Genomic DNA, 72,089 nt, shown 5'->3' on the forward strand with positions numbered 1-72,089 from the left:
AATGATAAGACTTCTCATTAATATTCCATAACGATAACTCACACCAAGGGATACATAGATAACCAACTAAAGGAGAGATACTTCCACACTGCAACCCATCTTATATGATAACTTCCCTACTCATGATATGACACTACTTGACAATAAAAGTAAAAGGTAGTGATAATGTGATACCGCGGCACTCTCCCAAGCTTGGAATAAACCAAGGGGATGCCAATACCGATGATGAATTACTCCTGTGGCGATGGTGGTGATGAACTCCCGTCATCAAACTTCCAAGGAAGAGGCTCTCCATCAAGAAACGACATCTTGGTCTCGGGAATCCTGAAACTAGCAGCACGGCTTATGTATTTAAACCTGTTTTCATACTCATAGTTCTGATTCTGAACGTCATAGAGTTGTGCTTGGAGCTTGTTGGTGGTGTCGTGAAGTGAGAGGATGTCGCTCCAAAGCTTTGCAGTCTCCTTCTCATGTTCGGCAATGAGTTCAGACACAATCCTGTGGAAGATATCCACCTCACGCTCAGCCATCTTCTTGTACTTGAAAACCTCTTGTTCTAGCTTCTCCATCCTGTCTTCCAAGCTTCCTTCTCCTTTAGAACCCTGGACATCCTTGACCTGCAGTTCTCCTTCAATGAGCAGCAACTCCTTGGGGTGCATCCTCAGCTCCTCCATGTACAAGTTGCCAACATCCTTGTCGGAGCTGTCCTTCGGAGTTTCCGACGAAGACATGATGGCTCTAGATCCAAAACAAATCCTGGCAGAAATAGCTCGAAACAAAACACGTCGAGAAAACGATATACGGACCTCCAGGGGTCCGGGGGATTATATAGCAAATATTTTCACGATAAGAGGAAAGTACCAGATCGAACCAGAGTCGGAAAGGGGCGACGAGGCGGCCAAACCATAGGGCGGCGCGGGCCCAGGCTTGGCCGCGCCGGCCTATGGTGGCGCCCCCTCGTGCGTCCTTTCCACTCCGTTTCGAACTCGTAATTTTTCATATTTTCTAAAAACAGCAAAAATATTGTTCGGAAAGTAAATTGCGTACTTTTCATTACCGCATCGTTACCTATTCAAAGTCGAGTTCTGGCGGACTGTCAATTTGCCCTTTGATGAAAGCCTCTGGTGTTTCCACTTGAATAATATCAACATCAACATTATAAGAATCACCCGAGATATAATGCTTGAGTCTTTGTTCATTCACCACTTGCGTGGCATTGCCTGGGAGAGAGCTAATTTTAATTGCTCCTGAACGATACACCTCCTCGACAACATATGGTCCTTCCCATTTCGAAAGTAATTTCCCTGCAAAGAATCTGAGACGAGACCGATACAATAGGACTTTATCCCCAATATTAAATTCTCTTTTGATAATTCTTCTATCATGCCATTTTTTAACTTTCTCTTTAAAGAGTTTTGCATTTTCATAAGCTTCACTTCTCCATTCATCTAGAGAACTCAATTGCAACAACCTCTTATCACCGGCAAGATTAGGATCTTTATTTAATTCTCTAACAGCCCAATAAGCTTTGTGCTCTAGTTCTAAAGGTAAATGACAAGCTTTCCCATAAACCATTTTATAAGGTGACATTCCCATGGGATTTTTATAAGCAGTTCTATAAGCCCATAGTGCATCCTTCAATTTACTAGCCCAATTCTTTCTAGTTTTATTAACATACTTTTCCCAAAATATATTTAATCTCTCTATTTGATAATTCTACTTGACCACTAGTTTGAGGATGATAAGCGGAAGCAATTCTATGATTAATACCATACCTAGCAAGAGTTTTTCTAAAACCTCCATGAATAAAATGGAACCTCCATCAGTCATAATATATCTAGGCACTTTAAATCTAGGAAAAATAATATCCAAAAGCATTCTTAAAGAGGTCTCACCATCAGCACTTTTTGTAGGTATGGCTTCCACCCATTTAGTAACATAATCAACAGCAACAAGTATATGAGTGTTACCTTCCGAAGAGGGAAAAGGTCCCATGAAGTCAAATCCCCAACAATCAAATGGTTCAATAACAAGAGTATAATTCATAGGCATTTCATTACGTCTGGAGATATTACCAACCCTTTGGCATTCATCACAAGATAAAATAAACTTTCTCGCATCCTTGAAGAGAGTTGGCCAATAAAAACCTGATTGTAAAACCTTTTGCGCGGTTCTTTCTCCGCGTGATGTCCTCCATAAGCACTACCATGACATTTACTCAATATCTCTTGTTGTTCATATTCGGGAACACATCTTCGCATAATACCATCCACTCCTTCTTTATATAAGTGTGGGTCATCCCAGAAATAATGCCTCAAGTCATAAAAGAATTTCCTCCTTTGCTGAGCTGAAAAGGTTGGAGGCAAGTACTTGGAAACAATAAAGTTAGCATAATCAAGCATACCAAGGACTGCTCTCGCGAGCTCACCTTTATTACAGCCAATTGTTCATTTGGAAAACTATCATTAACGAGAACAGGATCATAAGCAATATTTTCCAATCTAGACAAATTATCAGCGAACAGGATTATCAGCACCTTTCCTATCTACAATATGTAAATCAAATTCTTGCAACGAAGTACCCATCTAATAAGTCTCGGCTTAGCATCTTTCTTTGTCATAAGATATCTAATTGCAAGCATGATCGAGTATGAATAGTAACTTTTGAATCAACAATATAAGATCTGAATTTATCACAAGCAAAGACTACAGCTAATAGTTCTTTTTCAGCTTGTAGCATAATTTCTTTGAGCAAGCATCAAGAGTTTTACTAGCATAATGAATAACATTCAGTTTTTTATCTACTCGCTGTCCAAGAACAGCGCCTACAAGCAAAATCACTAGCATCACACATAGTTTCAAATGGTAAGTTCCAATCGGAGGTTCAACTATAGGAGCAGCTTGTTAAGGCTTTCTTAAGAGTTTCAAAAGCTTCCTTACAATCATCATCAAAAACAAATGGTACATCTTTTTGAAGAAGATTAGTAAGAGGTTTTGAAATCTTGGAGAAATCTTTAATAAATCTCCTATAAAACCCAAGCATGACCAAGAACACTACGAATACCTTTAACATCCCTCGGATAGGGCATCTTCTCAATTGCTTCAACTTTAGCTCTATCAACTTCAATACCTCTCTCGAAATTTTATGTCCCAATACAATTCCTTCATTAACCATAAAGTGGCATTTCTCCCAATTAAGAACAAGGTTAGTTTCTTCACATCTCTGCAAAACTTTATCAAGGTTTCGCAAGCAACTATCAAAAGAATTCCCATAGACGGAAAAATCATCCATGAATACCTCTACAATACTTTCACAAAAACCATGAAAAATAGCAGACATGCATCTTTGAAAAGTAGCAGGAGCATTACATAAACCAAAAGGCATACGCCTATAAGCATAAGTTCCATAGGGACAAGTAAAAGTGGTTTTCTCTTGATCTTTAGCTTTAACAAGCAATTTGTGAAAACCCGAATAACCATCAAGAAAGCAAAAATGAGTATTTTTAGACAATCTTTCTAGCATTTGATCAATAAATGGTAAAGGGTAATGATCTTTCTTAGTAACTTTATTAACTTTTCGAAAATCAATGCACATTCTATACCCTACAACTACTCTTTGAGGGATAAGCTCATCATTATCATTAGGCACAACAGTCATTCCTCCTTTCTTGGGAACGCAATGCACAGGACTAACCCATCTACTATCAGCAATAGGATATATAATACCAGCTTCAAGAAGTCTTAATACCTCATTCCTTACCACTTCCTTCATCTTCGGAATTAGACGACGCCGAGGTTCAACAACAAGCTTTGCATCATCTTCCATATTAATAGCATGTTGGCAAATAGACGGAGAAATCCCCTTCAAATCATCAAGAGTGTAGCCAATAGCGCCTCGTGCTTCTTCAATATTTCCAATAACCTTTCTTCCTCAATCTCTCGAAAGCTTAGAACTAATAATAACAGGATATATTTTCTTATCATCAATATGAGCATATTTAAGATTATCAGGTAAAGGCTTTAAATCAAAAACAGGATCTTCCTTTGGTGGCGGCGTTGTACCCAAATCTTCCACCGGTAAATCATGCTTCAGAATAGGTTGGCGGAGAAAAATTTCCTCCAGCTCATCTCTTTCTTTCCTAAAAACTTCACTCTCGCTATCCTCCAAATGTTGCTGCAAAGGATTGTTAGGAACAAGAACAATAGATGCACACTGCTCCATTTTAAAATCATCACTAGGCAAATCAGCTTTATAAGGAGTTTTGGTAAATTTAGAGAAGTTAAACTCATAAGATTCACCAAGCAAATTTAGTCAAAATTTTCTCTTTCTTGCAATCTATAATAGCTCCACAAGTATTTAGAAAAGGTCTACCAAAAATAATAGGACAATAATCACTAGCAAGCAGAACCAAGTACCAAAAAGTCAGCAGGATATTTAATCTTACCGCATAAAACTTCCACATCTCGAACAATACCAATTGGAGAAATAATTTCTCTATTAGCCAGCTGAATAACCACATCAATATCTTCAAGTTCACAAGAATCAATTTCGTGCATAATCTCCGTGTAAAGCTCATAAGGAATAGCACTAACGCTTGCACCAATATCACATAATCCATAATAACAATGATCACCAATTTTAACAGATAGCATAGGAACACTAGCTTGTTTGGGTTTATTAGGATGTGAAACAATATTAGAAGCATCTTCACAGAAAATAATATGACCATCCTCCACATTTTCAGTCACAAGATCTTTAACTATTGCAACAACAGGTTCAACTTTTATTTGTTCTTCGAGTTCTACAGGTTTATTTTCACTTTTATGAACCGCACTATTTATAACAGAGTACTCCTTCATTTTAGCAGGGAAAGGAGTTTTTTCAATATAAGCTTCAGGAATAACATGATCAGCAGTTTCAACTACAACGCATTTATTAATAGATGAATCAATTTTATCCTTATACGGTTCATGATACTTATCAAAATTCTTCTTTGGCAATTCATAATGAGAAGCAAAAGCTTTATAAAGATTTACAGCAACTTGAGAATCAAGACCATATGTAGCACTCATATTACGAAATTTATCAGTATCCATAAAAGCTTCAATGCATTTATAATCATAAATTATACCCGATTCTCTATCCTTGTCATTCTCCCAACCTTCAGTATTTTCTTGGATTCGATCAAGAAGGTCCCTTTTAAACTCTTCTTTGTTGCGTGTAAATGATCCGTAACAAGAAGTATCCAGCAAGGTCTTGTCTTGAAAAGAAAGTCTTGCATAGAAATTATCAATAATAACATTACCAGGAAGCTCATGAATGGGGCATTTGAGCATTAAAGACTTCAATCTCCCCAAGCTTGGGCAATACTCTCTCCATCATGAGGCCAAAAATTATATATGCGATTCCGATCCTTGTGAATTTCACTTGGAGGATAGAACTTAGAATAAAACCGGGGCACAATATCATTCCATTCAAGAGAATCCCCATTATCCAAGAATTTATACCAATGCGCCGCCTTACCGTACAGCGATAAAGAGAATAGTTTCTTCCTCACTTCATCCATAGCAATACCTGCACACTTGAATAAACCGCATAATTCATGTAAGAACAATAAATGATCTCCAGGGTGGACAGTTCCATCCCCTTCATAGCGGTTATCCATAACACGTTCAATAATTTTCATAGGTATTTTATATGGTATCACTTCCTCACCTAGCGCCTCATCCACTACCGTTGCAGTAGTAGTAGATTTTCCAAATAGAAATTGAAGAGAAGATCTCTCCATAATGACTTATAGCAGCAGGCAGTAAATAAAATCAGCACAACAAGAAGGTTTTCCTTACCAATTCCACTTACCAATAGCGCTTCACTCCCGGCAACGGCGCCGTAAAATAGTCTTGATGACCCACAAGTATAGGGGGTGTATCGTAGTATCTTCGATAAGTAAGAATGTCGATCCCAACGAGGAGCAGAAGGTGTTGACAAGCAGCTTCGATGAAGGATTCACTGTAAATGCTCACAGACAAGTATTCAGGGGGTTTTGATGTAACAGTTGAATAAAGTACGAGTAAGCAAAGTGCGAGAGTAACAATTGCAGCGAGTGGCCCAATCCTTTTTAGCACAAAGGACAAGCCGGTTTGTTTACTTATAATGACCAAACGTTCTCGAGGACACACGGGATTTTAGTCTAGTGCTTTCGCTACATACGGCTAAATAATCTTCATTGTTATGATAAGTGTTGTGTGGGTGAACCTATGCTAATGTACCGCCCTTCCTAGGACTAATACATACTTGTGATTATACCCCTTGCAAGCATCCGCAACTACAAGAAAGTAATTAAGAATGAATCTAACCACAGCCTTAAACTCTGAGATCCTGCGATCCCTCCTGCATCGATATACCAACGGGGGTTTAGGTTTCTCGTCACTCCGGCAACCCCGCAATTAGCAAACGAGTACAAGATGCATTCCCCTAGGCCCATAAATGGTGAAGTGTCATGTAGTCGACGTTCACATGACACCACTAGAAGAATAACACCACAACTTAAATATCACACCATTGAATATTACTCATCCATAGTTCACTACTAACATTTAGACTTCACCCATGTCCTCAAGAACTAAACGAACTACTCACGAGACATCATATGGAACATGATCAGAGGTGATATGATGATGAATAACAATCTGAACATAAACTTGGTTCAATGGTTTCACTCAATAGCATCAACAACAAGTGTAGATCGATACCGGGAGAGTTTCCCCTATTAAACAATCAAGATCAAACCCAAATTGCTACGGCGGTGACGGTGTCCAGCGGTGATGACGGCGGTGATGATGGTGGAGATGATGATGATGGTGATGGTGATGATGTCCAGCTCGATGACGGTGACGATGGCGTCGATTTCCCCTCCCGGAGGGAATTTCCCCGGCGGATTCCTCGCCCGCCGAAGAGCTCTTTTCTCTCCGGTGTTCTCCGCCCCGCGAGGCGGCCGTAACTCTTCGTGAGGAACCCTCTCGTGGCTTAGGTCTTCGGGACGAAGGGTTTCGCGAAGAAAAGGAGGCGAAAGGGGTCGTGGGCCCCCCAAACCACATGGCGGCGCGGCCAGGGCATGGGTCGCGCCGCCCTAGGGTGTGGGCCCACCCTGGGTCCTCCTGGCCCCTCCTTCTGGCTTCCTTCATCATCTTGAAAAATAGGATTTTTGGTATAATTTCCTTCCACAGTTGATCTTCCGAAATATTGCGTTCTGATGGTGCTTTTTCCAGCAGAATCCTGGCTCCGATGCTTGATCCTCCAATAATGATGAAACATGCAAAATAGATGAAATAACATAAGTATTGTGTCCCAATATGAAATATATCAATGAATAACAGCAAATTATGATATAAAATAGTGATGCAAATTGGACGTATCAGTAGGTTTCATGTGATATGGAAGGTTTTGGTTTGGGGTCTTATTCGAAGACTTATAGACCAACTCTTGGGTGTTCCACCTATATAATGAGGGCCAAGGGGAGGGGGCCGGCCAACCCCAACACCACAAGGTGGCCGCACCCCTCAAGTGGCCGGCGCCCCCCTCTCCCCAAACCCTAGCCGCCCCACTCCTCCTTCTTCCCCGCACGCTTAGCGAAGCTCCGCCGGGATTCTCCACCACCACCGACACCACGCCGTCGTGCTGCCGGATTCAAGAGGAGCTACTACTTCCACTGCCCGCTGGAACGGGGAGGTGGACGTCGACTTCATCAACACCGAACGTGTGAACGAGTACGGAGGTGCTGCCCGTTCGTGGCGCCGTCATCAAGATCTTCTACGCGCTTTCGCAAGCGGCAAGTGAACGTCTACCGCAGCAATAAGAGCCTCATCTTGTAGGCTTTGGAAATCTTCAAGGGTGAGTCTCGATCATCCCCTCGTTGGTACCGTCTTCTAGATTGCATCTTGGCTTGGATTGCGTGTTCGCGGTAGGAAATTTTTTGTTTTCTATGCAACGAATCCCTACAAAAAACATGTGTGCCACAGAAATATTCAGACGTGCGCCACTGAATTATTTGACAGGTATTTACGATTTGCTTCTGCCCGCGCTACAAATACATGGTATATTACAGGAATTATACAGACATAACAGAAACAATAGTATATTTGACATGGTATATGAAAACAGACACATTACTATGTCATCACATTACTTAGAGCCCGATACATGTAGTGACAAGTGCCAAATTTTTACAGAAGTCTTAATTGGTACAAAGTTCATCATCTCAAGTTACAAATGAAGTGGTCACCGGCTACCGCCTACACTAGGATGAAATAGAGTATATCCGTGACGATGGTAAGCAAGAGCGGGAGCACAATGAAGGGCTTCATCTTGTTCTTGTTTGACTGGTGGTTCCTCCACTTGTCAACCGCCTCCTGTCTAGTCGCTTATCCTTTGTAGCAGTTGCCGTTGAACTTGTGCACATGTTTTTTACAGTCCTCCCACTCCTCGTAGACTCCTAGAACCCAACCCTCGAACACCACGTAGTACGTCATCTCTATAGACACAAGAAATATTAGTATATAATGCAACAAAAAGAATTAGAGGGTTCACATGCATATATGTTCACAAAAAATAAAGCAAGAAAATAATAATAAACCTAAAAGATATATAGCATCGATATCACATAAGTAAGTTCAACGACAACGACCACAATAGTAATTAAAGTCCAACAACGACGGTTTCGAGCTAACTAAGTAAGTTTAGTTTAGAACACACTACACACGTCCATTGATACAAAGTAATGGTAGGCACACCTCGATCAACGAGACTTCTTCTTCAGCGGCGCCGGAAACGGTTTATACATGTATTTTGTTGTCCACGTCCTTCGATCACCCTGTCTATCTAGGCGTTCTTCGATATCCCTCTGACACAACCCTCTGAGTTGGTGTAAGGACCCCCCCTCTTTTGCTGACATTTTCGATGATTATTTTCGATAACTTTACTTGGATGCGATGGAAGTATTCTCTAAGATTAGCATCGTCGATAACCCCATCCATTTTATTGGACCATTCTCGGATTCTAGGTGGCATATTCATGATCTCTGCATCCCGGACAACCCCTTTAAGGTGATGGAGAGCATAGAAGGCCTCCTTCGTGTTGCCAGCCGGCTGATACGTCTCTGACGTATCGATAATTTCTTATGTTCCATGCCACATTATTGATGTTATCTACATGTTTTATGCACACTTTATGTCATATTCGTGCATTTTCTGGAACTAACCTATTAACAAGATGCCGAAGTGCCGCTGTCGTTTTCTGCTGTTTTTGGTTTCAGAAATCCTAGTAAAGAAATATTCTCGGAATTGGACGAAATCAACGCCCGGGGTCCTATTTTGCCACGAAGCTTCCAGAAGACCGAAGAGGAGACGAAGTGGGGCCACGAGGTGGCCACACCCTAGGGCGGCGCGGCCCAAGCCCTGGCCACGCCGGCATGTAGTGTGGGCCCCTCGTGACGCCCCTTGACCTGCCCTTCCGCCTACAAATAGCCTTCGTTGCGAAACCCCCAGTACCGAGAGCCACGATACGGAAAACCTTCCAGAGACGCCGCCGCCGCCAATCCCATCTCGGGGGATTCAGGAGATCGCCTCCGGCACCCTGCCGGAGAGGGGAATCATCTCCCGGAGGACTCTACGCCGCCATGGTCGCCTCCGGAGTGATGTGTGAGTAGTCTACCCCTGGACTATGGGTCCATAGCAGTAGCTAGATGGTTGTCTTCTCCCCATTGTGCTTAATTGTCGGGTCTTGTGAGCTGCCTAACATGATCAAGATCATCTATCTGTAATTCTATATGTTGCGTTTGTTGGGATCCGATGAATAGAGAATACTATGTTATGTTGATTATCAATTCATGTCTATGTGTTGTTTATGATCTTGCATGCTCTCCGTTACTAGTAGATGCTCGGCCAAGTAGATGCTTGTAACTCCAAGAGGGAGTATTTATGCTCGATAGTGGGTTCATGTCTCCGTGAATCTGGGAAGTGACAGAAATCTCTAAGATTATGGATGTGCTCGTTGCCACTAGGGATAAAACATTGGTGCTATGTTCGAGGATGTAGTTACCGATTACATTACGCGCAATACTTAATGCAATTGTCTCGTTGTTAGCAACTTAATACTGGAGGGGGTTCGGATGATAACCCGAAGGTGGACTTTTTAGGCATAGATGCATGCTGGATAGCGGTCTATGTACTTTGTCGTAATGCCCAATTAAATCTCACAATACTCATCATAATATGTATGTGCATGGTCATGCCCTCTTTATTTGTCAATTGCCCAACCGTAATTTGTTCACCCAACATGTTGTTTATCTTATGGGAGACACACCTCTAGTGAACTCGTGGACCCCGGTCCAATTCTCTATACTGGAATACAATCTACTCGCAATACTCGTTCTACCGTTTTTCGCAAACAATCATCATCCACACTATACATCTAATCCTTTGTTACAGACAAGCCAGTGAGATTGACAACCTCGCTGTTTCGTTGGGGCAAAGTACTTGGTTTGTGTTGTGCAGGTTCCACGTTGACGCCGGAATCCCTGGTGTTGCGCCGCACTACATCTCGCCGCCATCAACCTTCAACGTGCTTCTTGGCTCCTACTGGTTCGATTAAACCTTGGTTTCATACTGAGGAAAAACTTGCCGCTGTACGCATCACACCTTCCTCTTGGGGTTCCCAACGGACGCGTGCTGTACGCGTATCAAGCACTTTTTCTGGCGCCGTTGCCGGGGAACTGAAGAAAAGAAGACTTCTAACTCCCACGTCAACTACACGCCAGCAAATACTTTTTCTGGCGCCGTTGCCGGGGAGATCAAGACACGCTGCAAGGGGAGTCTCCACATCGCAATCTCTTTACTTTGTTTTTGTCTTGCTTAGTTTTATTTACTACTTTGTTTGCTGCACTAAATCAAAATACAAAAAAATTAGTTGCTAGTTTTACTTTATTTGCTATCTTGTTTGCTATATCAAAAACACAAAAAAATTAGTTACTTGCATTTACTTTATCTAGTTCGCTTTATTTACTACTTCTAAAATGAGTAATCCTGAAGTTGAAGTTCGTACGTTTAAGCAACGAGGGGGAGAATGTTTAAGAGATGCTTGGTATAGAATTAGTGATGCCCATAATAGGTGCACTAAGAAACACTCCACCACTATCCTACTCAGGAATTTTTATGTTGGTGTCTCTAGCTGGAATAGCAGACTACCCTTCACTGGCGCACATGGTTCAGAAACTGTCGCCATATGAACAGCGCCACCCGGACTTGTACCAGGATAAATTCAAGCGTGCAGTAGTCCTGGTCGAGGCAGATGAAGATGAAGGCTCTGCGGGAGATCAAGAGGTAGCAGTGGCTGAGTGGACTCGGGGGGCAACCCCCGTGTCCTGCAAATGGGTGAAGCCACCAGGTCCGCCCAGAGGGTTCGATTTTGACGTGACCAAAACTGAGCAAATCTTCGACCTCCTGCTCAAGGAGAAGCAGCTTGAAGATACCCGAAGGTCTCAAATTCCCCACAGTGCAGGAGCTGAATGGAAAGCCATACCGCAAATGGCATAACTCGCTCTCCCATGCCACCAACGACCGTGGGTGTGGCGTCGGTAGATCCAAATGGCGATAGAACAAGGACGTCCGATTTTCAACCAGCACGCCATGAAGGTCGACACCCACCCCTTCCCCGCCGTTAACATGGTGGAGTGCACTTACCCTGAAGGTTGCCAGCCAGGATCCTCGTTCAGCATCAACATGGTAGGACTTGGACATCACGCTGGCAAGGACGGAGATGAGGGCAGCTGCTCTCGTAGCAAGGATACAGAGGAAGCCGCTCCACGCGATCGGCTCCGTCACGACGGCAAGCGCTACGTCACAGAGGGAGAAGTGAAGAACATAAGATATCAGCGACCTCTCTCTGATCACCTCCTCAACAAATATGTGAGTCGGTATGACCAACGCCGACGATCCAGACGATGATGATGAAAGAGATCGTCCGGCTAGAGAAGCCGAAGACATCGTCGGCATGATCGCGATGAGGAGGAGTACGAGCGCCGCGCCAAGGAAAAGTCAAGGGAGCGAGACGACGAGGACAGGCACCGGGACCGTCCCTTCTTCGTACACTCGCTGGGATTCGGGAATGAGCCGATTGCCTACAATCGGCAATTGCCCGAATGTAAACAGAAGAAGAAGGAGGCAGCCAACGTGTCCGTGTTCCAACGCTTAGGGCCTCTCCCGCCTCGAAGCAAACACGCTGAGTCCCCTCGGTTGGAAGATCTCGAGGATTTGGAAGACGAGGGAGAAGAAGAAGACAGGTACCACCGGCCAAGGTGGTGCCCTGATGGACTCAGCCGCTCCCAAAAGCGTAGGGTTCAGCCGACCGCGTGGTTTGGAGGAAGCCGAAAGGTTATATCTGCACACGCTAAGGAAAGCGCGGCCTGATCTGGCCGCTAAAATTCAGCGAACCCTGGACGAAGAGGGTCGACCACAAAAAATGGAGTGGCGCCCCAAGCAAAGGAAAGCCGATGATGAAACATCGGCTGGCACAAACATGGTGCTCATCCTTCCAACGGAGTTTAGTGCTCCAGGATCAAACGATGCCCTCAAGGTGGACGACGGCGAGTGCATCGATAGGATAAAGGATGAGGTTAGGCTGGCCTTATCCACTGGCCTAACCGAGTAGCAAGAGCAAACCAATGAGCAAACATGGCGAGGCTGATCCTTGTGATCGGCCCCAAAAAATCTATAAAGGAAAATTACAAGACCTTTATTGAGCGTTTCGATCAATATGGAGGCCGATTTTCAGCAATCGGCCAAAATTATCCTCACCACATGTTCTGCTTGTGTTCAACATCAATCTACTGGGCAGCAGTTTTTACGTCGGCTGATGAGAGTCAACACGAATCCTAACGGAGTCGACGGGCAAATACAGTGCATTGGCTAACCACAAAGCCGATATCTGCAGTCACCTGGCAGATTCGGCTCGGGGGGCATCTAATCAGATGAACATGTGGAGATGAACATGTGTGCAGTGAAACATTGGGGGCCGATAGAAAAATCGGCCCCGTAAAAAAAAATCGATATACAGCCGATGCAAGGACATCGACTCTAGTACCGGCTATGTGCTCAAGGTTCAGATTTTCAGTTCGGCTTCAAGAACTTCGTTTCCTTGGAGGGAACGTACAATAAGAGCAGCCTCGGCTGCAATGAGCCGATAACCCTTTACGCCGGTTCAGCGGTAACATCAATTTGGCATGCAAGGCAGCCTCTTTATCATTAAGCTGTTGGTGTGTCATCTACAACATCGGCGTTTAGTGGAAGAAAGCTGATCAATGGGGACAAGCTTGGCTGACTTTTCCTACCTGAGGTCAATGCCCTTTTGTTTAATCTGCGCATCCTCGCTGATATTCTCGCCTTGATTAAGGCTTGGGGGGCAACTAGCTTGGTAGATGCCCTATTTTTGGGAGCCGATTGGAGTTGCATCGGCTGGCCCTGCATCGTGACCTTCTCTGAAAACTGGAAGCTGTTTGCAGAAGAGGACTGCTAAAGCTATGGAGAGGAGCCGGAAAGGGAAGCCGTTGTCTTTTACAGGGTTTGGACCGTCCTGTTGATGCAAGAAAAGGAAGGAGACTGGATTCTCAAAATAGCCGAGGGACAGTCATCGGCTATAGGATTACGAAATATCACAGTCTAAATTTGAGAAGTGCTTGACTGACGGTCTGATCGATATCTGGGTTCGGCTTCATGGGCGTCCAAGGAAGAAAAATCCGATACGTTGCTATCGGTCTTGGTGTGGCAAGCGGAAGGATTGAAATTGGATTAATTGAAAGACGAATTGGAAGAACAATTTTCATTAATTCAAAGGAGCGGCTTTACAGGAAAGAGCCGATGGCTCTCAAAAGAGGGATCTGGTGCCTAGTGCACTGCTACTACTAGTCCTACTCTACTAGTCGTCGCTGTCCTCATCTTCGCCGTCGTCGAAGTCGTCGGCGCTGCTCCCAGGAAGCTCCTCGTCGCTGCTGTCCCAGCCCTCGGCCGGAGCTTCGTCTTCCTCGTCATCATCATCATCCTCGCTGTCCGCCCAAGAGCGGAAGCGCTTCGTCGGCGGGTACCCGATGGAGGAGGAAGACTCATCCTCTTCTTCTTCCTCCTCGTCATCATCATCGTCTTCGCTGTCCGCCCAAGCGCGGAGTCGCTTTGCCGGCAGAAGCTTAGCGGGGGAGGAGGGGCCACCCTCCTCTTTTTCTTCTTCTTCCTCTACTTCTTCCCCCTTCGCGTCGGAGGAGGTGGGTTTCACCCAGGGATGGAGGTCGTCTTCGCTTTCACTTATCAGTTCCCCTTCGATGAGGAACTTAAGGTCGTCTTCCCCATCGGTCAGAGGCAGGTCGCCCTCTGGCACATGATCGGAGTACCACTCCGGCTCGCTTGAGGAGAAGGATTGGAGGGAGAGGCCGGAGGAGACGGAGGAAGAGGAAGACATTGCTACAGTAGAGAGGGTTTTTTTGGTGCCGATAGCTAGAACAGAGGAAGGGGATGAAGTGGGCTAACCAATCGGCACGGTTAAATAATAAGGAGCCTAGTGGAGATTTAATGCCATTGCAGTTTCCGAGGAGGTGATGCTGAAGCTATCAAGTTCAGCAGACAAGTTGAGAAGACAAGCATCATGATGAAGGATGATGCGACGGTTCTGCTCTGCCACGACATGACCCGACGAAGAGAAAGCAGAGTGATTCTGGAATTATCAATTCCAAAACCAGGGGGGCATGTGTTATCACCAGAATTTGACCGAGTCAAAGGTGGGCCGCGATCAAAATGGGTTTGAAGATTATACATGGAAGAGTATACATGAATCGGCCTTATGCGCAACGTTTGGGCTAGTATGCCCGTGTATCTGTAATATAGTAGATCGCATCTTAGATTAGAAGATAGAGTTTGACCCGTGCACGGTTAGGTGCTGTTGACTGCCAAAACCCACCGGCGGGCAGCAGCCTGTCAACACGGTAGAGCCGGGAAGAGCCTAGAGCTGCGGCTGGCTGAGACCCCTCCGAGCGACGGCCCGCAATGCTCTTCTGGTCACACGCGGCGATGTGAAGTGCAAGGGCGTGCCACCTGACCTATACCTGGTCAGGAAGGTGATGGGGATGCCTCGCTTAGTTCCTGCATGGCATACACGTAAACATTAAATCCGAGCCTCGATCGGCTCTCAGGTTATCCTGTGAATCGACTCAAAGAGCCGATCCACCCATGATTCGTACGGGGTGCACGAATACTTGGTGATCCTGCTTGATCAAGATAAAGCTAATGAGATCTACGACGATTTAGGGTTTTCACCGCATAATCGGATCATCCTACTCCAGAGTTGGGCCTCGCGGCCACGCACGGTGCTCGTAAGCCGATCCTAAACAAGGCCAAAAAACCAACATGACGTTGATCCTCGGAACATCCCGTTTAGGACTTGCGAACGCCACCCTACGTGCCGCTGGATCCTCCCCCCCTTTGTAAGGCCTAACTATTGCAGATATTAAACTAATCCTTGCAAAGCAAGGAGCAATCGTAACGGATCAGATCTACTAAATAAAGAACAAGCAGGGTGCCGCCCCCACACCTGAGATAGGCGTGAGGACGGCTAGATATGCAAGGGTTGCACTACGTAAGCATGTTTATACGAAGAACAATGCTAACCCTAACACATCTATGATAACTACGTTGCTCGCCATCAAAAGCGCTTCAGCACGAGCAACGCATGAACAACGTGGGGCTTGTGCTGCCTAGATCGCAAGATGCGATCTAGGCAGCATGTCGCTTACCTGATAGAAACCCTCGAGACGAAGGAGTTGGCGATGCGCCGAGATTGGTTTGTTTTGGGTTGAACGTTGTGTTGTTGTTTATTCCATAAACCCTAGATACATATTTATAGTCCAGGGGACTTTCTAACGTGGGAATATCCCACCGTATGCGATACAAACTCTAAATCTTGATCTAAGATATAATCTACTATATTTAAAGATACACGGGCAATCTAGCCCAAATTCTCCGTGCAAGGCCGCTTCGTAAATCTTCCACATGTAGTCTTCCAAGCCCATCTCTCTTACGGCCCACCTCTCGGATTTGTCCAAAATCCGGTGATAACACATGCCCCCCTGGTTTTGGAAATAACATTTCCAAAATCATTATGCTTTCCTTTCGAAGGGTCATGTCGTGGCAGAGCAGAGCTGTTGCAGTATCCGTTATCATTATGCCCTGTCTTCTCAGCTTCTCTGCAAAATTCGATAGCTCTGGCGTCATCTCCTTGGAAACTGTAATGACATTAAATTTCCACCAGGCTTCTCATTATTTAACTGTGCCGATCGATTAGCTTTCTTCATCCCCTTCCTCTGTTCCAGCTATCGGCACCCAAAAAACCCTCTTCTCCCTCAGCTATGTCTTCCTCTTCCTCCTCCTTCTCAAACCTCTTCCCCCCATTCTCGCCGAAGAAGAACGAGGACAAGCCTCATTCCGAGGTGAACCCCCTCTCCTCCGACAATGAGAAGAAAGAAGGGGAAGCAGCGAAGGCCAAGGCCTCCCCCTCCACCAAGCTCCCGCCGAAGAAGCGCTCCCGCATGTGGGCGGGTAGCGAGGATGAAGACGACGATGAAGAAGGAGAAGAGGAGGAGGAAGATGAATCTTCCTCCTCCGCCGGGTACCCGCCAACCAAGCGCTTACGCTCCTGGGCGGATAGCGAGGACGATGATGATGACGAGAAGGAAGAGGCTCCGGCCACGGGCTGGGGTAGCAGCGACGAGGAGCTCCCTGGGAGCAGCGCCGACGACATCGACGGCGGTGACGACGAGGACAGCGACGATTAGTAGAATAGGACTAGTAGTAGCAGTGCACTAGGCACTAGATCCCTCTTTTGAGAGCCATCGGCTCTTTCTTGTAAAGCCGCTCCTCTTGAATTGGTGAAATTGTCCTTTTGATTCATCCTTCAATTGCTCCAATTTCATTCCTTCCGCTTGTCATGTCAAGACCGATAGCAATGTATCGGATTTCTTTTCTTTTGGACGCCCATGAAGCCGACTCTCATGTCGATTAGCTCGTAGGCCAAGAACTTCTCAATTTCAGGCTGCGATTTGGTGTCTGACCATAATTTTTCGCAGTGCCTTAGCCGATGACTACTCATCGGCTATTTTGAGAATCTAGTCCCTTTCCTCCTCTTGCAGCGACAGGACGGTCCAAAAATCTGTAAAAGCCGATGGCCTCCTTTCCTGATTCCTCCCCATAGCTTCAACAATCTCCTTTCACGACCAGAACTGCTTCCGGAGAGGATCATGATGCAGGATCAACCGATGCAACTCCAATCGGTTTCTTAAGAACCAAATCTCCATGTAGTACATTGCCCCCCGAGCCTTCATCAAGGCGAGAACAGTAGTGAGTCAACCACATGGGCTACCATCGGCCTCGGAATCGTAATGCAGAACCAGCCGATTCTATCAAGATCGGCTTCCCAGAGATTTTTTTTTTTAAGGCGAGCTGCCCCCCGAGCCTTAATCAAGACAAGAATACCAGCAAGGATGCACAAGTCGCTGATCAGCTTTCTTCCACTGAACGTCGACATCGATGTAACCCTTGAGCACATAGCCAATAGGTCTTGGTCTTGTGTAACTGTACTAGAGTCGATGGCTGCGCATCGGCTTTGCCTCTTGCGAATTTTTTTTTTATTTGGCCGATTTTTCTTAATCGGCCCCCAATGTTCCACTGCACGCATGTTTGCACGTGTTTATCTGCATATGTTCATCTGACTATATGCCCCCCGAGCCGAATCTGCCAAATGACTGCAGATATCGGCTTTCATGGTTAGTCAGGGCACTGCACTCGTACGTCGGCTTCGCAAAGATTCATGCTGACTTTCATCTGCCGACGTGGCCGCTGCCCAGTAGATCGTTGCTGACCACAAACAGAATATGTGCAGAAGATAATTTTGGCCGATTGCTGGAATCGGCCTCCACATTGCTTGTTCGATGAAGGTTTTGTAATGTTCCTCCATAAATTTTTTGGGGCCGATCACAGGATCAGCCTCACCCGGTTTGCTCATTGTTTTAATCTTGCTACTCGGTTAGGCTGGATAAAACCAACCCAACCTCTGACTTGATGCGCCTGCTGTCATCCACCTTGAGTGCATCGTATAATCGTGGAGCACTAAGCTCTGTTGGCAAGACAAGCACCACGTTTGTGCCAGCCGATGTTTCATCATCGGCTTTCTTTTGCTTGGGACGCCACTCCATTCTCCGTGGACGACCCTCCTCATCCAGGGCTCGCTGAACCTTTGCAGCCAAATCAGGCCGTGCCTTCCTTAGCGTATGCAGGTATAACCTTTCGGCTTCCTCCAGGCCGCGCAACCGCTGAACCCTGCGTTTTTGTGAACGGCTGAGTCCGCCAGGGCACCACCTTGGACGGTGGTACCTGTCTTCTTCTTCTTCTAGTCCCTTGTCTTCGGAATCCTCAAGATCTGCCCAACGAAGTGACTCAGCGCGTTTGCTTGGTGGTGGGAGAGGCCCTAAGCGCTCAAATACAGACACGTTGGCTGCCTCCTTCTTCTTCTTGTTGCAATCTAGGCAATTGCCGATTGTAGGCAATCGGCTCATTCCTGAATCCCAGCAGTGTCTGAAGAAAGGGCAGTCCCAGTGTCTGGTGTTGTCATCTTGCTCCCTTGACTTGTCTGTGGCACGGCGCTCGTGCTCCTCCTCATCGCGATCCCGCCGACGATGTCTTCTCGGCTTCTCTAGCCGGACGATCTTCTTCATCATCATAGTTGGACCGTCGGCGTTGGTCATACCGACTCACATATTTGTTGAGGAGGTGATCGGAGAGAGGTCGTTGATATCTTATATTCTTCACTTCTCCTCTCGTGACGTAGCGCTTGCCATCATGATGGAGCCGATCGCGTGGAGCGGCCTCCTCTCGTATCCTTGCTATGAGAGCAGCTGCCCTCATCTCCATCTTTGCCGAGTGGTTCCCAGGTCCTACCATGTTGATGCTGAACGAGGGACCTGGCTGGCAACCCTCAGGGTAGGTGACTTCCACCATGTTAACGGCGGGGAAGGGTTGGGTGTCGACCTTCATGGCGTACTGATTGAAAATTAGACGCCCCTTCTCTATCGCCGCTTGGATGTGCCGACGCCACACCCCGCAGTCGTTGGTGGCATGGGAGAGCGAGTTGTGGAATTTGCGATACGGCTTTCCGTTTAGCTCTTGCGCCGTGGGGAACTTGAGACCTTCAGGAATCGTCAACCGTTTCTCCTTGAGCAGGAGGTCGAAGATTTGTTCGGCCTTGGTCACGTCAAAATCAAATCCCTCGGGCGGCCCCGGTGGCTTTACCCATTTGCGGGACACGGGGGTTCCTCCCCGAGTCCACTCGCCCATCGCTACTTCTTGGTCTCCCGTGGCACTTCACCTTCCTCTCAGTATCGACCATGACTACCGCACGCTTGAACTTGTCTTGGTACAGGTCCGGGTGGCGCTGTTCATATGCCGATAGTTTCGAACCATGTGCGTCGCCGAGGGATAATCTGCTTGGGAGGCCATGTCCTTGAGCTGTGTTGCAAGGCCAGCCTACCGCCAACTCGATCGCTTCCTTTTCGCTTATACGAACCGAATAACATCGGTTCCTAAGATTCCCGAAGCGCTGGATGTATTCTGTCACCGTTTCTCCGCGCTTCGACGTAGTTGTGCTAGATCGGCAATGCTAGACTCGGAAGCTTCGAATGGTATTGCATATGGAACTGCTCTTCCAATTGCTTCCAAGACTGGATGGAGTTTGCCGGCAAAGAGGTATACCATCCAAAAGCCGATCCCGTGAGGGACTGTGAAAAGAGCCTCACGCGTAGCTGATCCGACACCGAAGCCGGTCCTAGTTGCGCCAAATATCGGCCGACGTGCTCGATGGAGCTGGAGCCATCTGATCCACTGAATTTGGAGAAGTCATGGAGCCGATATTTAGGTGGCAGCGGGATCATCTCGTACTCGTCGGGGTACGGCTTGGAATAGCCGATTGCCCTCCTTTTCGGCACCATGCCGAACTGGTCTCTCGCATGGTACCGATCTGATCCGCCGTGCCGGCTGCAGGAGATGCACTCGAAGATTCGCCGGGGTGGCGTACTTAGCCAGCCATGTTTGCTTTTCCAGCTCCGAGCCAACCGCAGGAGCCGGGCTCGGGAGTTTCGTCGGGGTGGCGTACTTAGTTAGCCACGTCCGCTTCTCAAGCTCGTTGCCGACGTTCCTCCCGTCTCGCGCCGGAGTCCCCGACGTTGTGGCCTGGTTTGAGAGTGCCCGGTTGCCACAATCCGGCACATACGTGCACGCGTATCCTTGAGGGATCTCCTTAGGCGCCTCAGCCAAGAACCGGTAGTCACTAGGGTCACCACCGATCTTGTAGACGACGAATGCCGGTGTAGCCGGCACTTCAGCTGGTGCTGCCAACGCATATGGCAGCGGTGGACCGGACCGGAGTGGCAACTCTCCTTGATGCGTCCCGAGAGCTGGTCCCGACGGCGAGTACCGGTGGCTCATGATCTCCCGGATCACGCGCGGAGCGAGACGCTCCAACACGTTGACCAAGTTTTCGGAGTGGCGGTGTAGCGAGTGAGCCACCAAGTAGTTGATCTCCTCGCCGTAGGCCCTCGGTGCGTTCCTCCGACGGGCGGAGAGATCTATCCCATCGAGTGCACCTTGTGGTGAGAATCCCTTCCATCTGATGCCATGGTTACGGGTTCTCTGAAAAGAGCCGATGAGGTCGGCTTCGAGGGTGACCTTGATCTCGTCATATTTCTTCTTGAGCTCGGCAGGTAACTCCTCGTAGGTGACTGGCGTGCCGTCCGCCGCCATCTCAGATGTAGATGGCGATGTGGTTGATGTAGACGATTGTCCCACCGGGCGTGCCAGAATGTGTTTGCTGCCAAAACCCACCGGCGGGCAGCGGCCTGTCAACATGGTAGAGCCGGGAAGAGCCTAGAGCTGCGGCTGGCTGAGACCCCTCCGAGCGACGGCCCGCAATGCTCTTCTGGTCACACGCGGCGATGCGAAGTGCAAGGGCGTGCCACCTGACCTATACCTGGTCGGGAAGGTGATGGGGATGCCTCGCTTAGTTCCCGCATGGCATACACGTAAACATTAAATCCGAGCCTCGATCGGCTCTCGAGTTATCCTGTGAATCGGCTCAAAGAGCCGATCCACCCATGATTCGTACGGGTGCACGAATACTTGGTGATCCTGCTTGATCAAGATAAAGCTAATGAGATCTACGACGATTTAGGGTTTTCACCGCATAATCGGATCATCCTACTCCAGGTTGGGCCTCGCGGCCACGCACGGTGCTCGTAAGTCGATCCTAAACAAGGCCAAAAAACCAACATGACGTTGATCCTCGGAACATCCTGTTTAGGACTTGCGAACGCCACCCTACGTGCCGCTGGATCCTCCCCCCCTTTGTAAGGCCTAACTATTGCAGATATTAAACTAATCCTTGCAAAGCAAGGAGCAATCGTAATGAATCAGATCTACTAAATAAAGAACAAGCAGGGTGCCGCCCCCACACCTGAGATAGGCGTGAGGACGGCTAGATATGCAAGGGTTGCACTACGTAAGCATGTTTATACGAAGAACAATGCTAACCCTAACACATCTATGATAACTACGTTGCTCGCCATCAAAGCGCTTCAAGATGCGAGCAACGCATGAACAACGTGGGGCTTGTGCTGCCTAGATCGCAAGATGCGATCTAGGCAGCATGTCGCTACTCGATAGAAACCCTCGAGACGAAGGAGTTGGCGATGCGCCGAGATTGGTTTGTTTTGGGTTGAACGTTGTGTTGTTGTTTATTCCATAAACCCTAGATACATATTTATAGTCCAGGGGACTTTCTAACGTGGGAATATCCCACCGTATGCGATACAAACTCTAAATCTTGATCTAAGATATAATCTACTATATTTAAAGATACACGGGCAATCTAGCCCAAATTCTCCGTGCAAGGCCGCTTCAGAAATCTTCCACATGTAGTCTTCCAAGCCCATCTCTCTTACGGCCCACCTCTGGATTTGTCCAAAATCTGGTGATAACAGGTGCACGCCTAAATTAGAAAGTCCCCTGGACTATAAATATGTATCTAGGGTTTATGGAATAAACAACAACCAACGTTCAACCACAAATCAATCTCGGCGCATCGCCAACTCCTTCGTCTCGAGGGTTTCTACCGGTAGCATCATGCTGCCTAGATCGCATCTTGCGATCTAGGCAGCATAAGCTTAATGTTGTTCATGCGTTGCTCGTACTGAAGCCTTTTTGATGGCGAGCAACATAGTTATCATAGATGTGTTAGGGTTAGCATAGTTCTTCGTATCATATGTTGTTGTAGTGCAACCCTTACGCATCTAGCCGCCCTTACACCTATCTTAGGTGTAGGGGCGGCACCCCGCTTGATCATTATTCAGTAGATCCGATCCGTTACGGTTGCTCCTTGTTCTACAAGGATTAGTTTAATATCTGCAATAGTTAGGCCTTACAAAGGGTTGGAGGATGCAGCGGCACGTAGGGTGTCGTTTGCTAGTCCTAAACAGGATGTTCCGGGGATCAACCTCGTGTTGGTTTTTAGGCCTTGTTTAGGATCGGCTTACGATCACCGTGCGTGGCCGCGAGGCCCAATCGTGAGTAGGATGATCCGATTATGCGGTGAAAACCCCAAATCGTCGTAGATCGAGTTAGCTTTATCTTGATCAAGCAGGACCACCATATATTCATGCACCTCGTACGAATCATGGGTGGATCGGCTCCTTGAGCCGATTCACAGGATAACCTGAGAGCCGATCGAGGCTCGTATTTAATGTTTACGTGTATGCCATGCAGGAAACTAAGCGAGGCATCTCCATCACCTTCCTGACCAGGTATAGGTCAGGTGGCACGCCCTTGCACCAGCATCGGACGCGTGTACCAGAGGCTTTGCGGGCCGTCGCTCGGAGGGACCAGGGCCAGCCGCAGCCCTAAGTTGTTCCCGGCTCTACTGTGTTGCCCGTCGCCGCCCGCCGGTGGGTTTCTGACGCCAACACATTCTGGCACGCCCGGTGGGACAATCTTCTACATCAACCACATCGCCATCTACATCTGAGATGGCGGACGGCACGCCAGTCACGTACGAGGATCTGACCGACGAGCTCAAGAAGAAGTATGACGAGGTCAAAGCTATCCTCGAGGCCGATCTCATCGGCTCTTTTCACAGAACCCGTTCACATGGCATCAGGTGGAAGGGGTTCTCGCCTGACGGTGCGCTCGATGGGATAGACCTATCCGCCCCATCGGAAGAACGCACCAGGTCCCTGCGGCAGGAGATCAACTACATGGTAGCTCACTCGCTACACCGCCACTCTGAGAACCTGGTGAACACTTTGGAGCGTGTCGCTCTTCGGGTGATCCAGGAGATCATGAGGCACCAGTACTCGCCGTCAGGACCAGCTCTCGGGACACATCAAGGAGAGATGCCACTCCAGTCCCGTCCGCCGCTGCCATTAGCGTGGGCAGCACCAGAAGTGCCGAATTCACCGGCATTCGTCGTCTACAAGATTGGTGGTGACCCTAGTGACTGCCAGTTCCTGCAGGAGGCGCCTAAGGAGATCCCTCACGGGTACGTGTGCACATATGTGCCAGACTGCGGTAACTGGGCACTCACAAACCAGGCCGCAACATCAGGGACTCCCGGAAAAGCAGGAGGAACGTCAGCAGCAGATCTCGAGAAGCAGACGTGGCTAGCTAAATATGCCACCCCGACGAACCTCCAGAGCTCAGCTCCTGCAGTTGGCTCAGAGCTGGAAAAGCAAGCATGGCTGGCTAAGTACGCCACCCCGGCGAATCTTCAAAGTTCAACTCCTACAGCTAGCACAGCGGATCAAATCAGTACCATACTGAGAGACCAGTTTGGCATGGTGCCGAAAAGGAGGGCAATCGGCTATTCCAAGCCGTACCCCGATGAGTACGAGTTGATCCCGCTACCACCCAAGTATCGGCTCCCTGACTTCTCTAAATTCAGTGGATCAGATGGTTCCAGCTCCATCGAGCATGTGAGCCGATATTTGGCACAGCTAGGAACGGCCTCAGTGTCGGATCCACTACGCGTGAGGTTCTTCGCACAGTCCCTCACGGGATCGGCTTTCGGGTGGTACACCTCGTTGCCACCAGACTCGATCCGGACTTGGAAGCAGTTGGAAGAACAGTTCCACATGCAGTTTCACTCAGAAGCTTCCGAGTCTGGCCTTGCCGATCTAGCACAAATACGTCAGAAGCGTGGAGAAACTGTGGCAGAATACATCCAGCGCTTCAGGAATCTTAGGAAACGATGTTATTCGGTTCACGTGATTGAAAAGGAAGCAGTCGAGTTGGCAGTGGCGGGCCTTGCATCGCCACTCAAGGACATGGCCTCCCAAGCAGACTACCCTTCACTGGCGCACATGGTTCAGAAACTGTCGCCATATGAACAGCGCCACCCGGACTTGTACTAGGATAAATTCAAGCGTGCAGTAGTCCTGGTCGAGGCGGATGAAGATGAAGGCTCGCGGGAGATCAAGAGGTAGCAATGGCTGAGTGGACTCGGGGGCAACCCCCGTGTCCCGCAAATGGGTGAAGCCACCGGGTCCGCCTGCGAGGGTTCGATTTTGACGTGACCAAAACCGAGCAAATCTTCGACCTCCCGCTCAAGGAGAAGCAATTGAAGATACCCGAAGGTCTCAAATTCCCCACGGTGCAGGAGCTGAATGGAAAGCCATACCGCAAATGGCATAACTCGCTCTCCCATGCCACCAACGACCGCGAGGTGTGGCGTCAGCCAGATCCAAATGGCGATAGAACAAGGACGTCCGATTTTCAACCGAGCACGCCATGAAGGTCGACACCCACCCCTTCCCCGCCGTTAACATGGTGGAGTGCACTTACCCTGAAGGTTGCCAGCCAGGATCCTCGTTCAGTATCAACATGGTAGGACTTGGACATCACGCTGGCAAGGATGGAGACGAGGGCAGCTGCTCTCGTAGCAAGGATACAGAGGAAGCCGCTCCACGCGATCGGCTCCGTCACGACGGCAAGCGCTACGTCACAGAGGGAGAAGTGAAGAACATAAGATATCAGCGACCTCTCTCTGATCACCTCCTCAACAAATATGTGAGTCAGTATGACCAACGCAGATGATCCAGCGATGATGATGAAAGAGATCGTCTGGCTAGAGAAGCCAGAAGACATCGTCGGCATGATCGCGATGAGGAGGAGTACGAGCGCCGCGCCAAGGAAAAGTCAAGGGAGCGAGACGACGAGGACAGGCACTGGGACTGTCCCTTCTTCAGACACTGCTGGGATTCAGGAATGAGCCGATTGCCTACAATCGGCAATTGCCCAGAATGTAAACAGAAGAAGAAGGAGGCAGCCAACGTGTCCGTGTTCCAACGCTTAGGGCCTCTCCCGCCTCGAAGCAAACACGCTGAGTCCCCTCGGTTGGAAGATCTCGAGGATTTGGAAGACGAGGGAGAAGAAGAAGACAGGTACCACCGGCCAAGGTGGTGCCCTGATGGACTCAGCCGCTCCCAAAAGCTTAGGGTTCAGCGACTGCGTGGTTTGGAGGAAGCCGAAAGGTTATATCTGCACACGCTAAGGAAAGCGCGGCCTGATCTGGCCGCTAAAATTCAGCGAACCCTGGACGAAGAGGGTCGACCACAAAAAATGGAGTGGCGCCCCAAGCAAAGGAAAGCCGATGATGAAACATCGGCTGGCACAAACATGGTGCTCATCCTTCCAACGGAGTTTAGTGCTCCAGGATCAAACGATGCCCTCAAGGTGGACGACGGCGAGCGCATCGACAGGATAAAGGATGAGGTTAGGCTGGCCTTATCCACTGGCCTAACCGAGTAGCAAGAGCAAACCAATGAGCAAACATGGCGAGGCTGATCCTTGTGATCGGCCCCAAAAAATCTATAAAGGAAAATTACAAGACCTTTATTGAGCGTTTCGATCAATATGGAGGCCGATTTTCAGCAATCGGCCAAAATTATCCTCACCACATGTTCTGCTTGTGTTCAACATCAATCTACTGGGCAGCAGTTTTTACGTCGGCTGATGAGAGTCAACACGAATCCTAACGGAGTCGACGGGCAAATACAGTGCCTTGGCTAACCACAAAGCCGATATCTGCAGTCACCTGGCAGATTCGGCTCGGGGGGCATCTAATCAGATGAACAGGTGGAGATGAACATGTGTGCAGTGAAACATTGGGGGCCGATAGAAAAATCGGCCCCGTAAAAAAAAATCGATATACAGCCGATGCAAGGACATCGACTCTAGTACCGGCTATGTGCTCAAGGTTCAGATTTTCAGTTCGGCTTCAAGAACTTCTGTTTCCTTGGAGGGAACGTACAATAAGAGCAGCCTCGGCTGCAATGAGCCGATAACCCTTTACGCCAGTTCAGCGGTAACATCAATTTGGCATGCAAGGCAGCCTCTTTATCATTAAGCTGTTGGTGTGTCATCTACAACATCGGCGTTTAGTGGAAGAAAGCTGATCAATGGGGACAAGCTTGGCTGACTTTTCCTGCCTGAGGTCAATGCCCTTTTGTTTAATCTGTGCATCCTCGCTGATATTCTCGCCTTGATTAAGGCTTGGGGGGCAACTAGCTTGGTAGATGCCCTATTTTTGGGAGCCGATTGGAGTTGCATCGGCTGGCCCTGCATCGTGACCTTCTCCGAAAACTGGAAGCCGTTTGCGTAAGAGGACTGCTAAAGCTATGGAGAGGAGCCGGAAAGGGAAGCCGTTGTCTTTTACGGTGGTTTGGACCGTCCTGTTGATGCAAGAAAAGGAAGGAGACTGGATTCTCAAAATAGCCGAGGGACAGTCATCGGCTATAGGATTATGAAATATCACAGTCTAAATTTGAGAAGTGCTTGACTGACGGTCTGATCGATATCTGGGTTCGGCTTCATGGGCATCCAAGGAAGAAAAATCCGATACGTTGCTATCGGTCTTGGTGTGGCAAGCGGAAGGATTGAAATTGGATTAATTGAAAGACGAATTGGAAGAACAATTTTCATTAATTCAAAGGAGCGGCTTTACAGGAAAGAGCCGATGGCTCTCAAAAGAGGGATCTGGTGCCTAGTGCACTGCTACTACTAGTCCTACTCTACTAGTCGTCGCTGTCCTCATCGTCGCCATCGTCGAAGTCGTCGGCGCTGCTCCCAGGAAGCTCCTCGTCGCTGCTGTCCCAGCCCTCGGCCGGAGCTTCGTCTTCCTCGTCATCATCATCATCCTCGCTGTCCGCCCAAGAGCGGAAGCGCTTCGTCGGCGGGTACCCGATGGAGGAGGAAGACTCATCCTCTTCTTCTTCCTCCTCGTCATCATCATCGTCTTCGCTGTCCGCCCAAGCACGGAGTCGCTTTGCCGGCAGAAGCTTAGCGGGGGAGGAGGGGCCGCCCTCCTCTTTTTCTTCTTCTTCCTCTACTTCTTCCCCCTTCGCGTCGGAGGAGGTGGGTTTCACCCAGGGATGGAGGTCATCTTCGCTTTCACTTATCAGTTCCCCTTTGATGAGGAACTTAAGGTCGTCTTCCCCATCGGTCAGAGGCAGGTCGCCCTCTGGCACATGATCGGAGTACCACTCCGGCTCGCTTGAGGAGAAGGATTGGAGGGAGAGGCCGGAGAAGACGGAGGAAGAGGAAGACATTGCTACAGTAGAGAGGGTTTTTTGGTGCCGATAGCTAGAACAGAGGAAGGGGATGAAGTGGGCTAACCAATCGGCACGGTTAAATAATAAGGAGCCTAGTGGAGATTTAATGCCATTGCAGTTTCCGAGGAGGTGATGCTGAAGCTATCAAGTTCAGCAGACAAGTTGAGAAGACAAGCATCATGATGAAGGATGCTGCGACGGTTCTGCTCTGCCACGACATGACCCGACAAAGAGAAAGCAGAGTGATTCTGGAATTATCAATTCCAAAACCGGGGGGCATGTGTTATCACCAGAATTTGACCGAGTCAAAGGTGGGCCGCGATCAAAATGGGTTTGAAGATTATGTAGGATAACGTTGCATAGAAAACAAAATTTTTCCTACCGCGAACACGCAATCCAAGCCAAGATGCAATCTAGAAGACGGTAGCAACGAGGGGGGTATCGAGTCTCACCCTTGAAGAGATTCCAAAGCCTACAAGTTGAGGCTCTTGTTGCTGCGGTAGACGTTCACTTGCCGCTTGCAAAAGCGCGTAGAAGATCTTGATCACGATCGGTTCCGGCGCCACGAACGGGCAGCACCTCCGTACTCGGTCACACGTTCGGTTGTTGATGAAGACGACGTCCACCTCCCCGTTCCAGCCGGGCAGCGGAAGTAGTAGCTCCTCTTGAATCCGACAAGCACGACGGCGTGGTGTCGGTGGCGGTGTAGAAATCCGGCGGAGCTTCGCTAAGCTATGCGGGATGTGGAGGAGCGGGCGGCTAGGGTTTGGGGAGAGGGGGCGCCGGCCACTATGGGGTGCGGCCACCTTGGTGGTTCTTGGGTGGCCGGCCCCCTCCCCTTGGCCCCTCATTATATAGGTGGAACCCCAAGAGGTGGTGTCCAAGTCTTCGAATAAGACCCGAACCAAAACCTTCCATAGGAGGGGGCAATCCTAGCCCAACTAGGACTCCCACCCAAAGGTGGGATTCCCACCTCCCATGTGGGGGTGGCCGGCCCCCTAAGGGGAGTCCACTTGGGACTCCTCCCCCACTAGGGTTGGCCGGCCATGGAGGTGGAGTCCCTTGTGGACTCCACCTTCCTTGGTGGTTTCTTCCGGACTTTTCTAGAACCTTCTAGAACCTTCCATAGAACTTCCGCGTCATTTTATTCACATAAAATGACATCCTATATATGAATCTTATTCTCCGGACCATTCCGAACTCCTCGTGATGTCCGGGATCACATCCGGGACTCCGAACAAATATTCCAACTCCATTCCATATTCAAGTTCTACCATTTCAACATCCAACTTTAAGTGTGTCACCCTACGGTTCGCGAACTATGCGGACATGGTTGAGTACTCACTCCGACCAATAACCAATAGCGGGATCTGGAGATCCATAATGGCTCCCACATATTCAACGATGACTTTAGTGATCGAATGAACCATTCCCATATATTACCAAATTCCTTTTGTCTCGCGATATTTTACTTGTCCGAGGTTTGATCTTCGGTATCATTCTATACCTTGTTCAACCTCGTCTCCTGACAAGTACTCTTTACTCGTACCGTGGTATGTGGTCTCTTATGAACACATTCATATGCTTGCAAGACATTAGACGACATTCCACCGAGAGGGCCCGGAGTATATCTATCCGTCATCGGGATGGACAAATCCCACCGTTGATCCATATGTCTCAACTCATACTTTCCGGATACTTAATCCCACCTTTATAGCCACCCATTTACGCAGTGGTGTTTGGTGTAATCAAAGTACCTTTCCGGTATAAGTGATTTATATGATCTCATGGTCATAAGGACTAGGTAACTATGTATCGAAAGCTTATAGCAAATAACTTAATGACGAGATCTTATGCTACGCTTAATTGGGTGTGTCCATTACATCATTCATATAATGATATAACCTTGTTATTAATAACATCCAATGTTCATGATTATGAAACTAATCATCCATTAATCAACAAGCTAGTTTAAGAGGCATACTAGGGACTTCTTGTTGTCTACATATCACACATGTACTAATGTTTCGGTTAATACAATTATAGCATGACATATAAACATTTATCATAAACATAGAGATATAAATAATAACCACTTTTATTATTGCCTCTAGGGCATATCTCCTTCGGCCTCCCACTTGCACTAGAGTCAATAATCTAGATTACATTGTAATATACCTAACACCCATGGCATTCTGGTGTTGGTCATGCTTTGCCCTAGGGAGAGCTTTAGTCAACGGATCTGCTACATTCGGATCGGTGTGTACTTTGCAAATCTTTACTTCTCCATCTTCGATGTACTCGCGAATCGAATGGTAACGCAGCTTGATATGCTTCAGCCTCTTGTGTGACCTTGGCTCTTGTGCATTGGCGATGGCACCCATGTTATCACAGTAAATGATTAATGGGTCCAATGCACTAGGAACCACACCGAGCTCTACAATGAACCTCTTCATCCATACCGCTTCTGATGAAGCCTCTGAAGCCGCTATGTACTTTGATTCTGTTGAAGACTTCGCCACCGTGCACTGCTTCGAGCTTGCCCAGCTTCATCGCAGCACCATTCAATATAAACACGTACCTGGATTGTGACTTAGAGTCATCAGGATCGTTGTTCCAACTTGCATCGGTGTAACTTGTTACAACGAGCTCTTGGTCACCTCCATAACAAAGAAACATATCCTTAGTTCTTTTCAAGTACTTCGGGATATTCTTGACCGCTGTCCGTTGTTCCATTCCCGGATCACTTTGATATCTCGCTAGTCAAACTAACGGCATGCGCTATATCCGGTCTTGTACATAGCATGGCATACATAATAGAGCCTCATCGCCGAAGCATAGGGGATTTGATTCATCCTTTCTCTTTCTTCTGCCGTAGCCGGTCCTTGAGTCTTACTCAAGACCTTGCCCGGTAACATAGGTAAAAACCCTTTCTTACTTTCGTCCATTCTAAACTTCTTTAGAATCTTGTCCAGGTATGTACTCGTGATAGCCCTATTAGGCGTCTTGATCTATCTCTATAAATCTTGATGCCTAATATATACGATGCTTCACCAAGGTCTTTCATTGAAAAACTGTTATTCAAATAACCTTTTACATCGCTTAATAGTTCTATATCATTCCCGATCAATAATATGTCATCTACATATAATATCAGGAATGCTACGAGCTCCCACTCACTTTCTTGTAAATACAGGCCTCTCCATGACACTTGTATAAACCCGAAGTCTTTGATCACCTTATCAAAGCGTCGGTTCCAACTTCTCGATGCTTGCTTCAGTCCATAGATTGAACGCTGAAGTTTGCATACTTTGTCGGCATTTTTAGGATCAACAAAACCTTTGGGTTGTACCATATACAACTCTTCCTCAATGTCTCCATTAAGGAACGCCGTTTTGACATCCATCCGCCAAATCTCATAATCGAAAAATGCAGCTATTGCTAACAAAATCCTCACAGATTTTAGCTTCGCTACGGGTGAGAAAGTCTCATCGTAGTCAATTCCTTGAATTTGTCGGAAACCCTTTGCGACAAGTCGAGCTTTATAGACAAGTAATATTACCATCAAGCATCTGTTTTTCTCTTGAAGATCCATTTATTCTCGACAGCCTTTCGGCTATCGGGTAAGTCTACCAAAGTCCATACTTTGTTATCATACATGGATCCCATTTCGGATTTCATGGCTTCTTGCCATTTGTTGGAATCTGGGCTCATCATCGCTTCTTCATACGTCGCAGGGTCCTCATCATTGTTATCCACAATCATGACATTTAGACAAGGATCATACCAATCAGGAGTGGCACGTTCCCTTGTCGATCTGCGAGGTTCGAGTAGTTTCCTCGTTCGAAGTTTCATGATCATTATCATTAGCTTCCTTTGTTGCCGGTGTAGGCGGTACAGTGTACATCTTCCGGCATCGCGCTACTTCCGATCAACGAGTATAGATTCATTAATCTCATCGAGTTCTACTTTTCTTCCAGTCACTTCTTTAGTGAGAAATTCTTTCTCAAGAAAGGTTCCGTTCTTAGCAACAAAGATTTTGCCTTCGGATCCGTGATAGAAAGTGTACCCTATAGTTTCCTTAGGGTATCCTATGAAGATGCATTTCTCCGCTTTGGGTTCTAGCTTGTCCGGTTGTAACCTTTTTACATAGGCTTCGCAACCCCAAACTTTAAGGAACGACGACTTAGGTTTCTTATTAAACCATAATTCATACGGTGTCGTTTCTACGGATTTTGATGGTGCTCTATTTAAAGTGAATGCGGCTGTCTCTAATGCATAACTCCAAAATGATAACGGCAAATCAGTAAGAGACATCATAGAACGAACCATATCTAAGAGAGTTCGATTACGACGTTCGGACACACCGTTTCGTTGTGGTGTTCCCGGCGGTGTCAATTGTGAAAGTATTCCGCATTTCTTTAAATGCATGCCAAACTCATAACTCAGATATTCACCTCCGCGATCGGATCGTAGAAATTTAATCTTCTTGTTACGTTGATTTTCTACTTCACTTTGGAATTCCTTAAACTTCTCAAAAGTTTCGGATTTATGTTTCATGAAATAGATATACCCATATCTACTCGGATCATCCGTGAAGGTTAGAACATAACGATAACCACCGCGCGATGCTACACTCATTGGTCCGCACACATCGGTATGTATGATTTCCAATAAGTCGGTAGCTCGCTCCATCATACCGTAAAATGGAGTCTTAGTCATTTTTCCCATTAGACATGCTTCGCATCTATCAAGTGACTCAAAGTCAAGTGATTCAAGTAATCCATCGGTATGGAGTTTCTTCATGCGCTTCACTCCAATATGACCAAGACGACAGATGCCACATATAAGTAGAATTATCATTCAATTTAATTCGCTTAGCATCAATGTTATGTATATGCGTATCACTACTATCGAGATCTAACAGAAATAAGCCATTCTTTTGTGGTGCTCGACCATAAAAGATATTATTCATAAAAATAGAACAACCATTATTCTCAGACTTGAATGAATAACCGTCTTGCATTAAACAAGATCCGGATATAATGTTCATGCTCAACGCGGGTACAAAATAACAATTATTTAGGCTTAAAACTAATCCCGAAGGTAGATGTAGAGGAAGTGTGCCGACAGCGATCACATCGACTTTGGATCCATTTCCAACGCGCATTGTCACTTCATCTTTCAGTAGTCTTCGTTTATTCTTTAGTTCCTGTTTCGAGTTACGTATATGAGCAACCGAACCAGATATCAAATACCCAGGTACTAGAACGAGAACCAGTGAGATAAACATCTATAACATGTATATCGGATATACCTTCTTTCTTCTTCTTGACAAGGCCGCTCTTCGGATCAGCCGGATACTTGGAGCAATTACGCTTCCGGTGTCCCTTCTCCTTGCGTAATAGCACTCAAGCATCGGGCTTAGGGCCGTTCTTAGGTTTCATAGGAGGCGTGGCAGCTTTCTTGCCACCCTTCTTGAATTTTCCCTTAGACTTGCCCTGTTTCTTGAAACTAGTGGTCTTGTTGACCATCAACACTTGGTGCTCTTTCTTGATCTCAATCTCAGCAGCTTTTAGCATGCCAAAGAGTTCAGGTAACTCCTTGTTCATGTTCTCGCATATTGTAGTTCATCACAAAGTTCTTGTAACTTGGTGGCGGTGATTGAAGGACACGATTAATCCCCGATCCGTTAGGAATCACTATTCCCAAGTCACTGAGTTTCTTCGCATGCCCGGTCATGGCGAGCATGTGCTCACTAATGGAGCTGCCTTCTTCCATCATACAGCTGAAGAAATGTTTCGATGCTTCATAGCATTCCACGGCCGCATGAGTCTCGAAAATAGTCTTCAATTCTTTCATCAACTCATGAGGATCGTGGTGCTCAAAACGTTTTTGAAGATCGGATTCCAGACTGCACAGGATGGCACACTGAACTTGAGAGTACCGAGTTTTCCGAGTCTCGTAAACAGACTTTTACTTCATCGGTTTCAGTTTCGCAGGAGGGTCACCTAGCGGTGCATCAAGCACATATTGCAGATTTCCGCCGAGAGAGGAAGATCCTCACATGACGGAACCGATCGGTGAAGTTGCTACCGTTGCTCTTAAGCTTTTCTTTCTCTAGGAACTGGTTAAAATTGATTGGGGACGCCATCTCTACAACATATATTTGCAATAGTTTAGACTAAGTTTATGACAAATTGAGTTCAAATTTTAATTCAATATAATTAAAAATCTAGGTGAACTCCCACTCAAAACAATATCCCTCGCATTGTCTTAGTGATCACACGAACCAAATCCACCACACCATAGTCCGATCATCACGAGACAAGGTGTAATTTCAATGGCGAACACTCAAAGTGTTCATCATATCAATCATATGATTCATGCTCTACCTTTCGGTATCACGTGTTCCGAGACCATGTCCGTACATGCTAGGCTCGTCAAGGCCACCTTAGTATCCGCATGTGCAAAGCCGGCTTGCACCCGTTGTATGCACTTGTTGATTCTATCACACCCGATCATCACGAGATGCTTCGAAACGACAAGTCTTGGCAACGGTGCTACTAAGGATGAACACTTTATTATCTTGAGATTTTAGTGAGGGATCATCTTATAATGCTACCGTCGCGATCTAAGCAAAATAAGATGCATAAAAGGATTAACATCACATGCAGTTCATATGTGATATGATATGGCCCTTTTGTCTTTGCGCCTTTGATCTTCATCTCCAAAGCACGGACATGATTTCTATCATCTTCGGGCATGATCTCCATCATCGTCGGCGAAGCACCAAGGTCAATGGCGCCGTCTTCATGATTGTCCTCCATGTAGCAACTATTACAACTACTTTGAAATACTACTCAACATGAAATTTAAAGACAACCATAAGGCTCCTGCCGGTTGCCACAATACAATAATGATCATCTCATACATATTCATCATCACATTATGGCCATATCACATCACCAAACCCCTGCAAAAACAAGTTAGACGCTCTCTAATTTGGTTTGCATATTTTACGTGGTTTAGGGTTTTCGATATAGATCTAATCTACCTACGAACATGAACCACAACGTTGATACTAATGTTGTCAATAGAAGAGTAAATTGAATCTTTACTATAGTAGGAGAGACAGACACCCGCAAAGCCTCTTATGCAATACAAGTTGCATGTCGAACGAGGAACAAGTCTCATGAACGCGGTCATGTAAAGTTAGTCCGAGCCGCTTCATCCCACTATGCCATAAAGATGCAAAGTACTCAACTAAAGATAACAAGAGCATCAACGCCCACAAACCATTGTGTTCTACTCGTGCAACCATCTATGCATAGACACGGCTCTGATACCACTGTAGGATAACGTTGCATAGAAAACAAAATTTTTCCTACCGCGAACACGCAATCCAAGCCAAGATGCAATCTAGAAGACGGTAGCAACGAGGGGGTATCGAGTCTCACCCTTGAAGAGATTCCAAAGCCTACAAGTTGAGGCTCTTGTTGCTGCGGTAGACGTTCACTTGCCGCTTGCAAAAGCGCGTAGAAGATCTTGATCACGATCGGTTCCGGCGCCACGAACAGGCAGCACCTCCGTACTCGGTCACACGTTCGGTTGTTGATGAAGACGACGTCCACCTCCCCGTTCCAGCGGGCAGCGGAAGTAGTAGCTCCTCTTGAATCCGACAGCACGACGGCGTGGTGTCGGTGGCGGTGTAGAAATCCGGCGGAGCTTCGCTAAGCTATGCGGGATGTGGAGGAGCGGGCGGCTAGGGTTTGGGGAGAGGGGGGGCGCCGGCCACTATAGGGGTGCGGCCACCTTGGTCTTAGGGGTGGCCGGCCCCCTCCCTTGGCCCCTCATTATATAGGTGGATCCCAAGTGTTGGTGTCCAAGTCTTCGAATAAGACCCAAAACCAAAACCTTCCATAGGAGGGGGCAAACCTAGCCCAACTAGGACTCCCACCCAAAGGTGGGATTCCCACCTCCCATGTGGGGGTGGCCGGCCCCCTAAGGGGAGTCCACTTGGGACTCCTCCCCCACTAGGGTTGGCCGGCCATGGAGGTGGAGTCCCTTGTGGACTCCACCTTCCTTGGTGGTTTCTTCCGGACTTTTCTAGAACCTTCTAGAACCTTCCATAGAACCTTCCGCGTCATTTTATTCACATAAAATGACATCCTATATATGAATCTTATTCTCCGGACCATTCCGGAACTCCTCGTGATGTCCGGGATCACATCCGGACTCCGAACAAATATTCCAACTCCATTCCATATTCAAGTTCTACCATTTCAACATCCAACTTTAAGTGTGTCACCCTACGGTTCGCGAACTATGCGGACATGGTTGAGTACTCACTCCGACCAATAACCAATAGCGGGATCCGGAGATCCATAATGGCTCCCACATATTCAACGATGACTTTAGTGATCGAATGAACCATTCCCATATATTACCAAATTCCTTTTGTCTCGCGATATTTTACTTGTCCGAGGTTTGATCTTCGGTATCATTCTATACCTTGTTCAACCTCGTCTCCTGACAAGTACTCTTTACTCGTACCGTGGTATGTGGTCTCTTATGAACACATTCATATGCTTGCAAGACATTAGACGACATTCCACCGAGAGGGCCCAGAGTATATCTATCCGTCATCGGGATGGACAAATCCCACTGTTGATCCATATGTCTCAACTCATACTTTCCGGATACTTAATCCCACCTTTATAGCCACCCATTTACGCAGTGGTGTTTGGTGTAATCAAAGTACCTTTCCGGTATAAGTGATTTATATGATCTCATGGTCATAAGGACTAGGTAACTATGTATCGAAAGCTTATAGCAAATAACTTAATGACGAGATCTTATGCTACGCTTAATTGGGTGTGTCCATTACATCATTCATATAATGATATAACCTTGTTATTAATAACATCCAATGTTCATGATTATGAAACTAATCATCCATTAATCAACAAGCTAGTTTAAGAGGCATACTAGGGACTTCTTGTTGTCTACATATCACACATGTACTAATGTTTCGGTTAATACAATTATAGCATGACATATAAACATTTATCATAAACATAGAGATATAAATAATAACCACTTTTATTATTGCCTCTAGGGCATATCTCCTTCAGATTATACATGGAAGAGTATACATGAATCGGCCTTATGCGCAACGTTTGGGCTAGTATGCTCGTGTATCTGTAATATAGTAGATCGCATCTTAGATTAGAAGATAGAGTTTGACCCGTGCACGGTTAGGTGCACGCCTAAATTAGAAAGTCCCCTGGACTATAAATATGTATCTAGGGTTTATGGAATAAACAACAACCAACGTTCAACCACAAATCAATCTCGGCGCATCGCTAACTCCTTCGTCTCGAGGGTTTCTACCGGTAAGCATCATGCTGCCTAGATCGCATCTTGCGATCTAGGCAGCATAAGCTTAATGTTGTTCATGCGTTGCTCGTACTGAAGCCTTTTTGATGGCGAGCAACGTAGTTATCATAGATGTGTTAGGGTTAGCATAGTTCTTCGTATCATATGCTGTCGTAGTGCAACCCTTACGCATCTAGCCACCCTTACACCTATCTTAGGTGTAGGGGCGGCACCCCGCTTGATCATTATTCAGTAGATCCGATCCGTTACGGTTGCTCCTTGTTCTACAAGGATTAGTTTAATATCTGCAATAGTTAGGCCTTACAAAGGGTTGGAGGATCCAGCGGCACGTAGGGTGTCGTTTGCTAGTCCTAAACGAGATGTTCCGGGGATCAACCTCGTGTTGGTTTTTAGGCCTTGTTTAGGATCGGCTTACGATCACCGTGCGTGGCCGCGAGGCCCAATCGTGAGTAGGATGATCCGATTATGCGGTGAAAACCCCAAATCATCGTAGATCGAGTTAGCTTTATCTTGATCAAGCAGGACCACCATATATTCGTGTACCTCGTACGAATCATGGGTGGATCGGCTCCTTGAGCTGATTCACATGATAACCTGAGAGCCGATCGAGGCTCGTATTTAATGTTTACGTGTATGCCATGCAGGAAACAAAGCGAGGCATCTCCATCACCTTCCTGACCAGGTATAGGTCAGGTGGCACGCCCTTGCACCAGCATCGGAAGCGTATACCAGAGGCTTTGCGGGCCGTCGCTCGGAGGGACCAGGGCCAGCCGCAGCCCTAAGTTGTTCCCGGCTCTACTGTGTTGCCCGTCGCCGCCCGCCGGTGGGTTTCTGACGCCAACAAAAGTGCCTAGACCAAAGAAGTATTATTATAGGCCTAAAATTGACAAAGCCCTTAGTACCACTATGGATGGGGGAGCTCATGATAACGATGCACCATCTCTTGATAATACTTGATACACACTTTCTGCGCCTAGCTGAAAGGCGTTAAAGAAAAGCGCTTATGTGAGACAACCCATGTGTTTTTACTACAGTACTTGGTTTTTATTTTTTGTCTTGGAAGTTGTTTACTACTGTAGCAACCTCTCCTTATCTTAGTTTAGTGTTTTATTGTGCCAAGTAAAGTCGTTGATAGTAAAGTTCATACTAGATTTGGATTACTGCGCAGAAACAGATTTCTTTGCTGTCACGAATCTGGGCTGTTTTCTCTGTAGGTAAGTCAGAAAATTATGCCAATTTACGTGAGTGATCCTCAGATATGTACGCAACTTTCATTCGATTTGAGCATTTTCATTTGAGCAAGTCTGGTGCCTCGATAAAATTCGTCAATACGAACTGTTCTGTTTTGACAGATTCTGCCTTTTATTTCGCATTGCCTGTTTTGTTATGTTCGATGGATATTTCGATTCCATTGACTTTCAGTAGCTTTGTGCAATGTCCAGAAGTGTTAAGAATGATTATGTCACCTCTGAACATGTATATTTTGATTATGCACTAACCCTCTAATGAGTTGTTCTAAGTTTGGTGTGGAGGAAGTTTTCAAGGATCAAGAGAGGGAGATGATACAACATGATCAAGGAGAGTGAAAGCTCTAGGCTTGGGGATGCCCCGGTGGTTCACCCCTGCATATATCAAGAAGACTCAAGCGTCTAAGCTTGGGGATGCCCAAGGCATCCCCTTCTTCATCGACAACATTATCAGGTTCCTCCCCTGAAACTATATTTTTATTCCATCACAGCTTATGTGCTTTGCTTGGAGCGTCGGTTTGTTTTTGTTTTTGTTTTGTTTGAATAAAATGGATCCTAGCATTCACTTTGTGGGAGAGAGACACGCTCCGCTGTAGCATATGGACAAGTATGTCCTTAGGCTCTACTCATAGTATTCATGGTGAAGTTTCTTCTTCGTTAAATTGTTATATGGTTGGAATTGGAAAATGATACATGTAGTAATTTGCTATAATGTCTTGGATAATGTGATACTTGGCAATTGTTGTGCTCATGTTTAAGCTCTTGCATCATATACTTTGCACCCATTAATGAAGAAATACATAGAGCATGCTAAAATTTGGTTTGCATATTTGGTCTCTCTAAGGTCTAGATAATTTCTAGTATTGAGTTTGAACAACAAGGAAGACGGTGTAGAGTCTTATAATGTTTACAATGTGTCTTTTATGTGAGTCTTGCTGCACCGGTTCATCCTTGTGTTTGTTTCAAATAAGCCTTGCTAGCCTAAACCTTGTATCGAGAGGGAATACTTCTCATGCATCCAAAATACTTGAGCCAACCACTATGCCATTTGTGTCCACCATACCTACCTACTACATGGTATTTCTCCGCCATTCCAAAGTAAATTTCTTGAGTGCTACCTTTAAATTTCTATCCTCCACCTTTACAATATATAGCTCATGGGACAAATAGCTTAAAAACTATTGTGGTATTGAATATGTACTTATGCACTTTATCTCTTATTAAGTTGCTTGTTGTGCAATAACCATGTTCACTGGGGACGCCATCAACTACTCTTTGTTGAATTTCATGTGAGTTGCTATGCATGTTCGTATTGTCTGAAGTAAGAGCGATCTACCACCTTATGGTTAGAGCGTGCATATTGTTAGAGAAGAACATTGGGCCGCTAACTAAAGCCATGATCCATGGTGGAAGTTTCAGTTTTGGACAATATCCTCAATCTCAAATGAGAAAATTAATTGTTGTTACATGCTTATGCATAAAAGAGGAGTCCATTATCTATTGTCTATGTTGTCCCGGTATGGATGTCTAAGTTGAGAATAATCAATAGCGAGAAATCCAATGCGAGCTTTCTCCTTAGACCTTTGTACAGGCGGCATAGAGGTACCCTTTGTGACACTTGGTTAAAACATGTGCATTGCGATGATCCCGGTAGTCCAAGCTAATTAGGACAAGGTGCGGGCACTATTAGTATACTATGCATGAGGCTTGCAACTTGTAAGATATAATTTACATGATACATATGCTTTATTACTACCGTTGACAAAATTGTTTCTTGTTTTCAAAATCAAAGCTCTAGCACAAATATAGCAATCGATGCTTTCCTCTTTGAAGGACCATTCTTTTACTTTTATTGTTGAGTCAGTTCACCTATCTCTCTCCACCTCAAGAAGCAAACACTTGTGTGAACTGTGCATTGATTTCTACATACTTGCATATTGCACTTATTATATTACTCTATGTTGACAATATCCATGAGATATACATGTTACAAGTTGAAAGCAACCGCTGAAACTTAATCTTCCTTTGTGTTGCTTCAATGATTTTACTATGAATTATTGCTTTATGAGTTAACTCTTATGCAAGACTTATTGATGCTTGTCTTGAAGTACTATTCATGAAAAGTCTTTGCTATATGATTCACTTGTTTACTCATGTAATATACATTGTTTTGATCGCTGCATTCACTACATATGCTTTACAAATAGTATGATCAAGGTTATGATGGCATGTCACTCCGTAAATTATCTTTGTTTATCGTTTACCTGCTCGGGACGAGCAGGAACTAAGCTTGGGGATGCCGATACGTCTCCGACGTATCGATAATTTCTTATGTTCCATGCCACATTATTGATGTTATCTACATGTTTTATGCACACTTTATGTCATATTCGTGCATTTTCCGGAACTAACCTATTAACAAGATGCCGAAGTGCCGACTGTCGTTTTCTGCTGTTTTTGGTTTCAGAAATCCTAGTAAAGAAATATTCTCGGAATTGGACGAAATCAACGCCCAGGGTCCTATTTTGCCACGAAGCTTCCAGAAGACCGAAGAGGAGATGAAGTGGGGCCACGAGGTGGCCACACCCTAGAGCGGCGCGGCCCAAGCCCTGGCCGCGCCGGCCTGTAGTGTGGGCCCCTCGTGACGCCCCTTGACCTGCCCTTCCGCCTACAAATAGCCTTCGTCGCGAAACCCCCAGTACCGAGAGCCACGATACGGAAAACCTTCCAGAGACGCCGCCGCCGCCAATCCCATCTCGGGGGATTCAGGAGATCGCCTCCGGCACCCTGCCGGAGAGGGGAATCATCTCCCGGAGGACTCTACGCCGCCATGGTCGCCTCCGGAGTGATGTGTGAGTAGTCTACCCCTGGACTATGGGTCCATAGCAGTAGCTAGATGGTTGTCTTCTCCCCATTGTGCTTAATTGTCGGGTCTTGTGAGCTGCCTAACATGATCAAGATCATCTATCTGTAATTCTATATGTTGCGTTTGTTGGGATCCGATGAATAGAGAATACTATGTTATGTTGATTATCAATTCATGTCTATGTGTTGTTTATGATCTTGCATGCTCTCCGTTACTAGTAGATGCTCCGGCCAAGTAGATGCTTGTAACTCCAAGAGGGAGTATTTATGCTCGATAGTGGGTTCATGTCTCCGTGAATGCGGGAAGTGACGAAAATCTCTAAGATTATGGATGTGTTTGTTGCCACTAGGGATAAAACATTGGTGCTATGTTCGAGGATGTAGTTACCGATTACATTACGCGCAATACTTAATGCAATTGTCCGTTGTTAGCAACTTAATACTGGAGGGGTTCGGATGATAACCTCGAAGGTGGACTTTTTAGGCATAGATGCATGCTTGGATAGCGGTCTATGTACTTTGTCGTAATGCCCAATTAAATCTCACAATACTCATCATAATATGTATGTGCATGGTCATGCCCTCTTTATTTGTCAATTGCCCAACTGTAATTTGTTCACCCAACATGTTGTTTATCTTATGGGAGAGACACCTCTAGTGAACTGTGGACCCCGGTCCAATTCTCTATACTGAAATACAATCTATTGCAATATCTGTTCTACTGTTTTCTGCAAACAATCATCATCCACACTATACATCTAATCCTTTGTTACAGCAAGCCGATGAGATTGACAACCTCGCTGTTTCGTTGGGGCAAAGTACTTGGTTTGTGTTGTGCAGGTTCCACGTTGACGCCAGAATCCCTGGTGTTGCGCCGCACTACATCTCGCCGCCATCAACCTTCAACGTGCTTCTTGGCTCCTACTGGTTCGATTAAACCTTGGTTTCATACTGAGGGAAAACTTGCCGCTGTACGCATCACACCTTCCTCTTGGGTTTCCCAACGGACGCGTGCTGTACGCGTATCAAGCACTTTTTCTGGCGCCGTTGCCGGGGAACTGAAGAAAAGAAGACTTCTAACTCCCACGTCAACTACACGCCAGCACCGGCTGCTTGATGCAAGGGAACTCGGTCACGTGATTGAACCCATGTTTTCCATTACCCTTGATACATTCCCCCTTCATGTCGAATGTGCCTCCATTTTGGGAGTAGCCATGGATAGCCTCATCGAGAACATTCTTTATTCTGGTGTAATCTTTCCTCGTCGTCGTATTCGACGAGTCGAAATACTGGGCTAGTGACCACTTCAGAAAAATAGTGATGAGTGTGCAGAATTTGTCTCTGCTCAACACATGCAACCGAAACAGAATGTTGGAAGGGATTAGCAATGGAAGAAATATATAAGAAAGCATAAGTTACGACGGCCGCGAGCAGATGTGTACTTATTTGGGAAAGATAGGCACAAGAAGATTGTTCTTCTCTTTGTTTCTCACCATGAAGCTCCGGAGGAATCCGCCGCCTTGGTCCGTGTCCTTGATCCTTCCACCAGCTGGCTATCACGTATGTATAGGGATCCGCTACCACGACGCTTGGGGGTGACTCTCGTTTGATCTTTATCTGAAGATTGAGCGTGTACAGACGGACCAAGTTATAGTCAAGCCGTCTCCAGTGAAACAGTTTGAAGACGTCCTCGAACGCTATGAAGAAGACATCTGTGGGATCTTCATGGAAAAAGTCCAGGTCCTCTGGCACATTTGCCGTGAACACCGGGAAAAGCTTTTATACAAATTCAGTCACATTTTGCATTTGTTGTACGCTTCCCTAACAGGTGCTATTGTTGTGTTTTTTCTGCTAGCTCATGCCCCGTATGCCATGTTTGATTCATGTACAATCTTGTGAGGTGTTATATCATGTACATGATTATTAAGGGGAAGTTTAGAGGATTATGCATACTCAACGTGGCTATCCTAGAACTGCATACATGTATTTTACCTGGCTATGACTTGTCTTGCCTTGAATTCAGCGATGATTTATAGTGTTTCTTATGATATGACTTCGTGTTTGGGATAGAGTTCAGATGAACTGTGTACACAAGTTTATGCATGCTAACTGGGGTTTAAATAGTATAGGGTGTAGACTAGTACAATTTTTTTTTGCCTCCAGTAGTTACAACAGTAGTTGGTTATAAATGCATGCGCGATGTGCATACCCCAGGTTCAAGGTTTGAATCTTTCCTTTCGCAAATAAATTTTGCCGCTCAACATAAAATTAAGCAATCAATATATTATTACGGTAGATACACCTCTTTCATTGGATGGCAAGAAAGATTATATTCTTTCCTTTGGCAATTAAATTTTGCCGCTCAGAATAATAAAATTAATTAGTCAACATATCATTATACCATAATAATATAAGACATACCTCTTTAATCAGATCTCAAGAGAAATATAATAACAAATGAAAAAATCATGGTTGTTGCAATATCTTCTACATATTACCATGAATACATAACTCGTTGCAATATGCAATGATTATTGCAACATAATGGAGTCGAGGCAAAATATTCACTATTACATTGAAATACATATTTTATGGTAATACGAGGCTGACCTTTTTCAACGGTATGAGCACTAAACGCAACATGGAAAATACCTCTTTAATCAGATGTCAAGAAAAATATAATAAGAAATGAAAAAAATCACGGTTGTCGCAATATCTTCTACGTATTACCATGGATACATAACCCATTGCAATATGCAATGATTATTGCAACATAATGGAGTCGAGGCAAAAATGTTCACTATTACCATGAAATACATATTTTGTGGTAATACGAGGCTGACCTTTTGCAACGGTATGAGCACTAAACGCAACATGGAAAATATGTTGCAATATATGTGTGTATATTTCCACGAATACAATTTTGTTGCATTACCTAGCCTCTATTGCAACAGGATGGCCAGCTTAAGCTACGAACCATAATTGTCGCAATATCACCACCTTAATACTACGACACCATGTTTTGTTGTAATACGCATCCTCTATAGCAACAAAAAGGGAAATTAATGCAACAAAACTATGTTGTGGCAAAATACAGACGCTATTGCCACAAACTGTCATTTGGTGGCAATATTGCGTTTTATTGCAACAAAAAAAGCCATAGCAATAAATATTATTGCAGTAGACCGGAATTCTTGTAGTGGACGTCGCCGCCACCTAAGAACATAGTCATACAGCGTCTTCTCCTCCAAAATCACAACCATGTTCTTGTTGGCAGCAAAGTAAGGGTAACTAGGAGTATTCTAGATGGCCTCCCGAACAGACCATTCTCTTTTTTTTTTGAACACAAGATGGGGTCAACGACCCCAGTGGAGCATTTTCATTGAAACACACATGGCAGGTACAAATTACAGCAGAGTCCCTTATCATCTCTTGCCCTGACTAACCAGCTATTTGAAGAAGAGACCCTACAAATTACATAAAGCACCCTGGAAAGAAAAGAAGAAAAGCAATCCAGTGCCTGGATGCCTCTGCCACCACACGCCGGCAAGCTCAAGGCGTCGCCGCCGAGCTCAGAGAGCTGTATGCCCGAAAGCCCTGTTCCGGCGAGAAGATCCCGCTGCTGGCAACCTCCAGGAGGCCGGGGACAAACCACTTGGACTCCCAAAGGCGTCGAGCACCAGCAGAAAGATCGGAGGGCCTCCAAAACGGAGGTTGAGGATGGGTCACCTTGTTGACCGAGGATCACGGCGACAATCATGGTCGCCGCGTGTTGCGCTCGTCGGAGAAGAGATACTGCTCCAGGACGCTCTCCCGTCGATCTGTAAAACACGGCTCCAGTGAGGATCTCCTCCTCTTTTCCACCACCCCGATGGCCATGAGAAAGAAGATCCAGCACAGATCCGGCCAGATCAAGAGGAAAGCATATGAGCTTTATTTGGGGGGTCGTTGTAGTGCCGCCGCCGTCCGCCTCTGGCTCCCACCATGGGAGCGCCACGCACCGCCACGACACCACCACAGGTCACCGGGAGCAGCCCGAGCTCCACCATGGCTGAACCCCCATGGGCATGGCGCCATTCTCCACATGGGTAGCATCTAAAACTAGGCTAGATCTGCAACTATACCTACTCCTACCTACTCCGGCGCCCATCTTTGACCTACTCCGGCCGGCTATTCCGGTGGAGAGGGCCTCAGATCGGCCCGGCCGACGGGGGTCGACCCTCAAGGTCCTGTAGCAGAGGGAGAGAGGGGAAGGGGGATAATGAAGGCTGGCGCGATTGGAGGCTCAATGTCCGAACAGACCATTCAGGTTAGGCCCTGCACATTATCAGCATGATGGTCATTGTTAGGTACATCTATGTCATTTGGTTAAACATGAACCGTCTTTGTTTATAACTCTGGCAGGAAACAAATGAATTTAATTCCAACGATGTATTATTAGTCTAAAACTAGTTAGTACCCTGCAGAAAAGTTATATCGAGATGCTTTTTCACATAAATGAAACTGTAGAGAACACTACGAAACAAACTACCGCCAAGGCTAGTAATAGAACTGAACATACAGTGTGTGTTGCAGTTTCATGAACTACTAGATACTCCCTCCGATCATATTAAACTTTTTTTCGAAAATTTCGCCGATCTATTAATAATCATCAATAGCAGTAAAAACAGATCTAAAAGTAATAAAAAAATACAAGTAGGTATCTGAGCCACCTAGCGACGACTACAGACTCTGACACGAGCCGAAGGCGCGCCGCCATCCTCACCCCTCCATCACCGGAGTCGGGTAAAGCTTTTCGTAGTAGAGCTTGTTGTAGTAGACAAATGGAAGTCATCGTGCTAAGGCCCCAAAGGACCAGCGCACCAGAGCAGCAACCGTCGCCAAAGATGACAATCATAGATCGGAAGAGACTGGCCTTAAACCACACCAAGGAACACGGAAACCGATCGGATCACATGAGATCCGTCGGGCATCCGACTCCACACGCCCTCCGCCGATGCAAGGCGCATCACCGAAGCGAGGATAGCGCGGGAGGACCTTCTTCTGATTTCAGGATGTAGTCGCCGCCTCAACATCCCGAAGAAAACACTGAAAACAACCTAACAAGGAACGAAAACCCTCCACCAGCGAGAGACCCTGGTCCTCCACACCTCCAAAACCCCAAGGCCAACGGAGGCGGGGCGAACCGCCGGCGTCGCCGGCGAGATGGAACCCTAGATGGCTTTTCTTAGCCGCCTTTCTATCGCCTCCTTCCGAGTCCCTTACCTACCGTTCCGATCATATTAAAATTGACGCAAGATGTGAGGAGAGAATAACCTACCTACGTAATACATCACATTGATTAAACACGATCAGAGGAAGTATGAATTGGAACAGAGGAAGTATGTAGTAGTTTAGGATAAATTTAAACTAAAGCCCTGGCAAGAATTATGAAAATAGGGAGTACACGATTTTTGCTAAATTCGAACACTAAATTTATGTTATGGACGACAACTGCAGCTAGCATTACAGAGGACACGATATTTTATTGTATACTCTGCTACTGTTTACAACGTGGCTAGCGGCATGAGCATAAATCCACGGTGAATACAAACGTGCTTTGGTACATCGTATACTCCAAGGTCTCGCGCCTGAACCCAGGTCTTATTCGGGTGGCATCTCCGAAAATAATTCCGCATCATTCCCTTGGTCTGTTAGGAGTTTGAGCGATCTCGGAACCGGCTGGACACTGACCTCAACCAGCCGTTCCAGAACCTGTACGACCATCGCCATGGATGGCCTAGCGCTCTCGTCGTCTTGGATGCACCAGCACGCCACCTTGCAGACCCTCTCCACCTCAGCCAAGTCCACATCGGTGCCTAGCCGGATGTCCACGATGCCGTCCAATTCGCCTTCAGCTAGCATCCTCGCGGCCAACAACGGAAAGAAATCCACCGTGCTGTCCTGTCGCCGCCTCGCGTTCCTCCTGCCCGACACGATCTCGAAAAGCATCATGCCGTAGCTGTAAACGTCCGCCTTGGAGGTGATGGCCGTGCCGGTTATCCACTCCGGCGCGAGGTACCCGACCGTGCCCCTCATCGTCGTCAGCACACGGCTGAAGTCGCGGCCCATGAGCTTCGCGAGACCAAAGTCCGCCACCTTCGCGACGAGCTTGTTGTCCAGGAGGATGTTCTCGGGCTTAATGTCACAGTGTATGATGCAGTCTCTGCATTTCTCGTGCAAATAGTGCAATCCCCTCGCGATCCCCAGAGCGATCTGGTACCTCGTCTCCCAGCTCAGGACGACGCCATGGCCGGAGCTAGACCCGAAGAGGTGCCTGTCCAAGGAGCCGTTGGGCATGTGCTCGTAGACGAGCAGCCTCCGTGCCCCCTCGGAGCAGAACCCCAGGAGCCGGATGAGGTTGACGTGTTGGATCGTGCCAATGGTGCTGACCTCCGCGCGGAACTGCTTCTCGCCCTGACGGACGCCCTCGAGTTTCTTCACGGCAACGAGCGTCCCCGTAGCGTCCGGGAGTGAACCTTTGAACACCGACCCGAAGCCGCCACCGCCGAGCTTCTCGGAAAACTTTTTGGTCATAGACTGCATGTCGCGGTATGTGAATGCCATCACGGAACCTTCGACCCTCCGAAGGGCCTTCACCCTTCTGCTTCTCAGAATGAACACCGCTACGAGCGCAATAACAGTGATCGCAGCCACAACCGCGGCGGCGACAACACCAACTATCAGTTTCTTCTTGTTCCCGGTGCTAGTGAACTCAGATGCAGCCAGGCGGATCAGAATGGTGCCGTCTCCATTACCAATGCTGCTCATGTCTCGAAGGTTGATGAGGCCGTCGTGCCAGAGCCAGCAGCTGCCGTTGTAAGAGTAAGCGGTGCATGAGCAGTTCCCGAGACACACGAGCTCGCAGTCGCGAGCATTTTGTGCAGCCACCACATCCTGCCCATCGCTTGGCAGCTTCACGTTTGGCATCACGTAGAACCTGTCTTTCTTCCCCTTCTGCGTTCCGCCTTGGAGGCCGCATTGCTGCAGCGCCGTGTTCCTGGAACAACCTTCCGTGTGATCTCCTTCCAGCCACGCTTGCAGCCGCCGCTCCCGGAAGCCGCGGAGACACCTGCATGACGGCTGCGAGTTATCGACGCACACACTGAAGGGTCCGCAAAGAGAGTAGACGTCGCACTGCGCCTTGGGCTGTGACCAGAAGAGTGTCCACTCGCCGGCGGACTCCACCCACGTCGTGAACCTAATCTGCCCTGTCACGTCCACCTGAAACCGCATCAGAATTGAGTCGTCTGTGATCTCATAGGTGAAGTAGCTCCCGTTGGCGCCATTGACGTAGTCGAATCGATACAGCGAGTGGGCATAGGCGTCGCTGGATATCATCTCCGGCACGGCTGTGAAGCTTCTTCCGGTCCAGTTGCCAGTGGTCCAGTACTGCTGGGTACTATTCCACATGAGCAAGTATTGGCTCGTGCCATTTGGGTCCAATACAATGGAGAACGGCCCTGGAGCTGGATCATTGTAAGTCTTCCATGCCACTAGACGTGTGCTCCCGTCGGTGAGCTTGCCCCGGCCAAGCTTTCCGCCAGGGAGCCATGTGTCGCCTAAGTGGTCGAAGCTCTGCCACAGCACGACGGAGGTATTTGACGCGAGTGCCAGGACAAGGTTGCCAGTGTCAAGGATGACGCCAACCGTTTGGCCTGAGGCGATGTTGCTTATGTTGGTAGACCAGATTGCCGATCTTGAATTGTTGGCTATGACCATGTTGCCATCGCTTGATATGGTCAGCCGTGACGACTGTGGACTAGAGATCGGAGAGTCCCTGTTTGCAACCCAGACTGGTGTTTTCTTTGAAATTTTGTTGTACCATATGCCTATGTACCAATACGTTGAGTTATCTGTTGCACATAAAGGAAACTTTTAGGCAAGATGAGGTTATGAAATTCTTCTAGGAGCATCAATTTCTAAGGGAATTGAGAAATTCTTGTTTCTAAGTCTAGAATGTAAGATTATGTATGTGTGGTCGTCTTTTTCTTTTTGATAAAGGGTGTTTTATTACTTAAATTTTTTAAACATTACACCCGGTATTTGCATACTTAAAATACACACAACTACTCAAATCCAGTTGAAGAAAAGATAAAACAATAAAGTGCCGAAATACAAGTAATCCTCATAGAAACTGCATAGAAGCGTAAGACTAGGGGTGGGCATTTTAACCAAGGACCAAACTACCGAACCGAAAGAACCGGGACTGATACCGGCCGAACTGACCGAAAGACTGACCGAAACTGAGTATTTCAGTTTCTAATTCGGTCTGCAGTTAAATTCATGTGAATCTCTTTAAATGGCATGCACACAAGTGTCCGGAGATTGTTTAGATGATATTGATCTTCTCTATACAAGACATCGAAGAAGAATATCAAATACAACCTTTGTTCATTAATATAAGAGATTTTGATAAACTAAATGGAGGGAGTATTTGTTTATCCCTGCATGGTTTCTCTCACTAAGTTTCCATGCAATCAATCATTCGGCCGATTAAGATAAAAATGTAACGATATTTCGCCAATGATTTGAATACGTTCCTTTGCATCCAGAGTCCAGACTGAGCTTACAGTTAAACTTAGTAACTGAAGAAATCTCAAAAGTAAATTTTCGTAGGACAAACGGTTCAGAGAATTCACACACTATGTTAGCGCACAAAAAATATAAAAAAAAACACTAAAGTGAGGCCCAGTTAAACCCTTTTTTATAGCTACCAACACAGCTAAAGGTTGAATTTTTTATGTTTGCTCCGTTGTGCAAGGAAAAAAGGTCAAATGAAATAACAACAACACTGAGTGCCTTTGTTGATACCTGGCTGGAAAAATCCCAACGCGAACTTGCCACTCTTGGAGACAAGCGGCTCCTGGCTGACGGACAACGGCTGGTCGACGGACAACGTATCTGCTGCACCGGCGCGTAGCGGGGCTCCTTGCAGAGCAACCAAAGCAATGACGAACAGAACGTAAATGGTTGCAGGGGAGAGGGGTGTCATGGAACTCGCCATTGCTGTAGCCCCCAAGAGACGAGAATTTTGCGTAGCAGATACGAGCTGTAATTATACATTAGATGTTGTGGAAAAGTAGAACGAAAGCGAGATGCCCGAAAAGCAGTTCGATCGAGGAAAACATAGCAGCCAGTATGGTGCGAAATTCTCGAGTCGCACCTTCCTGTTTTCACTTCTGGCCCAGAAGTATTTTATGGAACAAAGCTAGGCGAATCTCTGTCTCGAAGTGACTTCTGTGTGGAAAGCTGAAATCTCGAAGTTCAGTCCTGACCTGGCAAGTTTTCCGTGATGTTTTAATCTAGAAGGGTTTCGTGAAGTTGGAAGAGTCATGGAACAACGAGTGGCTGTCTCTTTCTGAACGAAACTTCGGTAGACCAGTGAGCAGGAGATTTTAATTTCTGTAAGACCGTAGTTGTAACGACACTAAAAAAACGTAGAATTATTTTAGAGGATTGGATCCCTGCAGGAGAACTTTCTACGGTATATTACCGCCCAAAGGTATCACCAAGATTTTCATGTAAGTATTTTCTACGGTAACTTACCTACCGAACCGAGGAATACCTCACCAACATTGGCATCAAATCCCTATGGTATGGAAAGTCTATAGAAAACAAGGTTTTATCTCTGTGTATAGAGTTATAGATTTTTGTGGTTCCTGCCCCATTTGTCTTATGGATCAGTACTCATTTAATTTACATGATCCTGAAAAACCTCAAAGATGTGTTGTGCTTATTTTATATACTAATATATTGTTGAAATTAATTACAGAAGTATGCAAATCTGCTCAAAAAATACTAAAATAGGCTAATACGAATTCAGTAAACGGGATTATGATAATCCACCATAATGTATACCGCAGCCTAAAACTAGTAGAACATGTAGATGGGAGGCCCCCTCGCCTCTTCAAAAAAGAGAAAAAGAAAAGGGTGGCCTCCCTCGCCCTCTCGCCAGCGACAGCTGGCCGGATTTGAGTAGGGAGAGGCCTTGGAGAACCAAGAGGACCAAGAAGGCGCGTGCAACATGAATGCCTCCGAGTAATATTATAGGCTGTTCATGTGACATGGGAGAACAGGAGGTGTTGCTGCTTTGGGCTGCGATTTACTTTTCCTACACTTGCATTTTTTGTGGGGTTGCTTTGGCAGAGCTTAAACTAGAGGTTCTGCTTGCTCTTGTCCAGTTTTACGAAACTACGAGGTCTTCAATTACCACCAATCCACCAAGTGTATTGCCTTCTCAATATTTTAGTTGGGTCTTGGATTTTGTATACAACTATACATGTTGTTCAATGCACGGTATATGTACTCTGGGTTTAAGAATATTATAGAATATTGCGCACGAGAAACTTGAGATCCATTGCTGTCGAATAACCAATAATTGATGATCAACATCAGGTTCCCAACATGCGTGACAAACGCGTTATAACAGTGTATTTTGCTGAAGTAAAAAAGATCGTCGTAAGCAGAAATACTACCGAGCTCTTGAACTGGCTCGTCTTTGCACCCTTTCAAACCAGAGTAATGTCCAGGTCTATTTTATTAACGTCCGGACTACGGCAGCACGCCCTTTCCAGCAGTGGCATTCTTCAGGTATGCAATGCGATCAGCACGTTCCTGAAGCTTCTTCAGTCCAGGGAACACCATCTTAGTCCCAGGAATGTAATGCATAAGAGAACAATAATCAGAGTATCAATGTACTACATTCTGCAAGTTGAGATTTGACAAAAAACATGGCAAAAGTATCAAGCATATGGCGGGTAAGGTTCAAGATATACTGATTATTATTGTCAGAGCATGCATTATTGGCTCTTAGTAAACAGGCATAAAACTGGGAGATACAAAGAGCTCTATGCAGACTGGGTAGAGATCTATTTGCATATATTCAGTTAAATGAAGCAGGTAGACAACCGGCGCATGTACACTACAGTATACTTCGTCAGAAAAAAAATATATAGTGTATTGGCTAATTTTTCATTTCTAATTAGGGATCCTCTGCCCAGAAATTAATTATGTCTCATTTATAATGGATATGATCAGTGGATATGATGATAATTGTGGGAACAAAATAGGAAATGACCAGGCTATTCCTTTTCCTGCACCCTGCACTTACATTGCTGATGGGGTGACTGTGGCTGAACCTACTCCAGAATGCACATTTCAGTCCAGCGATAACTGCTCCAGTTCCGCAAGGCCTTGAATTACCCTTATCAACCTAGGTTATTTGTACTACTATATCAACCTAGGTTAATTGATCGGTGGACTCTTCGCAAAAAAAAAAACATGATGATGGTTTTTCAATGCCTAAGTTCGTATTGGTGTACGAACTGTGTCTTACAACCGTACATACATGTTTGCTCAACGCACGGTTACTGTATCCTGTGCTTAAGAAAATTATAGAGCATTGCTCACGAGTCACGAGATACTTGAGATCTACTGCTCGGTCGAATGACCAAATAACTGATGATCAACAACAGGTTCACAACATGCGTGACAAACGGCCATTATACAAGTGTATTTTGCTGGAAAAAAGAGACCATCGTAAGCAGAAATACTACCGAGCACTTGAACTGGCTCGTCGATGCACTCTGTCAAACCAGAGTAATGTCCACGTCTATTTTATTAACATCGGTACTACAGCAGCACGCCCTTTCAAGCTGTGGCACTCTTCAGGTATGCAATGAGATCAGCACGTTCCTGAGGCTTCTTCAGTCCAGGGAACACCATCTTAGTTCCAGGAATGTACTGCATAAGAAATTAATAATCAGAGTGTTGTCCAGAGATCATACAAATGTATTGCATTCTGTAAGTTGAGATTTGACAAAAACATGACAAAACTATCAAGCACATGATGGGTAAGGTTCAAGATATACTGATTATTACAGCATGGGATATAACTTGGAGTAACAGGTTGTTCTGAAGAGACAAAGAGATCTATGCAGACTAGGAGGAGATACATTTGCATATATTCAAGTAAATGGAGGGAAGAAGTGCACACAAAGAAACAGGTACCAAAGTAAAATGAACTCGAGACATAAACTATCATGAACTGACCTCCTGGACTTGGTAGCTTAAATGCATACTAAGTTCAATCAATCCTACCAAAGGACCTTCCAAAACACTAAATTCAACTGGGGAATCCTACCAAAGGACCTTCCAAAACACTAAATTCAACTGGCACTCCCCACGTAAAACAATGTGATTGGCAACAGGTGCGTTGGAACAATTCCTACTGATGACACTAACTGTGATAACGGAGTGAATGAAACTTTTGATTCCAAATGCAGATGATAGAGGCTATCTGAAATGTACCACCGATGACAAATATGAAACTACAACAGGATATAGAGAGTGAGCATTAACCATACCTTCTTAGGATTAAGCAGGTAGTCATACAACGTCTTCTCCTCCCAAATCACAGCCATGCTCTTGTTGGCCGTAGAGTAAGAATAACCAGGAGTCGTGCCAGATTGCCTCCCAAACAGACCATTCAGGTTAGGCCCTGGATAATATCAGCATGATGGAGACTCTTAGGTACATCTACGAAATTTGGTTAAACAAGAAACTCGACAGTAGCAAAGGAATTTGGTTCCAACCAGTCATGGAACTGAAAGTGTAGAGAATATTTGTGAGAATAATGTAGAGATATTTGTGAGAATTTTTTTCACAAAACTGAAAGTGTAAAGATGACTGCGGAATAACAAACTACCGCCAAGTCTAATCATGGAACTGAACATACATACGTGCATCCCAGTTTCCTGAACTGCTGCATATAAATTGTTTCGCTAAATCACATACCGAACAGTATCAAGACATTGCTTAATTTCAAATTAATCATATCTATAAGACTATAAGAGTGGCATTTCTAGCAGACCGCCAAACCGCAAACAACAAATAGGCGTATCCAAGTCACTCCAAACGCGTTTTGCAGGCCAATATGCTGTTATGCGAGCCACGTTTGGCGCGTCTGGACTGCGCGGCCGTTTTTCAGCCCGCAAGCAAAACCGCAACGAAGGGTTTTGCAAAATATCACAATCAATCAATTGATACAACAAATGTTTAATAAAATACAACAATCCAAATTATTACAACAAATGTGGCGAACGAGATCTTCCTGCAGCTGTTTTGCTGACTTGTCACTCTCAATCAGCCGGTAAGTTTCAAGAAAAGTTTGCACAGTATCCGGATTTCTAGAAGGTTTGACCCGAGTGCCAACATTATCAAAGAAAAATGATAAGTTCAAACTCCTCTCATCCTTGATGATCATATTGTGTAGAATCACACAAATGGTCATGATATTGTTGAATGTATCCAGATCCCAAAATCGGGTTGGTCATCGGACTATTGCAAATCTAGCCTGCAAAACACCGAAAGCCCGTTCAATGTCTTTTCGAGCTGCCTCATGTGCTTTTGCAAACTCAGCTTCAGCTATGTTCTCTAGTGGTTTTCACAAATGTGGCCCAATCCAGGTATATACCGTCGACTAGGTAGTACCCCATTGTGTACTCCCTTCCGTTGACAGTGTAGTTGCAAGCCAGGGCATCACCTTTAGCTAGCCGGGCAAGAAGATGGGACAAAAAGATGGGATCTATGCAACACATTGATATCATTCAGAAAACCGGGCAAACCAAAATAACTGTGTCAAATCCAAAGATCCTATGATGCAACTCCCTCAAGAACGATTGTTGGTTTTTTGCTCGGCCACAGTACAAGTTTTGCCAAGCTTTTGGATAATTTTTTCATGTCCAATGCATACAATCTATGCTGCCTAGCATGTCTGGACAAACTTCTTGTTCGTTCTCCACTATTAATCTAATGGTATCTTCTTCATTGGGAGCTCGAAGATACGGCGAGGCTTGCGCGGCAGCGGAGATTCCAGCCGATTGGTTGGGGATTCGTGTGTGCCGGCAGGCGGAACAGACACAGCAGGGCAGCACGTGTTCCTGCTGATCTGAATCGAATGGGGCGGCCCGCCTAGGCCGGGATCTACGGTGGCGCGTGGCGGCGGCGGTTGGTGGTGGGGAGGGGAAAGAAGGAGCACCTGAAACTTCCTTCGCACCAACGGGGGAAATGTATGGGGTTCGCGCTCACATATCCTCTCGAGTCCGGAAACTTGGGGTTTCCGCGGCGCGAATCGGGATAGCCCGGAATTTTTTTTTGTTTGGGATCCGATGCGGTGTCTAAACCGTCCCTTCCCCACCCACCATCGCCCCACCCCCCTCCCCCAAAACCGGAAATGGATGGGGTCCAATGCGGGATCTGGTAGAGATGCTCTAACTTCATAAAATGTGGGCTATAAAACACTTGCTAACGGTAGAAAAATCATTCTGGTCCTGATGGATCATAGTTGCAGGGTTCGGGATCGATGCCGCGTTCCGCGATCCTGGGTCGATCGACCTGGATCGGGGATCGGGAACGCGAGGGGATCGATTGAATTCGTTTTTGTGTCGTGATCCTATTCGCACCCTTCCTCTTCCCATATTAGGGACCCTGGAATATGGTAGGCCCATTAAAAATAAAGCCTAAAACCGGTAATTCCTGGGCTTATTAATAACCTTGATTCTGCCCCTCCTTTTCCTTGATTCTGCGCCTCTTCTCCCTCGTCATCGACCCAAATCAAAGTGGATCGCGATCCACGATCCAACTTCCCGTACCGGAGATGTGTACCCTTGACCGATCCTTGTTCGCTGGTATGTCGAACCTCGTTCCCCGATCCGAGCGATCCGGTTCGCCAGCAACTATGTGATGGATATAATACATCTTACCATCTAGTAATAATGGGGAAAAAAAGGCACACATCCGGCAAAGTTAGGAATCCAACAACACATTCCGGAAAAACGAATACACCAATTTCGCGAATACCACAAAACTCGCTCGTGACCCACCAATTCCTCAAATTGCTGCCAACAGAACAACCGGGATGCAAACGCGAACGACCAAAGTTATCGGCGATCCTTCCCCCAGGAAACAGCGCCTCGCGTCAGGGCAGGCCAGACCACCGCCGACCAAATCGTAGCCAATCCCCAAACGGAACACCAACGTCGTGATCGCGGCATCGTGCTAAAATGAACGAGGCATAATTGACGTTACCGGCAGATCAGGTCTGGCTCTCACCTTGCTTGTGGCCGGCGCCCTTCTCGACGGTGTGGCACTGGGCGCACTTGGTCTTGAAGATCTTCTCGCCGGAGGCAGCGTTCCCCGGGGGCGCCTCCGCGAACGACGCCATCGTCGCCGCCGATCCCGCGCGAACGGTTGCCGGAATAGGGTTAGGGTTCCCTCGGATGGAGGAGCGACTGGCAGAGGCTGGAGACGGGCGAGAATGGTGATCGTTCTGGTCTGTTCTGGTTCTGCCTGATTTAAAGCGGTACGAGAGATTACGAGAAGCGTGGAGGACCGCAAAGTACGCCGGACCCTATTCACCGCTTAATGCGGCCCCTATGTGGGGCGCCGCACAGGGGCGAGAATGGATGGGCCGGCCCATATGCGAGTTGGACGTTAGTTTCTCGCCGGTTTTCATTTTTTCCTCTGGTTTCTACAGGTGTTTTGTCCGGTTTGTGCTGGTAGGTTTCGGGAAAATATCTAGTGATACCACCCCTTACATGATACCATGATACAGTTTCACAAAATTTGAATTTTAAGTATTAACTTTTTTTGAAATAAATTTGTGGTGGTTGACAAGATGTGTGTTTACATTCTCTAGATTTTTCACGGTCAAATTTAAAATACACCAAGAGAAACAAAAACGACAAATTCTATGTGAACAGTGCCATTTGTGTTTTTGTCTTTATGTGACATTATTTATGCTTTATTTCTCTTTTTTTCTCTTAGGGTATTTTGAATTTGGTTATGAAACTTACTGGGCACGTAGACACGCATCTTACGAACACCCAAAATTTTGGTTTTAATTTTTTGAACATTAAATTTTAGATTTTGAAAAGTGGTATCATGGTATCAAATAAGGTGTGGTATCACTAGATATGTCCTCGGTTGGTTTTTGCGGTTATCTCTGCTTTCCTATTCGGTTTTAAAAATGTTCAATTTTTTAAAATGTTTAATTTTAAAATGTTTTATTTCGAAAATGTTCAAATTTAAAATATTTAAATATTTAATATGAACATTTTAAAATTTTGAAGAATTTTGAAATATGAACATTTTAAAATTTCAAATAAGAACAATTCTAATTTTTGAAATTTAAACAGTTTAAATTTGAACATTTTACAAACAAACAATCAAAATAAAAACCAGAACCAGAAACGTTGGACACCGATCGCCCGTCAATGTGTGGTTGACCTAAGAGCGATCTGTGATTTAAATGGGCTGGGCCCATCTTTTTTCGGGATGGCCATCCTCGACGCGGATCCGATCCTAGTCACTGCTTAAAGCGATGAATTGGAGCCCCCGCAAAGTACCATAATACCCCCTAACTCAGACTTCCGCTATGGAAGGGTGTTCGTTCGTTTTTTTGCCTGTGGAGAACTTTCTGGCCCACTCAGCCAGTCAGAATGACTCGGTGTCGTGGAAGTGGAACGAAAGCTTTCCGTCAGCAAGAGGTTATGGGATTAGGGCATGGAAAACTTTCATTTCCACATCAATAGACCGTTTTTATTTCTACAAACGAACTAGGTCATTCAGTTAATTTTTCTTACACGTCATTAAATTTCGTGCGTGGAGCATGTTACAGATGGTTGGGTGTATACCATTGTACATGCCCTTAACTAGCACTAAAAAACTAAGTTATGCAAAGCTTGGCTAATTAAGGGTAGCCCGACAAAGGATGACAAAACCCCAATCCCACCCACTGCTATTGAAATGGAAGGAACCGAGAGTGGTCGGTATGGCAAGTAATGATGACGTGCATTAAAGAAGGAGTTTAAAAGAGAGAGTGAACCCAAGGATTATGTTTCACGCGAACCACCAGGAATAATGAGGATGAAAGAGCAAAGTCTAAACCCTGTGTTTTGTGTGTTTGATGACAACACTTGAATAGTCTTACCGTGTGCAAAGAGTGTCTTTGATAGATTTGAAAGTGCACGGTGACCTCGCTGGACACGTCAAGATCGGAGGACTGAAGCGTAGCTTATAGGTTTTCTGGTTTTGTGTGTGTATCGCGAGGTGACATGGTTGGAGTGGAAAAGAGGAGAAAGCAGTTTTTGTCAGGCCGGTACTACCGGTACCAGTAGCGGTAGTACCGCTATCCCTACTGGTACCGCCCAACGGTACCGCTCTGGTGTTTTGCACTGAGATTGACCCACAGAACAAGTTACGGTACTTACGGTACCTTGAGCGGTAGTACCGCTTGAGAGCGGTTGTACCGCCTGAGGTACCGCTTAAGTACCGTAACACAAGTTACGGCCGTACCGCTCTGGTACCGCTTCGGTACCGCTTGGGATCCAGTAAGCTCTGGAGACAATTGCGGTACCTCGAGCGGTACCGCGAGCGGTAGTACCGCTATGTGTCCACGTGGATAAGTTCTGTGGTATTTCGAATCCAGAGCGGATGTACTTATGGACCTGGCTTGGCAATGACACGACAATTTGGGAGCTTCGCGGGGGGCAGATATTTTCCCCATCCATTCTTTGTATAGTGGAGACACAAATTCGAAAGATTATGGTGGCGAGTTTAGCGGGAACATTAGGTCATGACAATGCTTTTGTTGTGAGTAGTTTAGGACGCGGTGGAGGTCTAGGTATCTTTTGAAACAATGAAATAAATATACTACCTCTATATATCCATAAAAGGTGTTTTAGGTTTTTCTAAATTGAATGTATGTAGACACTATTTATTGTATAGAAACATACAAGTTTAGACAAATCTAGGACATTTTTTATGGACGGAAGGAGTAGATGTTTTTGCCTCACTCACGGTACCGCATTGATGTGGCCACGACTCCTTCTCATTCAGAACCATGAGAACTAATATGTGTTTAGGGAGCGCTAAAAAATCATTAAAAGCATCATCACTGTTACTGTGGCTTTACATCAGAGATTTCAATGAAGTACTCACATGGAAGGAGCATATGGGTATCAATGATAGAAGTAATACTCATATCCATACATTCAGGGGAGATGTATGTGAGCTGATGGATCTTGGCTACACAGATTTACCATGGAAGTTTTTGAAAAACAAAAGGATAGCTGGAGGAACCTTTTGGAGGGTTCATATAAATCGAGTGTTGGCCTTAGAGCATCTCTAGCAGAGCCCGTAAAAGGACCGGAACCAAAAATTAACCGCCATTTACGGGTTGGAGCCAAAAAAGGGCGTCGATCGGTTACCGTAAACGAGGTGAAACTGAATTTTTTTTTTTGGCCGAGACCGAAAACCCAAATCAGCATGTATTTGTAGGGGTCGCTGGTGGTGCTCCGGTGATGGCACCAGACAATCTTGTTGAGCACTGTTGTGGAAGCGGTTGGGAAACCCCAAGAGGAAGGTGTGATGAGCACAGCAACAAGTTTTCCCTCAGTAAGAAACCAAGGTTTAATCGACCAGTAGGAGAAATGCGTGATTTCTGAAGGTGTTGCTAGCTGACTAGTGGCAGAGTGCACCAGTTTGCTGAACACAAAGGATTAGACGTATCGAGAGGAAAGAGATGTTTGCAGTAATTAAAGAGAACAGGAATTGCAGTAAGTAAACAGAACAAGATGATTGTATCAGTGTAAAGGAAAGGACCGGGGTTCACAGTTTAGTAGAGGTGTCTCTCCATAAACATAAATAGCATGTTGGGTGAATAAATTACAGCTGGGCAATTGAAAAAATATTAGCCATACATGACAAGATGATTACTATGAGATTCGTTTGGGTATTACAACATAATACATAGACCATAATCCAACAACGTCTATGACTAATAATCCACCTTCCGGTTATTGTCCGAACCCATTTCAGTATTAAGTTGCAAGCAACAGATTATCGTATTAAGCAATGTGTGTAAAGTAAACAATAGAATTACCCTTGGATAAAACATTGTTGTTTTCTTCCTAGTAGCAACATCACATCTACAATCTTAGAAGTTATTGTCACTCTTCCAGAAAACTAGAGGCATGAACCTACTATCGAGCATAAATACCCCCTCTTGGAGTCACAAGCATCTACTTGGCCAGAGTATCTACTAGCAACGGAGAGCATGCAAGATCACAAATAACATATGACATAAATATATAATTGACCTCGACATAGTATACAATATTGATCGGATCTCAGCAAACACAACATGTAGGATTATATAAGGATGATCTTGATCATGTAGGGCAGCTCACAAGATCTATACATGAAGCACAAGTTGGAGACGGCAACCATATAGCTACTTCTATGGACCCATAGTCTAGGGATGAACTACTCACGCATCACTTCGGAGGCGGGCATGACGATGTAGATGCCTCCGGCGATGATTTCCCCCTCCGGCAGGGTGCCGGGAAGAGCTTTAGAACCCCTCGAGATGGGTTCTGCGATGGCGGACGCGATGGAACTTTTCGTGGATGGAGGCTCGGGTATCCAGGGTTTTCCCGAGATCGTGAATGAATAGGCGGAGGAGGCGCGGTCGGTGGCCGCCTGGGGGGCCCACACCACCCCTAGGCGCGGGCCACACCCAGGCCGCTCCTAGGGAAGGTGTGGCCTCCCTGTGGCGCCACTTCGTCCCTCCTCCGGACTTCGTCTTCGTTACGGTAAAATATTGACTTTGGATTTTGTTTCATCCAATTCCGAGAATATTTTCTGTACAACTTTTCTGAAATACAGAAACAGCAGAAAACAAGGAACTAGCACTTTGGCATCTGGTTAATAGGTTAGTGCCGGAAAATTTATGAAAGTGCAACGAAGTATAAGCAAAACATATATGAATTGATGTAAAACAAGCATGGAGCATTAAAAATTATAGATACGTTTGAGACGTATCAGCCGCTCGAGCGAACCGAACGGTGGATCCATATCTAGGGCGCGCTGAAATTTCACCGCAGGCAACTGCTCGCTCTCTCCCTCCCCCGCGTCACCACCACACTCCGCCGCCGCCGCACCGCCCGATTCACCCGAGCCCGGCATCCCGGAGCTAGCGCAGGTCGCCCCACATCCCGCTTGCGGTTCCTCGCCTAGCTCCGGGTGCCGCCGCGCCGGCCGAATCGAGGATGAGCTCGGGCAACAAGTTTGTCGATGTCGATATGTCCAATTCATCAAGCTCGGACGATTCCGACCTCGACGAGCTGCTCCAGGACGATGAGCTGGAGGTCACCACCCTCCTTCTTTCCGTCAAGGAGTTGGAGGACCGCGTGAAGCTTTTGAATCTGAGGCGCGGGTTGGTGATAGGCCGGAACCACATCCAACGGAATCACCTCCTCGGCCACGAGCAGCTGATGGAGGACTACTTCGCCAAGGTACCTACCTATCCGCCGCATCTATTCCGTAGGAGGTATCGCATGCGCGGTAATTTGTTCATCAAAATCGTCAAGGCCTGCGAAGCCAATTCGAATTACTTCAAGCAACGAAGAAATGATGCCTGCGTGATGGGTTTCAGCCTGTTCAAAAAATCTCGGCTGCCATGAGGGTTATTGCGTATGGCATCCCTGCGGATTACACCGACGAGTATCTTCGAATTGGCGAAGATACTACCATGGACTCGGTGCGTAGGTTTGCTCGCATGATTATCATGTTGTTTGGCCAACCTATCTCCGAGCTCCCAATGAGGATGACACAAAAAGATTGATGCAGATAAATGAAAAAAGAGGTTGGCCTGGCATGCTTGGTAGTCTTGATTGTATGCATTGGAAACTGTGGCAAGAGCAAAGATGCTACCATTGTACTTGAGACCGTCGCATCACAAGATTTGTGGATTTGGCATTTTTTTTGGTTTGCCGGGAACACTCAATGACATCACGTGTGATACGTCCCAAACGTATCTATAATTTCTTATGTTCCATGCTACTTTTATGATGATACTCGCATGTTTTATACACATTATATGTCAAATTTATGCATTTTCTGGCACTAACCTATTGACGAGATGCCGAAGAGCCGATTCTGTCGTTTTCTCGCTGTTTTTGGTTTCGAAATCCTAGTAAGGAAATATTCTCGGAATTGGACGAAATCAACGCCCGGGGTCTATTTTTCCACGAAGCTTCCGGAAGACCGGAGGACTTACGAAGTGGGGCCACGAGGTGGCCGGACACTAGGGCGGCGCGGCCCAGTGCCGGCCGCGCGGCCCTAGCGTGTGGGCCCCCGTGGCGCCTCCTGACCTGCCCTTCCGCCTACATATAGTCTTCGTCGCGAAACCCCCAGTACCGAGAGCCACGATACGGAAAACCTTCCAGAGGCGCCGCCGCCGTCAATCCCATCTCGGGGGATTCAGGAGATCGCCTCCGGCACCCTGCCGGAGAGGGGAATCATCTCCCGGAGGTCTCTTCATCGCCATGATCGCCTCCGGATCGATGTGTGAGTAGTTCACCCCTGGACTATGGGTCCATAGCAGTAGCTAGATGGTTGTCTTCTCCTCATTGTGCTATCATTTTAGATCTTGTGAGCTGCCTATCATGATCAAGATCATCTATTTGTAATCCTACATGTTGTGTTTGTTGGGATCCGATGAATATTGAATACTATGTCAAGTTGATTATCAATCTATCATATATGTTATTTATGTTCTTGCATGCTCTCCGTTGCTAGTAGAGGCTCTGGCCAAGTTGATACTTGTGACTCCAAGAGGGAGTATTTATGCTCGATAGTGGGTTCATGCCTCCATTAAATGCTGGGACGATGACGGAAAGTTCTAAGGTTGTGGATGTGCTTGTTGCCACTAGGGATAAAACATCGATGCTTTGTCTAAGGATATTTGTGTTGATTACATTACGCACCATACTTAATGCAATTGTCTGTTGTTTACAACTTAATACTGGAAGGGGTTCGGATGATAACTCTGAAGGTGGACTTTTTAGGCATAGATGCATGCTTGGATAGCGGTCTATGTACTTTGTCGTAATGCCTCGATTAAATCTCATAGTACTCATCATGATATATGTATGTGCATTGTTATGCCTTCTTTATTTGTCAATTGCCCAACCGTAATTTGTTCACCCAACATCTGCTATCTTATGGGAGAGACACCGCTAGTGAACTGTGGACCCCGGTCCTATTCTTTACATCCGAAATACAAACTGCTGCAATTGTTCTTTACTGTTCTTCGCAAACAACCATCATCATCCGCACTATACATCTAATCCTTTGTTTACAGCAAGCCGGTGAGATTGACAACCTCGCTGTTACGTTGGGGCAAAGTTCTGTGATTGTGTTGTGCAGGTTCCACGTTGGCGCCGGAATCCATGGTGTTGCGCCGCACTACACTCCGCCACCAACAACCTTCAACGTGCTTCTTGACTCCTAATGGTTCGATAAACCTTGGTTTCTTACTGAGGAAAACTTGCTGCTGTACGCATCACACCTTCCACTTGGGGTTCCCAACGGGCGTGTGCTTTACGCGTCATCAACGTGCTGCAAAGATCCCCTTTATTTGCAAAATTAGCAAATGGGAAAGCACCCACTTGCAACTACAATGTCATGAACAATGAATATACAATGGGATATTACCTAGCCGATGACATCTATCCGGATTGGGCAACTTTTGTTAAGTCTGTGAAGGATCCCCACGACAGAATAGAAGCTGAATTTGCCAAAGCTCAAGAAGCAGCTTGCAAGGACATTGAGAGAGCTTTCAGTGTTTTGCAAGCAAGGTTTGCCATTGTTCGGGGCCCAGCCCGGTTTTGGGACAAAAAAATCCTTGTGAACATCATGACATGTTGTGTGATTCTTCACAACATGATCATCGAGGATGAAAGAGAGTTAAGCTTGCCCTACTTCTATGACAACGTTGGCACCCGAGTGGAACCCCAACGGAATCTGGGTCACATTGAAGCTTTCCTTGAAACGCATCGGCAGATTGAGAATGCCAGTACCCATGCCCAGCTTGTTTATGATCTGAAAATGCACCACTTGCAGCGACATGGCCGTCGCCTTTGATCCTACCATTCCATTCATTTATGTGTGACATGTATCATTGTTGAGACATTTGTTCAATTTTTCCATAATTGTTGTAATTTGGTTGAGATATTTTTCATTTATTCAATTTTCCCAAAACTGTTGTAATAATTTGGTTCAGACATTTGTTTATTTGTTTTAATAATTTAGATGATTATTTGATTAATTGTGATCGATTGTTGTACGTGTTTTGTATGTGTTGCATATGAATTCTATGAAAAAGCCCTGCTTTTACGGGTTTGGAAGCCGTTGGCGCAGAACAAAGCCCCTAAACCAAAACTGTAAAACAAAATGTTTAACATTTTTGGTTTAGGGGCTCTGTTTTCCGCCAGCGATTTTCCGATCCGTAACCACGAGTTCTTTGAACTGAACTCCGGGTTTTCAGTTAGCGTGTTTACGGGCTCTGCTACAGATGCTCTTAGCTAGCTAGTGCAAGCATTACTCTTGGCAACCTTATTCATCACGAGCCACAAGATGATCCTTCTTTGCCACTAGCCACAAGTTGCATGCACACCGCTAGCACATCTGTTTAGATACGAGGCAATGTGGGAAGCTCATCGGAGCTTTAAACCATTAATCAAGAAGATGAAGGGCACATGCACGACCATGAAAGAAAGTTGAAGGACTCTCGCATTAACTCTCATCATGGGAGGAGTACCTTTGGGAACATCTACAAGGACATAAAAATTTGAAGAATGAGATGGCTACATGGCGAGCTTTACCGGATAGAGTTGGTTCGAATTAGAAGGATACAAAAGATGTGGAGAGGCTTTTTGAGCTATGCCATATATATGAAACGATGTGTTTGAAGCTATCATGTATTCAAGGGCTCTCTGAGGCTGACAATAACACCAGGTTCTTCCATATGAGAGCTGCTAGCAGGAGAAAGAAGAAGATTAGTCGCCTTGCCCACCACAATGGTTGCTACCAAATTAAGATCAAATGAACTAAGCGATCTAAAAGAGAGTTTCGCAGCAACTTGTACACCAAGGAAGGATCTCTCGGGATGGAGGAGGCACTAGAATAATTTCCTAGATCTATCACTGATACCATGAAAGGTTGCACCATTTGAGCAGTTGGAAGTAAAACAATATCTTTTTTTCAAATGTATCTTGTGAGGGCTCCAGGGAGTGATGGTTATCAAGCCTAGTCCTTCCAGAAGCATTGGGACGTTTGTTGGGATGAAGTAACAAAAGTCGTGCTATGAATATTGCAGGGGTGTCATAACTCGGAGTGAATTAATAAAACTTTATTGTTTTGATTCGGATGGTGGCTAATATAGAGGTGTTGGGCCAATCCTTTATAGAAACTTTTACATATTTCTTCTAAAGTCTTGGCTAATAGGTTCAAAGATTTTTTTCGACATAAATTATCTCACAAGAACAGTTGACCTTTATCCCTGAAAGGTTAATTATGGATAATATCATTAAGACACATGATTGCTTTGATTTCATGATGCTAAATGGTGCTTAAGATCAACAACTATGTGCGCTGAAGCTGGACATGCGGAAGGCATATTACCGCGGTGAATGGACTTATCTTCATGTGATAATGATCCGCATGGGGCTCCGCCACTACTTATTACGAGCCTAGTCTCATCAGTATCTTTCTTGATGTTATTCAATGGTTCCTCCCTAGCCGAGTTTCGGCCTTCAACGGGGGTTGTACCAAGGTGATCCAGTATCCCCTTACCTATTCTTAGTTGCATATGGCCTTTCTAGCCTTGTAAAGCAAACTAGTCATTCATCACATCTTTAGGGTTAAACGTGTCCCCCGAACCGCCACTTGTTTGTTGATGATAACTTGATGTTAGTTAAAGCTAGTCAAGAGGGAGATATGTCGACAAATGAACTCTCGGGTAAGTATTGAAATGCTTCGGGCCAACGAGATTATTTAGACAAGACTCATGTGCTCTTTAGCAAGGGTGTCCATACGCACATCGACAAGATGAGAAGTATATTCTAAATTTCCCCGACAAGACACTCAATCAACAATATCTCAACATGTCACATGATGTTGGGAGATCCACGAATCATGCATTTAAATATCTCAAGGACCGGATTTTAAAAAGGTACAAGGGTGGATAGCACAAACCCTTGCGCCTGTTAGCAAGAAAGCTCTTATTGAAGTGGTGTAGACAATTCCCACATTTTCAATGCCTTGCTTCAAATTACTGATGTCTACGCACGCTTCTATTCCTGTAGAGAGTGTTGGGCCTCCAAGAGCAGAGGTTTGTAGAACATCAGCAAGTTTCCCTTAAGTGAATCACCCAAGGTTTATCGAACTCAGGGAGGAAGAGGTCAAAGATATCCCTCTCAAGCAACCCTGCAATTACGATACAAGAAGTCTCTTGTGTCCCCAACACACCTAATACACTTGTCAGATGTATAGGTGCACTAGTTCGGCGAAGAGATAGTGAAATACAAGTAATATGGATGATTGTAAGTAGTAATTGCAATCTGAAATAAAGATGGCAGCAAGCAAACATGTAACAGAACTTGTTGGAAACGGTGTTTCAATGTTTAGAAACAAGGCCTAGGGATCATACTTTCACTAGTGGACACTCTCAACATTGATCACATAACTGAATAAACAAATACTACTTTCTCTACACTCTCTTGTTGGATGACAAACACCATTCATTGTGTAGGGCTACAAGAGCTCCCTCAAGCCGGAGTTAACAAGCTCCACAACATTCGGAGTTCATATTTAAGTAACCTTAGAGTGCATAATAGACCATTGCAATTATACCGAGTACTAACATAGCATGCACACTGTCACCGTCAGGCTATGAAAGGGGGAATAGATCGCATCAATACTATCATAGTAATAGTTAACTTCATAACCTACAAGAGATCACAATCATAGCTTATACCAAGTACTACATGATGCACACACTGTCAACATTACATCATGGAGGAGGAATAGACTACTTTAATAACATCACTAGAGTAGCACATAGATGATATTCAACTAGATCACAAAGCTCATGATCACATAAAGATCACATGGGAGAGAGAGATGAACCACATAGCTACGGAACAGCCCTTAGCCTCGGGGGATAACTACTCCCTCCTCATCATAGGAGACAGCAGCGTCGATGAAGATGGCGGTGGTGTCGATGGAGATGCCTTCCGGGGGCAATTCCCCGTCCCAGCGGCGTGCCGGAACAGAGACTTCTGTCCCCCGAATCTTGGCTTCGCGATGGCGGCGGTTCTGGAACTTTTCTCGTATCGTGGCTTATTCTCTTAGGGTTTTCGCGACGGAGGCTTTAAGTAGGCGGAAGGGCAGCCTCGGAGGAGTCCTGGTGGGGCCACACCATAGGGGGGCGCCCCCCCTTGGCCGCGCCGCCTTGTGGGGTGGGGCCCCCCTGGCTCCTCTCTGGCCCCTCTTCGGTGCTCTGGAAGCTTCCGGGAAAAATAAGATATTGGGCGTTGATTTCGTCCGATTCCGAGAATATTTCCTTTGTAGGATTTCTGAAACCAAAAACAGCAGAAAACAGCAACTGGCTCTTCGGCATCTCGTTAATAGGTTAGTGCCGGAAAATATAAAGTGTGTATAAAACATGTGAGTATCATCATAAAAGTAGCATGGAACATAAGAAATTATAGATACGTTTGAGACGTATCAAGCATCCCCAAGCTTAGTTCCTACTCGCCCTCGAGTAGGTAAACGATAACAAGGATAATTTCTGAAGTGACATGCTATCATAATCTTGATCAATACTATTGTAAAGCATATGAGATGAATGCAGCGATTCGAAGCAATGGTAAAGACAATGATTAAACAACTGAATCATATAGCAAAGACTTTTCATGAATAGTACTTTCAAGACAAGCATCAATAAGACTTGCATAAGAGTTAACTCATAAAGCAATAGATTCTTAGTAGAAAGCTTTGAAACAACACAAAGGAACATATAAGTTTCAGCAGTTGCTTTCAACTTCAACATGTATATCTCATGGATAATTGTCAACACAAAGTAATATAACAAGTGCAATAGGTAAACATGTAAGAATCAATGCACACAGTTGACACAAGTGTTTGCTTCTAAGATAGAAAGAAGTGGGTAAACTAACTCAACATAAAGTAAAAGAATGGCCCTTCGCAGAGGGAAGCATGGATTACTATTTTTGTGCTAGAGCTTTTATTTTGAAAACAAGAAACAATTTTGTCAACGGTAGTAATAAAGCATATGTGTTATGTATAAGATATCCTATAAGTTGCAAGCCTCATGCATAGTATACCAATAGTGCCCGCACCTTGTCCTAATTAGCTTGGATTTACATGGATTATCATTGCATAACATATGTTTCAACCAAGTGTCACAAAGGGGTACCTCTATACCACCTGTACAAAGGTCCAAGGAGATAGATCGCATTTGATTTCTCGTTTTTGATAAATCTCAACTTAGGACATCCATATCGGGACAACATAGAAAACAGATAATGGACTCCTCTTTAATGCATAAGCATTCAACAACAGATAATATTCTCATAAGAGATTGAGGATTAATTCTCCAAACTGAAACTTCCACCATGATTCATGGCTTTAGTTAGCGGCCCAATGTTCTTCTCTAATAATATGCATACTCAAACCATTTGATCATGAAAATCGCCCTTACTTCAGACAAGACGAACATGCATAGTGATACGTCCCAAACGTATCTATAATTTCTTATGTTCCATGCTACTTTTATGATGATACTCACATGTTTTATACACATTATATGTCATTATTATGCATTTTCCGGCACTAACCTATTGACGAGATGCCGAAGAGCCACTTGCTGTTTTCTGCTGTTTTTGGTTTCAGAAATCCTAGTAAGGAAATATTCTCGGAATTGGACGAAATCAACGCCCAGGGTCCTATTTTCACACGAAGCTTCCAGAAGACCGAAGGAGTAACGAAGTGGGGCCACGAGGTGGCGACACGCCAGGGCGGCGCGGCCTGGACCCTGGCCGCGCGGCCCTGTTGTGTGGGCCCCTCGTGACGCCCCTTGACCTGCCCTTCCGCCTACTTAAAGCCTTCATCGCGAAACCCCCGATCCGAGAGCCACGATACGGAAAACCTTCCGGAGACGCCGCCGCCGCCAATCCCATCTCGGGGGATTCGGGAGATCGCCTCCGGCACCCCGCCGGAGAGGGAATCATCTCCCGGAGGTCTCTTCATCGCCATGATCGCCTCCGGATCGATGTGTGAGTAGTCCACCCCTGGACTATGGGTCCATAGCGATAGCTAGATGGTTGTTTTCTCCTCATTGTGCTATCATGTTAGATCTTGTGAGCTGCCTATCATGATCAAGATCATCTATTTGTAATTCTACATGTTGTGTTTGTTGGGACCCGATGAATATTGAATACTATGTCAAGTTGATTATCAATCTATCATATATGTTATTTATGTTCTTGCATGCTCTCCGTTGCAAGTAGAGGCTCTGGCCAAGTTGATACTTGTGACTCCAAGAGGAAGTATTTATGCTCGATAGTGGGTTCATGCCTCCATTAAATGCGGGACGAGTGACGAAAGTTCTAAGGTTGTGGATGTGTTGTTGCCACTAGGGATAAAACATCGATGCTTTGTCTAAGGATATTTGTGTTGATTATATTACGCACCATACTTAATGCAATTGTCTGTTGTTTGCAACTTAATACTGGAAGGGGTTCGGATGATAACCTAAAAGTGGACTTTTTAGGCATAGATGCATGCTGGATAGCGGTCTATGTACTTTGTCGTAATGCCCTGATTAAATCTCATAGTACTCATCATGATATATGTATGTGCATTGTTATGCCTTCTTTATTTGTCAATTTCCCAACTGTAATTTGTTCACCCAACATCTGCTTATCTTATGGGAGAGACACCGCTAGTGAACTGTGGACCCCGGTCCTATTCTTTACATCTGAAATACAATTTACTGCAATTGTTCTTTACTGTTCTTCGCAAACAACCATCATCATCCACATTATACATCTAATCCTTTGTTTACACCAAGCCGGTGAGATTGACAACCTCACTGTTACGTTGGGGCAAAGTTCTATGATTGTGTTGTGCAGGTTCCACGTTGGCGCCGGAATCCCTGGTGTTGCGCCGCACTACACTCCGCCGCCATCAACCTTCAACGTGCTTCTTGACTCCTACTGGTTCGATAAACCTTGGTTTCTTGCGAGGAAATTTGCTGCTGTACGCATCACACCTTCCACTTGGGGTTCCCAACGGGCGTGTGCTTTACGCGTCATCAAGCTAAATTTCTGGCGCCGTTGCAGGGGAACTGAAGAAAAGTTACACCACAAAGATTTCTAACTCCCACGTCAACTGCACGCCAGCAAATAAATTCTGGCGCCATTGCCGGGGAGATCAAGACACGTTGCAAGGGGAGTCTCCCACATCCAATCTCTTTACTTTGTTTTTGTCTTGCTTTACTTTATTTACTGCTTTGTTTGCTGCATTATATCAAAACACAAAAAAATTAGTTGCTAGTTTTACTTTATTTACTGTCTTGTTCTTTATATCAAAAACAAAAACAAAAATTAGTTACTTGCATTTACTTTACTCCTAAGTTCACTCTGAAAGACATACCGGTAGGACGAGGGTCTATAATTGGGAGAGATAATATAGAAGATTTTTTCACTCATGTTAGTACCGCTGAAGATTTTGAAGATAGACACTTGGTAGAACTTGCTCCTACTTATGAAATTGATGTTGCTTCTTTAGTACACATGTTTGTTAATCTCAATCCTATAATCCAACACATGTTTCTTACACTCAGTGATATGGAGGAAGGGGAAAAGAAAGATTTTATTTTAGAAACCCTCCTTAAAGAATTTGGTGGTGTAGCAAGAGAGGCTAGAAAGGTCTTTATTAAATATAAGATGCTTGGCTCTTATACCAATTTTGTTAGTATCGTTGAAAAGATGGACATGGAGAGAGTAAGGTACACTAATAATATTAATGATGGTGGGGATATTAAGACAACAATACCTTGTAAGCTCCTAGGAATGAATGGCGCTCTAGAAAATAACTATGGTTGGCTTGTACCTGAAAATTTGTTTGACGAGGATAGCAAACCTAAGAATAATGAAAAGGGAGCCTCTGAAACTCACATAGATAAGATAAAATGCATAGTTGAGAAAACTCCCAACACCTATGTTGATGCTTCATCTCTCGATAATACTTGATACACACTTTACGCGCCTAGGCGAAAGGCGTTAAAGAAAAGCGCTTATGGAAGACAAGCCATTATTTTACTTCTGCACTTTATTTTATATTTGAGTCTTGGAAGTTGTTACTACTGTAGCAACCTCTCCTTATCTTTATTTTATTGCATTGTTGTGCCAAGTAAAGCCTTTGATAGTAAAGCCAATACTAGATTTGGATTACTGCGTAGGAACAGATTTCTTGCTGTCACGAATTTGAGCAGTAGTCTCTGTAGAAAATTTAAAAAAATCTGCCAATTTACGTGCGTGATCCCCAGATATGACGCAACTTTCATTCAATTTGGGCATTTTCATCTGAGCAATTCTGGTGCCTCTTTAAAATTCGTCCTTACGAACTGTTCTGTTTTGACAGATTATGCCTTTTATTTCGCATTGCATGTTTTGCTATGTTTGATGGATTTCTTTGTTCCAGTAACTTTCAGTAGCTTTGTGCAATGTCCAGAAGTGTTAAGAATGATTATGTCACCTCTGAATATATGAATTATGCACTGACCCTCTAATGAGTTTGTTTCGAGTTTGGTGTGGAGGAAGTTTTCAAGGGTCAAGAGAGGAGGATGATACAATATGATCAAG

At 45.7% G+C, this 72,089-nt stretch overlaps 2 protein-coding genes across 2 annotated transcripts; both read right to left on the reverse strand.

The window, feature by feature from the left end:
* Positions 1-46,853: 46,853 nt before the first annotated feature.
* LOC124662689 (G-type lectin S-receptor-like serine/threonine-protein kinase At2g19130) lies at positions 46,854-50,296 on the reverse strand. The gene is made up of 2 exons (XM_047200496.1): positions 50,104-50,296; positions 46,854-49,145 (listed from the first exon to the last, which is right to left on the reverse strand). The coding sequence occupies exons 1-2, from the start codon at positions 50,294-50,296 to the stop codon at positions 46,894-46,896; spliced, it is 2,445 nt and encodes an 814-aa protein (XP_047056452.1). The 3' UTR covers positions 46,854-46,893.
* A 2,645-nt stretch (positions 50,297-52,941) lies between these two features.
* On the reverse strand, positions 52,942-56,554 carry LOC124668538 (cytochrome c). Its single transcript, XM_047205659.1, has 3 exons — positions 56,404-56,554; positions 53,658-53,791; positions 52,942-53,034 (listed from the first exon to the last, which is right to left on the reverse strand). The coding sequence occupies exons 1-3, from the start codon at positions 56,513-56,515 to the stop codon at positions 52,942-52,944; spliced, it is 339 nt and encodes a 112-aa protein (XP_047061615.1). The 5' UTR covers positions 56,516-56,554.
* Positions 56,555-72,089: the final 15,535 nt, after the last annotated feature.

The sequence above is a fragment of the Lolium rigidum genome, chromosome 6, assembly GCF_022539505.1.
Source record: "Lolium rigidum isolate FL_2022 chromosome 6, APGP_CSIRO_Lrig_0.1, whole genome shotgun sequence".
Taxonomy (NCBI): domain Eukaryota; kingdom Viridiplantae; phylum Streptophyta; class Magnoliopsida; order Poales; family Poaceae; genus Lolium; species Lolium rigidum.

Excerpts from the sequence above, each read along its gene's own strand:
- LOC124662689 (XM_047200496.1), bottom strand. The coding sequence starts at position 50,296 with ATGGCGAGTTCCATGACACCCCTCTCCCCTGCAACCATTTACGTTCTG. Across the intron at positions 49,146-50,103 it reads GTTGGGATTTTTCCAGCCAG|ATAACTCAACGTATTGGTAC; the intron begins GTATCAACAAAG and ends TATGTGCAACAG.
- LOC124668538 (XM_047205659.1), bottom strand. The coding sequence starts at position 56,515 with ATGGCGTCGTTCGCGGAGGCGCCCCCGGGGAACGCTGCCTCCGGCGAG. Across the intron at positions 53,792-56,403 it reads GGGCGCCGGCCACAAGCAAG|GGCCTAACCTGAATGGTCTG; the intron begins GTGAGAGCCAGA and ends GATATTATCCAG. Across the intron at positions 53,035-53,657 it reads ACCTGCTTAATCCTAAGAAG|TACATTCCTGGAACTAAGAT; the intron begins GTATGGTTAATG and ends TTTCTTATGCAG.